Source organism: Emys orbicularis, chromosome 22 (assembly GCF_028017835.1).
Source record: "Emys orbicularis isolate rEmyOrb1 chromosome 22, rEmyOrb1.hap1, whole genome shotgun sequence".
Classification (NCBI taxonomy): domain Eukaryota; kingdom Metazoa; phylum Chordata; order Testudines; family Emydidae; genus Emys; species Emys orbicularis.
Window position 1 is genome coordinate 10,775,776 of NC_088704.1, and position 54,140 is coordinate 10,829,915.

The following is a 54,140-nucleotide window of genomic DNA, read 5'->3' on the forward strand; positions in this document are numbered from 1 at the left end:
AGAGAGATCACTTGATCATTACCTGTTAGGTTCACTCCCTCTGGGGCACCTGGCATTGGCCACTGTCGATAGACAGGATACTGGGCTGGATGGACCATTGGTCTGACCCAGTACGGCCATTCTTATGTTCTTATTTACTACCACTTTCAGAGAAGTGTCAAAAGAGTGGCATCATGAATGAATACATTGCATTTTGAAATACTAGTGTGAAGAAAAGTGTGTCCTATGTGAAAATGCACTTGCTGAGAGATCTATTGACGGTACCTGGGCTATACTCCGTCTTTGTCAGTACCTTTGATGAAAAAGAGCAAAGAGGTGCTGCTGGAACATGGGAAATAAGAATACAGATGAGCTCCAAAGATCCTTTAATGAAGGTATATTTTTTTTTTCATGCAGTGCTGCCCATGTTTTACAAGGTCAACTGACTGCTCCAAACGGAAGCACCGGTGAGTCACCTTTCGTACCGAGTAACGATGACTCTATACAAAGATATTCTTCTGAGATTTATGAAACCCTCTGTGACAGCTGCAAGTGAGAATGTTCTGAAAATCAATTACAAGGATTCTCCTGTGCAGTCACCAGCATCTGAAGTGTTGGTGCATTTTGGGACATGTGACTATGCAAGAATGGAAAGCATGATCAATACAAGACATCCATATAAGACATTCGTCGTTGAATTTTTTTGCAAAGCACTGGGTTATATGAGAAAAGACAATGCCTTTACAAGATCTTGTACTTGAGAGCCTGCTTTTGTTAATCCAAGCAGTTGTGTATCAGCACCTTGCCATGATACAAAGGTGATGATTGATCGACCTCCTGATGTGATCAGGGCGCAACAAATGGATCCTCTGATTTCGAAAGTTAGGGATTATCAAATCTGTGATGCATTTTCTGAATATGACAGTACTATGAGAACTGATGAATTTTGGTATCATGTATCTGAAATGAATGACCCAATAAATGGCCAGGTAAGATTCAGTGTGTCATAATTCAGGGCAACTGCATTTGTATTCCCCCTCATAGAGCTTGGCTTATTTAGCCTAACCAAATGAAGGCTGAGGGGAGATATTTCTCTCTATATAAATACATCAGAGGATAAATACCGGGGAGGGAGAGGAGTTGCTTAAGTTGAGCCAATGTGGACTCAAGAACAAATGGATATAAACTGGCTATCAACAAATTTAGGTTTGAAATTAGGTGAAGGTTTCTAGCCATCAGAGGAGTGAAGTTGTGGAACAGCCTTCCAAGCGAAGCAGTGGGGGCAAAAAACCTAACTGGCTTAAAGACTGAGCTTGATAAGTTTATGGAGGGGATGGGATGATGAGACTGCCTACAATGGCATGTAGGTGATCTGCGACTGCTAGCAGCAAATATCTCCAATGGCCGGTGATGGGACGCTAGATGGGAAGAGCTCTGAGTTACTACAGAGAATTCTTTCCCAGGTGACTAGCTGGTGTGTCTTGCTGACATGCTCAGGGTCTAACTGATCGCCATATTTGGGATCATGAAGGAATTTTTCTCTGGTCAGATTGGCAGAGGCCCTGGGGGGTTTCGCCTTCCTCTGCACCATGGGGCATGGATCACTTGCAAGTTTAAACTAGTGTAAATGGTGGATTCTCTGTAACTTGAAGTCTTTAAACTACAGTTTGAGGACTTCAGTAACTCAGCCAGAGGTGAGGAATCTATTACAGGATTGGGTGGGTGAGGTTCGGTGGCTTGCAATGTGCAGGAGGTCAGACTAGATGATCATGATGGTCTCTTCTGACCTTAAAGTCTATGAGCCAGTGTCCATGTAGATTCTCCATATTTTCACATCAGCTGGCCTCGGTTTATGCCAGAGGCTAGATGTCTCCATACATTCCTTCATTTCTGACTAGGTCTGCTGTGGAAGTGATAAGTGGCCAGTTATTATACAGTCATCTATTCAAAAGGAAGTAAACTGAGATCACCAATACATTTCATGTAGATCTCCAATTAGCTTTCAGTTAGAAAGATTTGGTTATTCTTAGAGTTTGGCGGGATTTCAACCCGTAATCTAGAGACAAAAACCTCTGCTTTGCTTTTACTCATCTTTTTGAGCCATCTAGTCTCTCTTCTTTAAAAAAGTTTTGTTTTAAATCTACCGTAGCTGAAGCAATGAATAACTGAATAATCTAGTTATTCTTCTGGTATAAGGACTCAATCCTAGTCTTTGTATCCAGGGCAGAAAATTAAAGCTTTCTCTGGAATAAGCCTCACTGAACAAGCACCTACTTCATGCAGACAGCAGTAGCAATTGTCTGTCCACACGCTAACTTCATAATGATTCTGCACTCACTTTAGATAATACAATACAATACTTTCTGATTGCCACTAATTCGATGCTCCTTGTGTCAGTAATATCCACTATACCACAGAGCTAGCTTTTTTCTTTCTTGTTTTGTAAATAAATTTCCAATTTTTGTAACATCATAAAGCGACTCTCTGAGAATTCTGGTTTCATTCTCCGAGCCTTTCTAAAATGTGTCAAAATAATTGAGATGTGCACTGTCTGTCCTGCCTTATAGGGATGCTGCAAGTTTTAATAAATTTATGTAAAATACTTTGAGAAATTCAGATAGAAAGCACTATAACAATGCAAATTATTAAACCAAAAGGGTCAGATTCCTTACGAAGCATGGCCCCTTTGCATCAGTCAGGAGCCTGGTCACAGATCCTGGCAAAGAATTCCTCTAAGGCTAGTGGTAGAGGAGGCTTCTGAGCCAGTTGTCCCCCCATCCCCTCAGGTGTGGGAGGGATGGAGGAGGGATATCCAAGGGGAAGACGGCAAAGAAGGGGTGCTGTACCTATCATCCACTGGCATAGGGTCTATTAGCGACATAAAAGCTATTGAACTATTTGTTATATCAATATTAGGAATAAAATGGGTGTGAACACAAGGGGGAGAGTCAAGGCTTGAGTTTGTGAATCTTAACTCTCAGTGTTCAATATTCAGAAGTCTGTAAATCTCATAAATTAAAACAAAGTTGGTTTTATAACTTTAACATAATGAATGAAGCTTTTTTCCCTGTGACTTTCTGATGTGTTCTCATGAGGGGAGATGGGATATTATTTGCAATGACTTCATCAGCTAATTTGTAATAAAGAAAATCTCTTCTTAAACCCCCCCACACACACTGCTTCTCCCTTGACATAGAGCAACTTTATAATGTAGAAGATCCCTTTATGTAGAAATCTGCCCTTCAAGCAGAAAATATTCCTATTTATGCTTTGAAATTGTGAAACGATACATTATTGTTAAACGGGCTGGTGGTCATTGCTGTTAAAGAGGAATCGTATCTGTGGAGCTGGAAACTCTGCATTTACAATATCCGTGGGATGGGCCTGCTGACTTCTAAGGGTCAGGCTTAAAGCCCAACGTCCTAGTCAGCCTATTAGAACTAAATCATGGATAGACGCATCAGAATTATGTGGCACAAAGACATGAAAGTCCAATAGGTTTTTAAATAAGCAGGAGGCAGTTGAGGCATTTTCTTCTTGGGAGGGAAACATCTTTTTTTCCTTCCTGTTTTGGGCACAGGTGGGGCCAACTTTACATTTGGAGAGGAGGGTTGGACTCTTAATTCTCTTCTCCAGCAAACAGTTACAGCCACTAGCCGGACCGCTACCCTGTGCCTCATGTCTGACACGCTGTCCCTCACTGTTGGAGAAGTACAATAGCTTGATGCTTCTGCTAAAATGTTCAGAGGTGAACTAACTGAGTGTCGATCAGGCCCTGATTAACCAATGTGCACTCCAGGCACTTGTCCAAGGCCCCCGATCTCAGGGTGGCCCCTGACCAGGTTTGGGCCGAGGTTGACACCTGGCTGGTTTTTAACTGGCCTAGCCAGTTTTTTTCCTGCGTTGTTGGTTGCAGTGTGCCAGAGTTTCACTCTTTCACTTGCTTTCACGATGGCGTACAGGTCACATAGTTATGGGGATAGCTGCCGGCACAGCACTCAGGTTTCACTCCATGTGCCGGATCTTCAATATGCCAATATGGTGGCTAAGGCTTGGCTGGAAAGAAGCTTCACTTATTCCACGGCCAGGTGTCAGAGCAAGTATTTCTGATGCAAAGACTGTAACACCGCCACTCTATCACCTGCTGCACCTAATGTGACTCTGGGAAGATCGGTTTCATGGTCCAGCTGACCTGTATCAAGATGATTGAAGGGCCATAAGTATCAATAGATTCATCCCCATGGTCTGTTGCTTAATAATAAAGCAAGTGTTATTTCTCACCTGTGGAGTGAAGGCATCGCCAGGAATTAATAGCAGTTGTAGCTCTGTGGTGGCAAGCTACCAAGCTGTGGTTCTTCTTCCCCAAAGTTTCTAGTGAAGCTTTACAAATCAGTAGAGGCAACCTACAGCATGCTTTGGCCCCAGCATCACCAGCCCCAAATGTTCAAAAATCATAAGTCAGGCCTTATAAGGTCATGCAACTGGCTTAAAAATCAGGAGGTTTTAAAAAAATAAGTTTGCATTTCTGATTTGCCTTTTGAGTATTGAGCCTTTGAGGTTCATGTTTTTTAAGCTTTTTCTCTACAACCACAAGGGCTAGCCCCTGGCTATTTTCTGTTTTTTTTGTTTTGTTTTGTTTTGTTTCTTCTTTTTAATGAAAGCTGAGATTCTCACACAATCACATGACTCCTGGAGCTGAAGCTTTAAGAAAAAACATCAGCCGTCATGAGAGGCCCCAGCATTGCCAGCTATCTTACTACAATCATATGCACTAGAAGACAAACCACTAATGTACATGTTCACTGGAGAGACCTTTTTATGATTTACTGCTTAGTCTTGTTGATTATTTGTGTACAGGTTCGTCTATAAGGTGCCACAGGACTCTTTGCTGTGTACAGGTTGTGCCTGAAGGCCTCCATCTGTATTGGGGTCTCATTGTGCTAGGGCATATACAAACAGAAGAGAAGATGGTCCCTATCCCAAAGAGTTTAAATCGATTTGTTTTCGACTATAGAGTATCTCTTCACTGCCAAAAAGGTGTGTTCTTAACTCTGCTTAGCTAACTTGGGTTAAAGCAGCATCAAAGATGCAGTGACATGGCTTTTAACTCGGGTTAGCAGCTCAAGTTCGACCCCAGGCTCCCTTACAGGTTGTAACTCAAGCTACTAACCTGAGTTAAAAGCCGAGTGGCTGCGTCTTCACTGCTATTTTAACCCGAGTTAAGAACACACCTTTTTGGCAGTGAAAACGTACCCATAGATCAGGAGTGGCCAACCTGAGCCGGAGAAGGAGCCAGAATTTACCAATGTACATTGCCAAAGAGCCACAGTAATGAGTCAGCAGCCCCGCATCAGCTCCCCTGCCCCCAGCACCTCCCGCTTACCTGATCAGCCCTCCCCCTCCCTCCCCACATCTCCCAATCAGCTGTTTCATGGCATGCAGGAGGCTCTGGGGGGGGGGGAGGAACGAGGGCACGGCAGGCTCAGGGGAGGGGGCGGTGAGGGGTGGAGTGGGGGCAGGCAGTAGCGTAGCTAGGGGGAGCAGGGGGAGCAGCTGCTCCCCCTGAGCACATTCTCCAAAAGTGGCGCCTTAGGCGCTGACCCCTGGATGCTCCAGGGCTGGAGCACCCACGGGGAAAATTTGGTGGGTGCAGAGCACCCACCAGCAGCTCCCTGCCCTGCCCCCCAGCTCACCTCCACCTCCTCCCCTGAATGCGCTGCCCCGCTCTGCTTCTCCGCCCCTCCCCCCGGCTTCCTGCGAATCAGCTGTTGGCGCGGGAAGCCTGGCAGGGCAGAGCAGCAAGCGGCGGCTTCGCGCTCAGGCCCAGAAAGGCGGAGGCGGAGCGGAGGTGAGCTGGGGCGAGGAGCGGTTCCCCTGTGCGCCCCCCCCGGGTTGCCTGCTGTGGGCAGCCCCCCCCCCCCCCCAAACACACACTCACTAGCAGCGGCAGGAAGCGGAGCAGCCCAGCCCACTCCACTCTGCCAGCTCCCAGCCACGTCGCTCCGCTCCGCTTCCTGCTGCCGGTGAGTGCAGGGGGGATCCCTTCCCCCAAGCCCCCTCCCCTGAGCGACACGGCTGGGGCTGGGGCGAGGGAAGCAGAGCGGGCTGCTCCCCATCTCCCGCTAATCCCCTGGGCCACTCTGGGCCTGCAGGGCCCCCAAAAGTGCCCCTCACAGCTCCTGCCTCCCAGACCCTCCGGGTCTTCGGTGGCGGGACCTTCAGTGCTGCCGAAGAAACCCAGAGTGAGTGAAGCTGCATATTAACTTCTGAGGAGCCGCATGCGGCTCCGGAGCCCCAGGTTGGTCACCCCTGCGCATCGATAGAAAACAAATAAACAATTTGTCAAAAGTTACAGTTCAATTTCTCCCCCTTTTCCACTTACAATGCCCCCTCACGCACACTACTCTCCTCTGTCCAGCTCCAGCTGTCAGTTAGTCTCCTTCACAGCCCTTAAACGCCACAACATGGGACCTCCTTCCATTCTAACTACCCCCCTCGCAAACCTCTGTCTCACGCTTGTGTAAGAGTTTTTTAAAATGCCTAAATTGTCCTGTCCACTTCCATCCTGCACCGAGGGGCTTCAATGTTGCTCCCAGGGGGAAGGAGTCGGGGGTAAGGCACTCACATGGTCTCTCCCTGCCACTTCCAACTTCTACTTTAATTACATCCAAAAAAATATTAAAAGAATGTTAACATTGCAAAGCCAAGCACTCAAAAGTTAGGAAATGCCCCCTTCGGCGGATGAATTTTAATAGTCTTTAATTACATGATCACCAGCGCCGTATTATTGCCTAGGCCGACAAGGCCTAGGCCTAGGGCGGCAAATTTGCAGGGGCGGAAGCTCCCCTCCGCGCCCCGCCCCCCTGCTCCAGCTCACCTCCGCCTCCTCTGCAAGCGTGCCGCCGCGTCCTGTTTCTCTCCCCTCCCAGCGCTTGCGCCGTGAAACAGCTGTTTCGCAGGGCAGGGAGGGAGGGGGAGGAGAGGGAACGCCGCGCGCTGGGGGAAGAGGCAGGGCCAGGGGTGGGGATTTGGGGAAGGGATCCAATAGGGGAAGGGAGGGGGCAGAGTTGGGGCGGGGACTTTGGGGAGGGGGTTGGAATGGGGGCGGGGAAAGGGTGGAGTCGGGGCGGGGTCAGGGCAGCAATTATTTCCCGGCCTAGGGGCGGCAAAATTATTAATCCGCCACTGATGATCACCTACTGTTTTTTCCATTTTAGGGCACCATAGGTGTGCTTCCAATGAATGTCAGATAGGAGCAAAGGAGGAGAGTAGGTGCAATGAGACTGCATTAACTATTACTATATGTGGGTGGGTGCCTGTTGTCCCATGTATAAAATTCACACTCATGCAGCCAGGAGTATAGATTGCCAACATGACATAAACTGCATGTTATTGGAATTCATAGAACTGAGCAGGGAAATACTATGCAGCTAGGACAATGATACAGAAGAACCTTGTGAGATTGGAAACATGGGCAGAAAATAACAACATGAGATTCAAGTTGGGGAAAAATGCAGAGTTAGTAGCTCGGAGAAACAGATGTTCAATGACAACCCAAAGAAAGCTGGACAGGACTAGGACTGAAAAAGACTTCGCCAAGACAGTGGGCAGCAAATTAGACAAGAGTGAACAATGTGATGGGGCAGCCAAAAAGTTCAGTGCAATTCTGAGTGCTAGAAGCAAAGCATCACATCGTAGACTAAGGATGTGACAGTTGCTTTTTCTGCAGGCAGTTCTTAGGGCATCCTCACTAAAGCCCTCTGGAATATTGAATTCTGCTCTAGAATCTTCAATACCAGCAAAATGCTGACTGACTGGAGGGAGGTCAGTGAAGAGCAACAAGAATGGCTGAATGAGGAATGATTAAAACAGCGAACTGAGGAGAGCTTAGTTAAGCCCCAACCAAGGAAGCACACGTTAACAGTCTACAAGCACTGAAAGGTGTAAAACACCAAGACGACAGAGAAAATATGTAGGGTAGAACAAGGGGGATGTCAATACAAAGAAGTAAATTAGGGTGACTAAGTCAGGAAACACTTCCTGACAAGGAGATCTATTGGGCCTTTAAAATAGTCTCAAAAGGGCAGTGGTGGAACCCCCAAGGCTATAAGACATTCAGAACTAGACTGGGCAAAACACTAATAAATGTACTATCAGGAACTCATTAGGCCCAGATTCTCAACATTATTTAGGTGCCTAAATCTGGGTTTAGGCACCTAAATCCCAATTTTAGGTTTCACTGTGATTCACAAAACTTCCTCCAAATGCTGTAGTTGCCTAAACTCACTCAGCACCTAAATTTTCAAGGTAAAAGTTCCCTTGGTACCTATGTTTCTGCTTCTGAGCATGCTCACTGCAGCCTCATTCTGGGTGCCCCGATACCCTAAGCCCCAGCGAGCTTAGCAAACCACGAAGGTAGGCATTCCTCAACCTCAACCATGCTTAGAGGCCGCCTACAGGACCAATTCTCATTCAAAATCTGGCTGGAGGAACTGCTAACATCCCAGGTGAGTGCTCTAACCACTGGGTTAGAAGGTGAGTGGTAGCACCACCTGCCATTTTGTGTGGAGTTAGGCAGTTGCCTAGTTCACTCTCAGAAGAAGGGGCTTATGCGCCTAATCCACCTGACTCCAGGAGAGGGGGTCCCGCATGTGAATTTCTACCGTCTCTCTGAAGCGCAGGCTTATGCACCTATCTCTGTGAGTGGGGTGTAGTTTAGCACATCTCCCATTGGCTAGCTCAGGCGGCTTCCCACCTAGCATTCTGGCTTTTGTGAATTGCAGTTGAAGGTGACTATATCTGGGGCCGGCTCCAGGTTTTTTGCCGCCCCAAGCAAAAAAAAAAAAAAAAAAAAATTGGGGCCGGAGTGCCAAAGCAAAACAAAAAACAGGAGTGCCGCCCCTTGAAAAGTGCCGCCCCAAGCACATGCTTGGAACGCTGGTGCCTAGAGCCAGCCCTGCCTATATCTCCTCATTTATTGTATAGGGAATCCTAGGCACCTGGCTCAGCCTTTGTGAATCCTCATGTTCCTGTGATTTTCTAGGTACCTCAGAGATCGTTCTTGCGAAGCTGAGCTTCGCAATGCCTTTGTGAATCCAGGTCATAGTCCTTTTCTCTGCCAATATGGACTAATAAAGTATTTCCCATATCTAACTTTTATGGGCCTATGAATACAGGATGTTTATTGATACCTTCTGCAGAGCCTGAATTTCAAGAGGGTGTCTTAAAGGATTCTTTCTCAGGTGTCTCAACCAGCTAATTATCTGTTCAGCATTCAAGCTTATGAAGCAGCCGACAACTATTTAAGGTATCCAGCTTCATACCACAGCAGTGCAAATTGCCTGGCTGGTTTATATTTAAAGCAAAAGATACTTGTAGCTCTGGGACTGTGATTAAGGCATTTTCCTGTGTGTTCCAGGTAATGAGAGGTAGTAGATCCTCCAGATAAACACAATTCTTAGTATCCGAACATTCATTACTGCATCTAAGCTAAATGGCAGAGAACTTGTGAGATGTTTTGTCAGCACCAGGGATGTAATTTAGACCAGGCACAGAAGTGGTCCAAGTCATGATGGGGATCGTGTAAAATTTGCATACCCTGGCTGCTTCCTACTGTGACAAGAAAGAGCGTATATGAGAGTCGGCTCCAAAAACTGTAGGAGTAAAGCTGGTTGGAAAAGTCCCGTCAAAACAAAATTTTGATGAAAAATAATCTGTGGGAAATGTTTTCCATTTTCGGTTCAGTGGTCCAGCTGCTCAGAAATGTTTTGCCAACATGCAATTTGAATGATAAACAGATTTGAAAAATAACAAACTTTTTTCTCCACTGTTTTCTCAATAGCTTTGCATCGATCTGTCTTCGTCTATCTTTGTTCTTATACTAACACCCATCACTGTAGTATTGGAGCACGTGTGAGCTCTCTCCACACTGAGATTGAAATAGCAGGACATTCTGCATCTGGATCCATTGTCCTCCTGGGTTAAGGTTGTTTGAAAAAGGAAGAGCGGTTCCACACAGGGCATTGTCTTTTGTATGTTTTCGATTAAACATTTAGCACAGCTGTAGATGCTGTACAATTACCAATAAAAATGGAAAACTTTTTAAAATAGAGCTCTTCTAAAACAGGGCAAAGACTGAAAACTAAATTGGTTATTACCCTTCCACTATGCCTGTGGTGCATCCACATTCTGCCCTGGGAACTTGGCTAGAAACATTGCTTCAAATTATTCTGCGGCTAATAAAAGCTTGTCACTTAATGTGGTCCTGCAGTGACATCTGCTGGCTGCATCTGATCAATTCCAAAATTTCGGTGAATATTCTAGGTATCAGTTTTCAGAGTAGCAGCCGTGTTAGTCTGTATCCGCAAAAATAACAGGAGTACTTGTGGCACCTTAGAGACTAACAAATTTATTAGAGTATAATAAATATCTGCATCCGAAGAAGTGGGTTGTAGCCCACGAAAGCTTATACTCTAATAAATTTGTTAGTCTCTAAGGTGCCACAAGTACTCCTGTTATTTCTAGGTATCAGTGGCTAAAACCCTACTGGTGTTGGTGAAAATCGGAAACACCGTAAGGGAGAAATAGGGGACAGGGGGAGCACCAGGCAACTGGTTAAGCAGAGCCAGCAGCTTCAACCACCTCTGTGATTGTCTACAAGTTAAAGCTGCAGAATCTTCTAGAGACCAGGGTCTTTGGGGGCCAATTGTCCCTCCCTTTACAGAGGATTCCAAGGATATAAAAGAGGAAATAGGGTCCAACCACCCTTGAATTCCTTCTTAACCACTGAAAGTACAGCAGTATCCCATGCAGTGTCATCAATGCTTCCCTCATTGTTTTATTCTTCAGCCCTTTCCGAGCTATTTTTTCTTTTAATTAGCTAGATCATCAGTTACTAGAGGTTTCTTTATTTAAAAGAACAAAGTGGTACCTGTGCAGCATAAGTAAGATCTGGACCTGCATAGATGGGAAGGGCAATCTCACCCTGTTAACTAAGTTTGGCAATCTGTAAATCCAGCATCAACTTTAGAGAACCACTAGATTCAGTGGCTCATTTCCTGGCTTATGCGATGACTAGATCCCCAGTCTTATCCCGCTGGCTGAACCCAATGTCAAAGTTTTGGCACGCTGGTCATGGCACCAAAATTCCCGGATCTGAATTGGCTAGCCTAATCTGATGCCAGGGCTTCCTCACTGTTGATAAAGCACTGAGCTCCCTGCATCCTTCTAGCCTGACCTTCTTTGGTGCTGAGGTTCTGGAACTGTAGACATGACACCAAAGTACCTGGATCAACCTACTTTGGTGTCAGCTTTTCAGCATCATCAACTCTAATGAGCTGCAAGTGGCTGAGTCAGGTGTCAAAGTTATGGCACCTTAGATTTTCTAGCACCATCAACTCTATCCGTGGCAGTCCAGCATTGGGGATGCTGCACCACAGGTTCAGGAGAAAGGCATAAAGTGGGTCTCTCTTGTCATTCTGGTGCTGAGAAACTGGCACCATTTACTCTGTTGTTTATAGATGGCACCAGAGTCCTTTGACCCTTTGGGGTCTACTAAGTTGGCACCTGTAAAAAGTCTGGGACAGGGGACCCAGATTTATCATAGCAGACACTTAGTTTCATGTAGACTACACAAAAATGTTGTCTACTGATAGTTTACTCCAGGGATAACTGGCTGAGGATTTGCTTTTTGGGAGTCCCTCCAGACTTGAATACATCTAACGTACCTCAATAGTCTTTATTTAACCTGTTCTTTCCCTATTTTGGTTGGTGTTACTTTCCCCGTGTTATTAATGCTAATTGTGTTGAGTATCTGATCACCACGAACCCTTGATTATTCCAAGTCAGTTCTCTGCTCCAGTATACATCAGTAGAGAATTTGCCCTATCGTGTGTAGGAATGAAGGCACACACCTTGATAAAGCTTCAACTGGTATAAAACACAGCAGTCCATCTGGTTAGTGATGCAAGTAAGTTGCCATGAATGATTTGGCCTCCCTGAAACTCCATTCTACGTAGTAGCTCCCCACTGAATTCAGAGTTGAGTCAAGGTCTCTGTCCTGATATTTTAAGACCTGGCCCATAGTCGTGACCAGCAAGATCACTTCTCTCTCCGTAATCATGTCCTCCTCTAAAATCTACAATACACTGTAACAATAAAACATTGACCTACACTGGGAGGCTTGTTAATGCAGGAATTAGAACTAAACTAATATAGGAAGTAGATTATGGAACTTGCTTCCACAAGAAATCAGAATGATAGCAAACCTCACCCCATTTAGAACTAAATGAGCAAAACTCTGATTTTTTTTTTAATTTGGCTTTCTCTCCGCCATTTCTTTAAACAAACACATATACACAAAGCAAAGAACAAAAACCTATAAACTAATCAAGCTGTTTCTCCTGCAGAGAAGGAAGGGAGAGAGAGAGAGCGTGTTTTTGCTGTTTTAAAAACCTGGAAGGTGCTCAGATACTACAATAATGGGAAACATATAATTACTTAGATCCTCAGATTAAAGATATTATACAAGTGAAAAGCTTTGTATTAGTAAACAGTTGGACAGAGCTCATCCTTATCAGCTCCTTCTTTTCATCTTGAAGAACAAATCATGCTGAGATGTTCCCATATGACTGACTTACAAACTCCAGCCCTCACCTCTGTCTCAAAACCAAAGTGAAATCCCAGTTTCAAACCAGGTACATTTACCAGACCAAATGGAGTAGACAACAGCCAATGAAAGATTCTGAGCTTCAGCGGCTCAGCAACTCCAGGAGGGATTTCTGATTTGAAGAGATCATAATGAACTGCCCACACCGCCAACCAGAGAAAGCAGCAAGCAATGTCTACTATTGATGTCAAGAATGCAGAAGACAACTCAGTTTCACTTTGCTGAGAAGAATGGAGCCAGGCAACCGACTTTGATTTGACTTTCCCAGCACTGTGACTTCTGAAGTGTCTCAACAATTAAATTAATGTAATTATGGTATTAAAAATTCCCTCCTTCTTTCCTTCTAGATGTGCTCATAAGGTTGTGAAAATGTATGCTAATCACATTATATATCTGAACACAGGTATTAATTAGGAATGGAGGAAACTTGCATAATGGATCTTTTATTGTTTTTACCTTGCTTTGACATTGTATCTATCTATCTTTTTATACCCTATCATCATGATATATCAGAGTCGCTTACAATTCTGTATGAATTCTCATAAGCAGTCTTCCAACATACCAGAGACTTCTCCCCTTCCTCTAGTAGCAGGAGTACTGTATCAGTGCTTCCTAGTGGGGAGTAAGAACCCAAGCGAGGCACTGTACGTTCATATTGTAAAAAGACAGACCCTTCCCTAAAGAGCTCATAATCTATCCAGGGGTAGGCAACCTATGGCACGCGTGCCGAATGCGGATTTTCAGTGGCACTCACACTGCCAGGGTCCTGGCCACCGGTCCAGAGGGCTTTGCATTTTAATTTAATTTTAAATGAAGCTTCTTAAACATTTTAAAAACCTTATTTATTTTACATACAACAATAGTTTAGTTCTATATTATAGACTTATAGAAAGAGATCTTCTAAAAACGTTAAAATGTATTACTGGCACACGAAACCTTAAATTAGAGTGAATAAATGAAGACTCGGCACACAACTTCTGAAAGTGCCAACCCCTGATCTATACGTTATGTTAAACAATTTACATTCAATTGCTGAGATTCTAATGACTGAAACATTCCATATATGACTAGTTTTGTTTAACAGCCAGTTATGGAGTCAACAAAACTGCAGCAACCACTGAGAGAAGCTAGCCCCCACTAACTATGTCCACATGCATTCCGTATTCCTTGCACTGTAAGAGAATCTGGTCTAAAATTAGAACAAAGAGGCTGGGGACTAGGATTCATAGATTCTATTCCTAGTTTGGAGGCAAGGAGAACTCTGGCTACAGATCAGAAGAGGACAACTGGGTTTAACCCTTGTGTTGCAGAGAGACAAGTTCCTATGATGTGAGGGCTAAACCCATGAGTCTTGTTCATATTTCCCCTCTCACCCTGAGGGTGTGAATAAGACCTAGGAATCCTAACTCGCAAGAGCCTTTGCTTCAATCACTTGACCATACTCTCCATCCCTTTTTGTGAGGGTAGGAGGATGTGTGCAGGGGGATCCTATATGCTTTTGGAAAACTTCGCCAGCTTAAACGTAGTCAAGGTTCATCATGGCTTTGCTGCTCCCCACTGTTCCTCTGCCTCCTCCCTTTCTGAGGAAGGAGAAAAATCATTCTTCTTAGCCTCTGAGAATAGGGCAAGAAGCAATGGGCTTAAATTGCAGCAATGGCGGTTTAGTTTGGACATTAGGAAAAACTTCCGAAAAACTTCAGGGTGGTTAAACACTGGAATAAATTGCCTAGGGAGGCTGTGGAATTTCTTCCTGCAGCTCCCATTGGCCGGGAACGGCGAACCGCAGCCACTGGGAACTGTGGGTGGCTGTGCCTGCGGACGGTCAATGTAAACAAACTGTCTTGCGGCCTGCCAGTGGATTACTCTGACGGGCCGCAGGTTGCCCAGCACCAGACTAGATAATACTTAGTCCTGCCATGAGTGCAGATGACCTCTTGAGGTCCCTTCCAGTTCTACGATTCTATGAGAAACAGCTCAGCTGCTGCAGAATAACTAAAGTCCTGCACACTGCTTTACTCCTTACTGTTTTGCTCACACTATATGCACGGAGAGGCTATATAGAAAGCCTCTGCTGGAAGGCTGCAATGTAACACTACTTCATTGCTTAGAATTCAGAACGATTACACACAAGAACCCCAACACAGAGACAGAGATTATAGGTTGCTTCCTAAAGCAGATGGGCATAACTCACCCACCCTGCTTTAAGCTGGCTCTTTCCAGACTGACTCTGATCACTTACTTCCCCCAAAGAGTCCCCTAACTTGCAAGCAGGATCAGAAACCTCCACACATATACTCTTAAAGTGATAGCTCGCAATTCCAAAACAGACCTTAATACACCACACTTATGGGACAAGTAGAGAGACACTTAACATTGTTTTTCTTGGCTCTGTGATCAGTTAGGATGAGGAAAGCCTCCTTTTGTTCTATTTACTTACAGGGTTTTGAGGTATCTTTTTAAGTATTACATTTTTCATAGAGTTTATGGAACTGGCTTTCTTACAATTTTTTAAAAACTTTATACCAACATTTTTGGAGGACCATAGAGCAGTAGAATTTTCAGCCAGATATGTCATCACTGGAAAGAGAATTTGGCACTGTAGTTTGCATGATCTTCAGTGCTATGACCCTTTTAAAATAAGAAGGGTGTCTTCCAGTTGTCCCCAGGAATAATTACGCCACTGTTGCATGACCACAAAGTTCAGAATCCAACACATTCAACCGTATCTATATTTACTAATGCCCATGTTCAGCCTATATCACCCCAGCTACTTGCTCATGTCCACTTCATCCATCTGGTTCAAAACATTCTTTTCTCCTTTGCCTACTGCTGTTCCTAACTTCTCACATTCTGTGATGTATTTACCAACTCCCAGCTGGCCCCAGCTTGTCTCTGAAACTATCCAGTTACCCCAGACATCCGATAAAGCTAACTGCCCTCCACCCCAGTTTCCTCCACCCCATGCCCGCCGACCTAAACCCTCAGCAAACCCCAACCATTGAGCTTACCCTTATCTTCTCCCTTCCTGGACAGTCTCTGAAACCCATCCTACTCCAGCTTCTCCAGCTCTTCAATACAACAATCAAAGTAATATTAAAGGTAATTTGATCTAACTTTATTCTGCTCTCTTCTGGGAAGATTGTATTTATCAAACATTAATCCTTAATACAGATCCTAGTTGAATGAGTTACCCTGGTAGTGACAATACCATCAAAATCAATTTGAAAGGTTTAAAATTCATAATAATTTATATCATTACTTCTGTTACTGAAAGCCAACTAATATAAACTATGTCCCCGAAATTAAAAACATAAAATAGTCATATTTTCACACATACACGAACATTTCTGGATTGTAAACCTTAAATAAATATACTGAATGATTTCTAAGCTATTTACTAATTTTTCTTGAAAATCACCTGTTGGGTGTAATCACAGACAATTATTAACCACCTTTAATATTTTAGTTTTCTACATTCAAGGTATTTTCATTGTTTTTAAAAACAGCTGCAACCTCTTTAGTATTATTAAGGCTTATTACCCTTATTTTTGGGTAAGATTCTATCTCTGTTTTTCTTTGAGCTACTGAGACCTTTGATTGGTATCAGGTCATTTTAAATACTTCACCCTCTGTGTATTGTACTGTATCTATGTATTATAAATATGTTCATTATATTTTATTCAGCATGTAGAATATTCTCTGATAGCAGGGGATTTATGCTTATTGCAAATAATGAGCACTGAGATTTCAGGGTCTCAGAGTATTGAATAATCATCTTCTTGGTATCATTTTTCTATGTAGGTTATCACCTTGTGATGGGGTAGGCCCCCATACTCACCCTGATGGGGTAAACGTAGGCCAGATGGGCCAAGTAACCCATTAGTCTGCAAACAGGGCCAGCGGGGAGAGGAGAGCCCTAATTAAGGGAAGCACACCTGTGCAAGAACAGGTGGGGCGTCTATAAAACCAAGGAAGCTGCAGGGAGGAAGGCTGCAATTTTTCTCCCTGGGACAAGGGCGAGAAAGGGATGGGGATTACTAAGAAAGAGTTTGTGTAGCAGATTCAGGAGGTAGGGGTTTGGCTAGAAGGGTGGAGAATGCAAGCCTAGGACAGGCCAGGCAGGAAGCATTCCAGGGGAGTGGCAGAAAGGTTCATGGTAGTACAGACCTTAGCTGCTGGTGCCCCTGGGCTGGAAACCAGTGTAGGGATGGGCCTGGATTCCCCAACCAGCCACTGAATGAGCGGCACAATCTGGGCAGTGAACTTGAAGACTGTCTGGGATCGTTCGTTCTAGTCATTGCAGGAGTGGCACAGACAGGGCAGTGGACTTAAGGACTGCCTGGGCTGGGGTGGAAGACTTTGAGAGTATCTCTGAAAGGGGAGGACTATTGTGACTCGACCTCCTCCCACCCCTCAAATCACCAGTCCTTTAAAATCAGTGTCTCTTGGGGTGTTCTGGATTTTCCAAGAGCTCAGACCATATTTGCTCCATCCACTTAGTCGTCTTCTTTAGTATGGCTTGGGGAGGTAGCAACGACTACAAATTTATATCTAGGTTTGATAGCCATCACATTGCCACAGCAGTGAGCTGGTAATATCCTTCAGGCCCCCGGCGAAAGACCAAAGGGGACACTCAGATATGATGTGCTCCATCGTTTGTGCCTGGTGACCAGGCACATCTCCCTAGTTAAAAATCCTAACGCGTTTTTGCTTATCTGTCAGGGGCGGCTCTATGTATTTTGCCGCCCCAAGCACGGCAGTCAGGCGGTTTTCGGCGGCACGCCTGCGGGAGGTCCGCCGGTCCCACACCTTTGGCGTTTCCGCCGCCGAATTGCCGCCGAAGCCGCGGGACTGGCGGACCTCTTGCAGGCATGCTGCCAAAGGCTGCCCGACTGCCGCCCTCACGGACCGGCAGGGCGCCCCCCGCGGCTTGCCGCCCCAGGCACATGCTTGGTGCGCTGGTGCCTGGAGCCGCCCCTGTTATCCGTCATTCTCTCCTGGATATAGACCATTTATCCCAGCTCTTTCTCTGCCATGGCATGGTACAGTGTTCACGGAACCATTCTTTTTATCAGAAATTGCTTTCTGCTTTGGATAATACAGGCCTAGGATCCAGACACGTCCTCTTTACAGTGGCTGATCAAAAAGTACATTCATGGGAAGTCAACAATTTATTTTTTTTTAAAATGCTGTTTTTGAAACTGAGGTAAAAGCCTCTTCCTTATGGGTGGCTCTTTAATACAGAAGTTCGAGTCTAAACAACTTTACTTTATGCAACATCTCTGTGGAGCAGGAGCATACCATTTGAGTACTGCTCTGATTAGACACACTAACCCTGTCTCCTACCTCCTGGCACAAGGTTGTTTCATTTACCTTTGAAACTCGTAACAGCATCTAGCTCCTGATTAAATATTGTTCATATTTTATGGCTTTATAACTTGCACTGCTCTGCTCTCCACAAGCTGATCCCCTCCTTTCCTCTTCTTTCCTTCCACCATCTTTTCTTTGCCTGCATCCCCAGATCCAGCCCCTGTATTCAGTTCTCTATGCCCTACAGCATTTGCTTTGGATTCAGCCTCCATCAGATTTAGGCTTCTCTGCAGCCAGCTACAGATTCAACTCCCCAGGAGTCACCATTTCACTTATCCCTCCCCTCCCCCCCAATTCATCCCCCTCACCATTACCTCCAGATTCAGCCCCAAGTCTGTTCAGTTTCCCAGCCCTAGTGTTTTCTCCCATCCCCTGGGCAGCACTGCACAAATCTCTCCCTGGAAGACCAGCTGAGTAGCAGAAGGAGGGGAATCTTAAGCTCCTCCAGCTGCACTTGTCACAAGCAGCCAGAAACAGCAGCCACGGGGGGGGGGCAGCCCCATAGCCAGTATTTCAGAGCTGAGCAAAGATAATTGAAATCTGAGAGTTTCCTGTAATTTCTGTGGCCACTCAGAGGTATCACTTTGGGAAAGGAATGCAAGACTCCCAGATCTGAAGAACGGGGGGGGGGGGGGGGGGGGATTTTTGTTTTTTGAGGGGTGGTGGTTATAAGTCTTTTATAAAGTTTACTACATTGTTCATTGCTCTCTTTCCACATGGAAATGAAATATACCCATAGTCAATTAGGAATAGTGCTCCATGGAATCCATCCTCTAAATGGTACCAAGTCACCGGAATGCCATTGTCCTCCAATCTTTTCTTGTACAACAGTCCATCATCCCTGACCACATCGTACTCGCAGGTCAAGATGAAAGTTTCTGGGAGCTGGCGAACAATGGCATCTTCAGCTAACAGTGGGGAAAAGGTGGTCTCAAAAACTGGTTTGGCCGAAGTGTAAAGTTCTTCTGAATATGTAGCAGATGCAGGTGGTTTGTAGCCTCTGATCTTAAATTCCATGGGGATATTGTCTGGACTCAGCCATTTGCTAAACTTCAGTTTCAAATCCTCAGGCACATGGGAACCTTCTAGGATACCTTTCATCAGTGACAAGTCCTGATTGAGATACTGTATACCAAGTGTAATGGTCCGTTTCTTTAACAAGAGGGGGACTGAACCGTTTTGCTGATATGAAGGCAAATTAAAGTCCACAGCTTGGAGAAATGGATAGAGCAGGATCTGGGCTCGTGCCTTTGGGAGGTCTGTTCTACTCACCAGGGTTTGGCAAACAGCAGCAGCGAGTGTGCCTCCACTGCTGTCTCCACAGATGATAATACGGGTGGGATCCACCCCATAGTCTTCTGCTGTCGTCATAAAATGTACCGTGGCAGTAAGACAGTCCAAGAACTGGGTTGGATATGGGTGCTCAGGAGCCAAACGATACCTAAAATATCAATGACAGTGTTTTAATATCATCATCATCTATGGGTAGTGTCATCTTCTCTTTCAAGTACCTTTTAAAGTTAGAAAAATATATGTTTATTGTTACTTATGTATGTATTTAAAATTCTGCTTTGTAGAATAGCTTCAGGAGTCACCCATCCTTTTTAATTACGTTTTAGACAACTGTAGACACATCTTCTGACTCTGTGTGGTACTGAAGCATTCTGGAGTATGTACCAGTAATTGGCCTTTCTGCTTTTAGGTTTGCAATGAAGTCTAATACCACCCTGAGTACATATGTGAGAATAGAGATTTATAAAATAAACACTGAAAGTGATAAAGATTTACTATTTTTTGTGTCAGGAATTATTTACAAAGGGAGCCAATAGGCGCTAAGGATTCCGCATGGTTGTTCCCTTAATCCTGGGCTATTGGAATTGAGCTAACAGGTAGTGCCATTTTTAATATACTTCAAGGGAACAACTTTTTATCTTTAGGAGTAAAGAAATTGGGAGATAAAATTTCCCTTAAAGAAACACACAATATCAGGAAACATGAAAACATTAACCCACAAACACACTACACAGGGTAGTCCGCAACGATCAGCATTCATTTTAACAGCTCCACTAATATGGATGGTTGACATGTACATAGAAGGGTTGGCATATACAGATTAATATTCATTGTGGTTATGTCTTTTTGTTAGCAACTTAGGATGCACTCTTGATTAGCCAAAGGTCTCAGGACACCGAAAACATTTGTTAATCAGGGAAGCCAGTCTAGTCAGACAGTCTGTTGAATACAGACCGCAAAGTCTTTTGCTTGCTTTTTTCTCTGATTATGCTGGAGCAGTCATCTTCTATCAGGTTATCAGGACTAAAGCAATTTAGCTAGAGATCTTGAGTTACAACATGATGACTGCTGATGAATTGAAGCGTTTAGGGAGGCCACTTTCCTCATTCATTACACAGACCTAATTTCCCTGAAAATCTCAGTGATCCATAACAGGGTCATGTGCTTTGACTTTAGCATTTGGGGGATAACTAGCAGGGAGGTTTTTAAAGGTCTGTTCTATCTGTAAACAGTTTTTTAATAGGTAAGGGACAGCAGACGGCTCTCCAGAATATGTAGAATAATTCCTGGGTTTGGTAGGATCAATAACATTTCTTCCTGTTCGCTGCTAATGGCTTCCTCTTACATCCCTTTGCATCGGCTCTCAGCAGAGGGGACCACGTTTTAAATAAAAGGGGGTTGGGTAACTGCAACTCAAATCATTCAGCCGTTATATTTTTTTTTTAATGGATTGGGTATGTTTTTGAAAACAACCTCCAAGCTTGTGCTTTTAATAGTGGATGCCAATATATACAGATGCCATTTAGGTGCGTACCAGGCCAGTGGCTGTTAGTTGATAACTAACGCTAGAACGAAGTAAGCCAGTCCTCCACAAAAAACAGTCAGAGCTGGGGGATGGGAGGAGAGGCACAACTTCCCTTCCCGCCCCCACGCACGACCCTTCTTATCAGCCCTACACAGAAGCATTCTATAGTGCTTGCAATGAGCCCCCCAATCAGCAGACCCTTGTATATCTTCCCCTTTGCTCCCAGTTTTGCTGTAGTCTCTGTGGAGAGAGACAATGGCATGCCAATATATACAGATGCCATTTAGGTGCGTACCAGGCCAGTGGCTGTTAGTTGATAACTAACGCTAGAACGAAGTAAGCCAGTCCTCCACAAAAAACAGTCAGAGCTGGGGGATGGGAGGAGAGGCACAACTTCCCTTCCCGCCCCCACGCACGACCCTTCTTATCAGCCCTACACAGAAGCATTCTATAGTGCTTGCAATGAGCCCCCCAATCAGCAGACCCTTGTATATCTTCCCCTTTGCTCCCAGTTTTGCTGTAGTCTCTGTGGAGAGAGACAATGGCATGCTTTGCAGTGGATTATAGGAGGGGCTTGAGGACTTATTTGCCAAAGCTGCTCCCCTTCTCCTAGGCCTCTGTGGTATACAACTATGAAGCTGCTGCCTAGAAGATTATTTCCATTAGCTGGATGAATCCAAGTTGGCAGGGCCTGATGAAATTCATCCTAGGGTACTTAAGGAACTCGCTGAAGCAATCTTGGAACCGATAGTAATTATCTTTGAGAACTCATGGAAGACAGGTGAGGTCCCAGAGGAATGGAGAAGGCAAACCTAATACCTATCTTTTAAAAAGGGGAACAAGGAGGAATTATTGTTGCCAGTCAGCCTAACTTCAGTACCTAGAAAGACACTGGAACAAATTATGAAACAAACAATTTGTAAGCACCTAGAGAAAAACAGTTCTAAGGAATAGCCGGCATGAATCTGTCAAAGACCAATCATGCCAAACCAACTTCATTTCCTTCTTTGACCAGGTTACTGGCCTGCTTGGCGGGGGAGCATGGGAAGCAGTAGACATGATATGGCTTGACTTTAGTAAAGTAAAGTTTTTGACACAGTCGCACATTCTCATAAGCAAGCAGGGAAACGTGGTCTAGATTAAATTACTATAAGATGGGTGCACAACTGGTTGAAAGACTGTCCTCAAAGAGTAGTTATCAAAGCTTCGCTGTCAAACTGGGAGGGCGTATCTAGAGGGGTCCAGCAGGGGTCAGTTGTGAGTCGAGTACTAGTCAATATTTTCATGAATGACTTAGGTAATGAAGTGGAGAGTAGGCTTATAAAATGTGCAGATGATATCAAGCTTGTCAGGGTTGCAAGCACTTTGGAAGAAAAAAAATAGAGTTCAAAATGACCTTGACAAATTGAAGAATTGGTCCGAATTCAACAAGATGAAATTCAATCAAGATATGTGCAAAGTGCCTCATTGAGGAAGGAAAAATCAAATGCACAACTACAAAATGGGGAATATCTGGCTAGGCGGTAGTAATACTGCAAAGGATCTAGGTGTTCTAGTGGATCACAAAATGAGTGTGAGTCAACAATACGATGCAGTTGTGAAAAAGGCTAACATCATTCTGGGCTGTATTAGCAGCAGTGTTGTATGTAAGACAAGGAAAGTAATTGTCTTTCTCTACACAGCACTGGAGAGATCTCAGCTGGAGTACTGTGTCCAGTTCTGGGCATCATAGTTTAGGAAAGATGTGGACAAACTGGAGAGAATCCAGAGAGAGGCAACAAAAATGAACGGTTTAGAAAGCTCCTGGAGGCCAATACCGTCGAATTGCGTCCACACTACCCCCAAATTCGACCCGGCGATGTCGATTTCAGTGCTAATCCCCTCGTCAGGGAGGAGTACAGAAATCGATTTTAAGAGCCCTTTAAGTCAACAAAAATGGCTTCGTCGTGTGGATGGGTGCAGGGTTAAATCGATCTAACGCTGCTAAATTCAACCTAAACTCGTAGTGTAGACCAGGGCTGAGAGGGGGTGTTTCACGGACATATACACCTGGAAGCTGACCCATCGTAAATGGTTCCCAAATAATGCAACTGAAATAAAATCACTTACCCAACACACACAACCACTGAGTTGCTTCTCCTGGCAATAAAACGGCATACTCTTTCATACATGCCTGCAACACAAACATTCTCAATGGAGTTGTATTAATGTCTTCAAGATATTCAATTCTATATCCTTACAAAATGAGAAGAAAATTCACATGGGTGTTCATTTTTGATGAGGGACTCATGATCTTACAGGAGGATTAGGGGGTTTTATGTGACTTGGAATTCTGCTCATCCCTGGTTTACTAATCCAGAGAAAGTCTTAGTGTGTTCAGTATGTGGAAAAGGGGCCTCTCAGGTTTTTCACTGGGAGTTGTGTGCATTGGGGCAGAAGTATCCAAACACCATACTCAAAATACTCCTCAATGCCTCTCTGAGTGAGTCAAGGTGTGAAAGTAATGTCACTTAAAAAAAGAGTCAGACTCTCTGGAATCTGTATCTCCTTCATACTAATGAGCCTGCACTGGATTTCTCCTGTCCTTGGCCTTGACACTACTAGATTTTGGGGGGGGGGGGAGTGGCACAGGGATGAACTCTCCCACCATTTTGTTAACATCTGTGGGAGCCCTAGTGCTGACAGGACACCAATGTTGATTCACATTTCTACCTTCACGTTATGTAAACCAGCCCTGTGGGAGGTTGGACAAAGACACCACTGGTACCACTACCAGGGCCACATCAAGGGTAATGCAATGGCGGGATTTTCCTAAGGGGCAAGTGTGGTATTTTCTTTCACACACACAGAACTACCTCAGACCTCACCACTTTCCACTGCAAGGGCAAGACGCTTTTTTTTTTTTTTTTTTAAACCTTGTCTCTACCAGTATAAACACACAGCATGTGCATATACATGCATATATAAAATAAATATTATCTTAATTTTTTTATAATTGTTCATGCAGCTTTTTTCCTGTGGTAAGGAAGAACAACACATGACAGATATCAGGAACATTGTATAATACACTTCTGGGAGGTGCTTGCATGGCCACAGTGATGAGCAACAGATAAGAACCAGAATAGAATATAGTAAAAAAGAAGTGGTGTGTAGAACGAAGAAAGGGAGAGGAAGGGAAACTTGCAAGGGAAAAAGAGTGAAAAGGAGTGTTGTAAAAGAGTCAATAATGAGTGTGGGATATAGAATGAATGATAAGGCAGGAAGGAAGGGATGAGTGAATGAAATGGAATGGTAGGGTGGAGATGTAGAAAGAGAGGGCGAGAAAAGGAGTGCAAGAAACTGCATCCATAGATTTTTAAATCTGAGTTAAGGCCGTCATTTGTTCCATGTATGGAAAACAAATGAGAAGGAACGTTGTCTGGGGGCCAGTTTCATGGAAATGTAGTAATTGTCCCTTCCACAGGTCCTCAGAATAGACCGGGCCTTTATTCCAAAAGCCACGACAACATCTTAACACAGATCTTAGGAAATGTCTCGGCTGTCTATTTGTCCGAAACAAAAGAAAGAGATGATGGAATAGTGCAAATTGGATATTGGAAGGGAAGGGAAGATAAGTGCATCTCAATTGCACATTCAGGAACTGAGCAGCTTTGTTAGCCAAATCCTCTGAGGCATCCCCTGTCACAGGGCTTAAAACTTGCACCAAGGAAGCATATAATGACAAAATGGGCTACCCCTTCAAAAGGGATTATTATAGCTCAGAGGAATAATAGATGTCTGATGAGGACATTTGTAAAGTTTCTATCTGTTTTAATACCTCCTTTTGCAGACACTACTAGAGCTGAGTAAATAATTGTTTGTTTTCAAGTCAGTGGCTGAACTGAAAAAGCCAAATATTTTGTTTTGGTTCAACCCAAAACACAATTTTTTTTGATTTGGGGTTTTCATTTAGTTCTTGGGTGCCTTTACCCTTTTTGCTTTATTTAAATCTAGCTACATTTCTAATCAAAACTTTGTTTCAAACCAAAAGGTCAAAACACTTCATTTAGAAACTGTTGAAACAAAACTTTGACTTAAAAAAAAAAAAAAAAAAACCTTTTTCATAGAAACTATTCACTGAATTCACTCCCAATTCAAGAATAGTTTTGGTAAACCCCAAACTGCATTTTTCTTTGAATAAACTATGCTTCTGAAAAAAATCACCCCACTCTAATTACAGCATCCAACACTCAGCCTGCATATAGGCCAAGATTTCCCAAAGAGAGCAGTGATCTTTGATGCCTCAATTTTTTCCCAATGTGAGATGCCTTTAAAGGGCCCTGATTTTTTTAAAGGGTTGGTACTCAGCACCTACTGAAATCCGGATACCTTATGATGTCTCAGATTGGGCAACCAAAAATATGTCTAAGGGATTATTGTTATAATGGGAGATTTTTCAAAGGTACAAAGGACATTTCGGTGCTATAATTATTAACAAAGTTACTGATCTCGAAGACTTCCAGCCTGGGAGCAGTTTGCCTAGCTGTGGCCAAAGCTCCAATTTTTCTGTCTCCAATAGCAACAATGAAAGGGAAAAGTAAAGTAATTCTCATGAATGGTCAGAGAACAGAAATCCAAGGATAAGTACAAATTTTCGTAGAAGGGAATGCTTAGCGGCATAAATACCGGCCAGTCTGACTAAAAATATGTAACTTTTAAGTTTGGTTATCATTCTTAATTTATTTTTTAAATTCTTAATTGCAGTCGTTCTTAATTATCATATAGGAACTATCATAATAGAAGGAGCTAGATAATACTTCATATTTATCATAGTTCTTAATTTCTTTAAACTTCTTACCTATGCTTCCAATCTGGCCAACTCCTCCGTGAAGGTAAAGGACTCCTCTCCTTCGTCCAGCAGATGGCACTTTCGGGTGGTAAACCCTCACTGACACCTTTGCAAACTTCAAGTCCTCGATGAAGAGATTAGCATTATCCTTCCAAGGTGGTATTCCATACAAGATGGTCCTGATGAGGTAAACCTCCTTACAGATGCCCAGTTTCTCCAAAATCCTTCCCTGTTTATAGGGAGACAGAGACCAAAAATTAGTTCCCTGTCAATGTGCTTCAGCTATACCTTGGAGGGTGAACAGGGAACTGTCTCCATAACCAATTCAAACTTCGGGGTCTGTGCCCAAGCTGCCATCGAAGGGCCCTGTTGTGATGGTAACGTGGTCACTCCTTCATTCCGAAGTAGATTCAGACAACCAACTTGTTTCACATGTGCTACCAATTATCCTTCATATTAGTAATCAAGAAGTTGTAATGATAACTCTGGCTGGCTTTGAATTGGTAACCTACAGCAAAGTTGAAATGCTCCTTCTCCCAATCCCAGTGCCCTGAGTCATGCCGTCCTTACCATTACAGAATTTTACTATAAGCCTAGTGTAGTTGACACCTTTGGCAGCTGAATAATCCAGACCTTCCTCAAATAAAAAGTATTATTTTCAGACTCTGTTACTAGGGTAGGAACTCAATGTTTCCCTCCCGCTTGCAATAATCTTCATCACACAAGCTAACACTTTGTTAAAATGGCAAAATCAGTTCTCTGCTCCCTCTCCAAATTCACAGCAATTCTGAAATTGCTTTAGAAATTTGAACACTAACAGACCTTCCTGGTTGATTGGCAATGATCCCATGCTTGTGATGTCAACACTACCCAGTGCAACATGGAGCGGGGTTTTCCTTTTTATTTGGTAGCAACTTCCTGTTTACAACAGGAAACTTAGAAAGCCCAGACAAAACCTGCTAGGGTATCCTTGCCATGTCTCAAATGGGTTCATTTTTAGGATTCATAAAACATCTAGGATGAAAACCTGTCTCCATTGAAGTCAATGGCGAAACTCTTGTTGACTTCACTGGAGCCAGGATTACCCCCCTAAAATATATTGGGGTGTGTACGGTGCTCAGATGACAAGCTCTATAGGAGGCACACATTTTTTATTTATTATACATTAACATACAATTGCATGTGGCTGAATTTAACCCATGGTATGGGGATCTATGGAGCTGTTGGTGCATTCTGTGAATAGTGGCAAATATAGAATTATTGTTTGTTTGTTTTTTAAATGGTTCTGTTACAAAGTAGAGACATGGTTTCTGCCCTGACCAGCATACAACTGAAATTTATCATGAGACAAAGGAAGGGACAGCAGGGACAACAATAGCAATAATTTTGTAGGAGTGATTTGGGTGAGGTAAGGGAGATATTTTGGGCAGGCTGGACCAGCGCTCTGGTTAGGCCTCAGCTGGAGTACTGTGTCGAGTTGTGGTCAGCAATGTATAAAAAGGATATAGAGAAACTGGAAAGGATCCAGAGGTGAGAGACAAAGATGATCAAAGGGACGGAACGCAAGCCCTGTGAGCAAAGGCTGAAGGAACTGGGTATGTTTAGCTTGGAAAAGAGGAGATTAAGGGGGACGACAACGTGGTAGCAGTCTTCAAATACTTGAAAGGCTGCCATAAAAAAAGAGATGGAGAAAAGTTGTTCTCTCTTGCCACAGAGGGCAGGATAAGAGGCAATGGGTTCAAACTACAGCAGAGCCGATGTAGATTACATCTCAGGAAAAACTTCCTAACTGTAAGAACAGCAGGACAATGGAACAGACGCCTAGGGAGGTTGTGGAAGCTCCTTCACTGGAGGTTTTCAAAAGGAGGCTGGAGCCATCTGTCTTGGGTGGTTTAGACGCAACAAATCCTGCATCTTAGCAGGGGGGTTGACTAAATGACCCTTGTGGTCTCTTCTAACTGTATGGGTCTTTGATTCGAAAGAAAGGAGGAGCATGGGGAAGTACAGGTCCAACTTTTCAGCTAAATGCTGGAGAGCTCTTGCTTCCTATCTTGGTGAAACCCCGCTCAACCTCTGTGGCCGGTAAGGAAAGGACTCATCCTGTTGAATGACTCTGAAGGGGACACAGCATGAGGAGCCAGGGTTTAATTTGTTTCCATCCCAACAGATAGAGCAACAATAGCGCCACTCTGGAGTCAACTGCCCCTTCCAGCGGCCAGTCTGTGGGGGCTTTTTAAAAATGGTCAATTCAATCTTTTCTAAAACTGGGCAGGAGCAGACAGGGATATTTCCTCTTGTCTGAGGCACACGGGGTGTGTCTCTTCGACAGTCAGAGGGTGTGACTGCCACTCAAGCGGACATACCCGAGCAATCTTTAATCTAACTATCTTGGGTCCTCGAACAGTGAAGCTGTGGCCACGCAAGGCTCAGCGTGGGCTAGCCCAGTGAGGAATTTCCCAGGGTTCCATGGGGGTGGGGGCGTTGTACAGCCTGCCATGAAGCTTGAGCTGTTGAGGCTTTGATGTTCTGTAACCCAAGCTAGCCAGATTAAAACTAGCCCAGGTGGTATGTCAGCTGGAACCGAAGTCACACCCTGTTACTGCAGGATAGATATAACCACAGCACCCCCTGATTTGATCTAGACAAGGGTGGAGTGGCTTCAGTACTGTGCTACATGACTTCAGACTCATCAAGAGTTTATTAGTCTGGCTAATCACAGCTCAAACTAGGGTGAGAATAAAGGAAATCTCCCTCACATTGCCCTGCAGAGCCCCAGGTGCCTACCTCACAAGTTATGTGAAATATTCTTCACAGTCAGCACTAAAGTGACTAATTGCTTCTGGTTAGCAACAACAAAGTATTGTTATCGCAGACGTCATCAGGTGGTGCTGTTCCACGTTGTCTTCCGAAAAAAGAACGAGGAGTATTTATGGAGTACTCCTCATGCTTTTTGCTGATACAGAATAACACGGCTACCACTCTGAAGATTGTCTTCCGAGTTCTTTCTCTTAGAGAGTGAACAAGTTTTTAGTCTTGGAAGAAATTCATGTGTTGTTGCCAGTTCTTGGTTATACCAGGTTCAGTGAGTAGAAACTGTCGGGACAGCAGGAGAGTTTTGCTTTCTGCCTTAGCCCTGGTCTACACTGTTGCAGGGCGAGCGCTAACATTTTGGGGGCGGCGACCGTGGTGGCCGGATCTTCAGCCACCCTGGTCGTCAGTGGTATTTCGGGGGCGGGACCTTCCGCCGCCTCTGTGGGGGGCGGCATTTCGGGGGCGGGACTTTCCGCCGCCTCTGTGGGGGGCAGTATTTCAGGGGCGGGACCTTCCGCCGCCTTGGGCGGCAAAAAAGCTGGCGGCGCTCCTGCACTAGTGGGTGGGATCGATCTAAGTTATGCAACTTCAGCTACGTGAATAACATAGCTGAAGTCGACGTACTTAAATTGACTTACCGTGGTGTCTTCACCACGGTGAGTCGACTGCTGCCACTCCCCCATCGACTCTGCCTGCGCCTCTCGCAGCGCTGGAGTACAGGAGTCGACGGGAGAGTGCTCGGGGATTGATTTATCGTTCTAGTCTAGATGCGATAAATCAATCCCCGCTGGATCGATCGCTGCCCGCCGATCCAGAGGGTAGTGTAGACATACCCTAAGTCTCTGATTAGAGTCCATTCTTAAAGTAGATTTTACTCTCTGAGATCGGGCATTTGTGTTGGGCTTAGATTCCTGAAAGAAGGGATTGCCTGCATCTCTGATCCAGGACTGATAAATGTGTAAAAGCAAGTTACAGTTAGAATATATCCATACTCTGTATCATTGACTTTTTCCCCTTCACTGGGGAGCTGACCTGGAAGGCCACAAAATCTGCTACCGCTTGGTAGTGAGGTGACCCTGCTTGTCAGAAGAGGAACATCAGTATTGGAAGAAGGGGCGACAAATCTGATTTACTTCTAACAGCGTGTTAAGATCTGTAGTCAAGAAGCCTTTTACAATTTAACAGCTTTATTAAACCAACAAGCTTATGAACATTTTCTTATATGCAAATAGATGGTGTGCTTTAAATTAACTATCTAAATACACAACTCACATTACCTAACAAAACAACAACAGCAAGGAAGTAAAAAACAGAGCTACCTTCCAGTTTGTGCCATCTACTTCTCCATTTGTTGATATACAATTCGGCACTACCACAATTACCGTACTCAGCTGTAACCCATAAGGATGCCAGCCTCCGACTCTGAAATGTTGCAACAAGTGTAACACAGAGAGTTTCCAGAGAAGAGTATAAGCTGTCATCAAGTCTTAGCATGCTAAAAGCATGAGCTAGCATCTTGATATCTGCCTATGAATGGCCTATCTTCATCCATTTTAATTCCTACATTAGTAACTCGTGAGTTGGCATGGTTTTGAATGTGTCACCTGTTGCAACACCTAATCAAAAAACACATGCAATTTTCTGGTGGAGCTGACTGCAGCGGTCTGTTTCTTGCCAATAGCTATGGCAATGGGAGATGTATTCTCAAATTTCATAAGAATTGCAAGCTAGCATAAAAAAAAGCTGAATGACAAGTCAATTGTGACCTCATTTCACAAGTTTGTCCTGCTCAAAGATTCCTCCCACAATCAACACAAATGATCCACAGTAGACGCTCAAGCTGAAACAGTGAAAACCAGATCCCATTGGCAACAATAGGCAGTGGTGGAGGTTTGCAGCCCCGTGGAGGAAGGGTTATGGTTGTGCTTCGTAGTCTGTGGTGTACAGCAGCTCTAGTGGTAAGATGTGTATCTGTGGGTGAGGATAGGGAATATGTACTCTTAGCTCATTTAACTTTTCAGGCGGGGGGACAATAAGGGACAAGTTGTTTTTAAGTGTGTATTTCAAAATTTGGAAAGGCGCTTATCTGAGAGATGGGCGTGCGTAAAGCTTGGTGCTTCTAAGGGCTGTATTTTTAGCTTAGAAAGGTTCCCAAAAAAAAAAAAAGTGAGGTTCCCCAGGCCACATTTCTTAAAGGGACTATTTAAAATTAATTTTAGGGCAAGTCTACACTGCAAACTGGAGGGCGTGGTTCCCAGCACAAGGAGACATTCTGGGATTATTTAGTCTGGGATTATTTAGTCTGCAGAAGAGAAGAATAAGGGGGGATTTGATAGCTGCTTTCAACTACCTGAAAGGGGAATACCAAAGAGGATGGATCTAGACTGTACTCAGTGCTAGCAGATGGCAGAACAAGGAGTAATGGTCTCAAGTTGCAGTGGGGGAGGTTTAGGTTGGATATTAGGAAAAACTTTTTCACTAGGAGGGTGGTGAAGCACTGGAATGGGTTACCTAGGGAGGTGGTGGAATCTCCTTCCTTAGAGGTTTTTTAAGGTCAGGCTTGACAAAGCCCCGGCTGGGATGATTTAGTTGGGGATTGGTCCTGCTTTGAGCAGGGGGTTGGATTAGATGACCTTCCGTGAGGTCCCTTCCAATCCTGATCAGGGCCGGCAACAGGCACCAGCCCACCAAGCTGGTGCTTGGAGCAGCACCTGGAGGGGGGCGGCGCGGCGCTTTGGCCCGAGAGCGGGGCCGCGACTGGGCTCGCCGCCCTCCCCCGGTGCTCTGGCCGCCGGGGAGAGCGGAGCCCCAGCGGGGCTCGCCGCCCTCCTCCCGGCGCAGCCTCTGGCCGCCGGGGAGAGCGGAGCCCCGGCGGGGCTCGCCGCCCTCCCCCCGGTGCTCTGGCCGCCGGGGCTCGCCGCCCTCCCCTGCGGGGCGGGGCGGTGGGAGGCTTTTTTGCCTGGGGCGGCAAAAAAGCCAGAGCCGGCCCTGATCCTGATATTCTATGATTCTTTTACTAGCTCTCCTTGAGCCAGTGTGCCAGAACTAGAGAGGTTGGGCTAGTCACCCCAAGTATGGGCGAAGAGGTGTGTCTTCAGGGCTGCTAGCCATCTTGTAATTTGCCTCACTATGGCTCCATTCTATCTGTAGCGTGCTATCATGAGCGCTAGTGCATGTATGTCTCCCCCCCTGGCAATCTCACACACAGAGAGAGAGAGAGAGAGCTTGAAGTGTAGACTTACCCTTGGGTTATAAACTAATTAAAGATTTCCTTGAAAATCCTCAGAAAAGTCAATGCTGACTCAGATGATGTGCTGTGAATTTGGCAAAGATACATTGTATTCGTCACACACACAAAAAGAGGTGGCTGAATCCCTGCTAAAAAACACAACATAAGCCTCACTGTGGAGTCACAGCTGGCAGCTCCTTACTACTGCTTTTAAGTAGAACTCTCTTAATAGCCGGATTCAGACCATGCCTAGCTCCTAAGCTGATGTAAATTGATGCAACTCCATTGACTTCAATCATATCTCTTGCCTCATTTTAACACTTCATATATTTATATATATACACACACTATAGTCTTTCTTACACCTTGGACTGAAGAACTGCAGGCTGTGCTGCCCCTACTTGAAGTCTTTCTACTGTATTTGCATAAGCAACAGGTTTCACAGCCCTGCCCAGAGCTCCTACCTAGCACAGATTTTATCACTCTTTATACTTTTTCTAGAAAGGCTTTTGCCTAAACACTAAGAAATAATTCTCCCTCGCAACTACCCGTGAGTGATGTTGCCTGGTGCTTTCTTCTCTTTACCTCCAAGAATTAACCCAGTTGACAGGGATCTTGTGCCAGCTCTTTACAATATATTTAAACGCTGACTCTTACAAAAATCCACCTCTGTATTCGGAAACAACAATCAAACCCGAGTTTCAAACCAGATACACTCACCAGACCAAATGCAAAGTTCACGACGTAATGAAGAATGTAAAGCTTTATGTGCTGATCCACTTCTCGAGGGATTTCAGCCTTTGGATGTTCATAGTAAAATGCCAATGCCACCAACAAGATAAAAGCAACAAGAAAAATTTCCAATGTGAATTCCATTTCACGGTGCTGAGAAGGATGGAACTAGGAACTGACTGCTCTCCTGCAGTTGTCTCCACAGCTAAAATCTCCAGTTGCAGGATCAAAAAATCCCTCCACACCCCATCCTCCTACTCCTGGAAATACTCATAGGTAGGTGAAGATCTCACCACATTAGGAAAGGGGAAGGCTTGCATAAATGTTTGTTTCATATTAGTAGATATAATGGCAACACACATTCTAGATGTGTTTTCCTACTGTGCCTATCATTATGGGATTAGTGCTTCTCTTGGCAAAGATATATTAGCTCTAACGAGAGACCTGAGATTTCTCTTCTCTCTCATATTGCAGAACTTCATTGCACTGATCTTGCATTTCTGTTCTTCTCTTCTCTCTTCCAGTCCTGGGAGCTGGCAGTCTGATTTCTTATACATTTTGCAACAATTTTATGGGAAGGCCAAGACATGTTATGTTTTCCTCAGATACAATCAGGCTTCTGTTGTTCTTCAACTCCTGTGGGAAATTGATTTACAGCCACCTTCAAGAGCACTCACAATTAGGTACTTCCTTACCTGTTTTCTCTTGTCTCTGATTGTGCAACCACACCCTTCTCTACCAATGATGCCAATCTCAACGGCCCATTTGTCAGCTTTGCCCACAAATTTCTCTGCCCTGTCTTCCATGCTGCCCAATTCACATGAAACACTGATTTTTAAGGCCAGTACCTTCTCCTGCAAATCTCTCCTTAAGACCCACCTCTGCCATGGTGCCTATAAGAAATCATCAAGCTACTGATGGTTAGATCTAGTGAAAGTTGGGGGTACTTCAGTCATTTGCTTATAATAACTCACCAAAAGGCAAATATACATACAGCTGTTGAAAACTGTAAATGCTTTCCCTCTCCCTCAATCCTATGTATGCCTCTTGTGTGCTGAGAATGTAATCTCTTCCAGGCAGCGACAACATTGTCAAAGATGTTTGTACAACAGGGCAAAAGGCGAATAACAAGTCCCGAGTTTCAATAGTCCTCCATCCCCCCTTCCCGCAATGCAGTGAAACTTTCCTGCCTGACCCTTACCCAGTCTGTAAAGGGCTCTGTCCCCCCGTTGTCACCAGTAATAGTGAGCTGCACTCACCACTTCAGAATAGTTTTTTCTGCTGCACTTTATTGATCAGGACAGGTGAATGTGAATCATGTTCCGAGAGCAGCAACTTGTTCCACCAACCACACCTGCCTGCCGATCAGCGTGTGATTGGAACACACCATCTTACACAACTTTGCTCAGGACAGCAAGAACCACACCTGTACCAGGAAACTTCATGCAGGCTGGAGGAGGTCGGCATTTCCCCGACTCTATCCCAGTGCCAGGAATTCATGAAGCATCTGAGGCTCCTGTATCAGAGGACAACAGACTTGAACGGTCACTCTAGGGAGGGATCCTCATACATGCCCGTTCTACCTAGATGCCAGGACTGGGTGCTGTCCAGGTACATGCCAGGACATGCTTCGTACATGCCAGGACTGAGTGCTGTCAAGGGCTCCCACTACACAGCCTGAAGCAGCTCACAATCCTTTCCTCAACCCCACTGGCCTCTTCATGCGATGGGATGCTGACGAGGGCCAGGGCAAGAGGCACCATGGACTGCGGAGGAAACCACAGAAGACCCAGAGTAAAAGGAGCATGTCATGTTGCACCTCCACCTGGAGGACCCAGTTGAGCAAGCCCCACAAGGAGGTCCCCAAGCTGCAGCAGGAATCAGAATCCCAGGCTGATAAATTACAATGGGCCCCCACTGTCCCCACCAAGATCCCCTCTTGCTCCAGCGCTACATCCCTGATTTAAAGACCAGCCCTGCTCTGCTCCTTTCCAAAATGGTCCCCGAGCAAGACACCGCTATAAATCAATGATTTTATTGTTTTTTTCCATGAACTGCTATTACGCATTTGGCAGAAGCCATAAACCAGATTAATTAAGCAACAATCATGGCACTCCTGCGACTGTGCATTTCTCAGCCAGTGTGCAGGCAGCAAAGGTTCGGGGGCCATGTGGACTGGGAAGAGGGTGAGGGTGGCTTTAGAAAGGTCCTGGTTGGGCATAGTAAATGTATAGTTGGTTGTAACAATTAACTTATTAATTAATTAATTTATTCTTCCTTGAAAGACTATCTATGGTTCCCTTACAAATGGGAGCTGCACAACATGGGAGACTGGGGGATGTGGTGGAGTGGTGGTTAGGCCTAGAACGGGAAAGGGAACCCTTTGGTTGTCTGAGGAATGTCTCAGAAGTCTTTTCTCCCTTGGAAGATGTTACTGCCCGGCGTTTGCTCTGGAGAGGCGAGCAGCTTATGGCGTTGATTTGAAACTTCTGGGAACTCAATACCTGTGGTGTATCTGTCTTTCCCTGTCCCTTTCACCGCTGTCAGCTGGACAGGGGCTGGATGTTCTGGCATTGAGGGTGAGAGGGTGTTCTCAGTGGTTTGCTTCTCCCCTTCCCTGCAAAAAGTTGGTAGAACTTTTTATATGATGAACAAGATTTTCAGTAATCTTCATCATATTTGACTTGGCTGTCTGGGTGGGAGCCCAAGGCTGGGTTGTTTTAAGGGAACTGTGTTTTGGCTTCTGGGTAGCCAGTAAGGCATCGTAAAAGTTGTTTTGTTGCTGGCTTGATGAATCTAAGTATTAAAATAATAACCAGTTTGGGGAATCATCTGCCATATTCTTTGTAGTTTGCCCTGGTTAAGCAATCTCATTGTGGCCCCCCGGGACTCCAGTCACATAGTTCTTTCTTAATTGCCACTTTCAAGTCAAGGAAGCAATAACATTTACTCGGTGTGGAGCCTCCTTCCTGCATGTGATGAACGTTGTGATTTCGGAGTTGGGATTGGTCCCCATGATTCAGAGCACATGAATTTGAATAGTGTAAAACTCTGTTGCCACCACACTGCAAACACATTTCTGTCCCTCCCATACCCACTTCCAACCCCTCCCCATCCTCCCCCAGGTCCATAACTATCTGGGAGGGGTGAGGAAAATGTATTGTTGTGTGCTTAGAATGCATGAGTAGTAAAGCAGCAGAAGTCACAACACAGAAAATGGGTAGATAAACCTCTTTTATGGCTGCTTCACATACAGACCAGGAAAACACAATTAAAGTAACAAAGTCGTCTGCCACTGAGCAGTGATTTAAATTCTCCTGCAGCCCCTCAAAACCTTTGCCAGTTTCAACCTCGGGTGTGGTGATGCATACCAGTTTCTCCTAGCACTGCCCACAACAAATGGTAAATAGAAAGAATGTGTGAATCCCTCCCCCTGCTTAAGGAAATGTTGATAAGGTTGTTTAAACTGAGTGCTCCAGGTAACATAGTCTTGCGACAAGTGTTCATATGAACACACAAGCATTGCACCATGATCATTACACAACTAGGCTTGCACCCTCCACAGCACCAACCCAACCTCTAAGGTGTTAACCCAGTGGAGGCACCCTGTAGTGGGTGAATAATCACAGGAATGAATGGCTAAAGACTGTCTGCGACAGGGGAACAAAACCCTCACAAAGCTAGGTAGCATCACAGGTATGTGCCAATGTCCCCTCTTGTGCTTTTCCAGCAGGTGTGAAAGTGTCCCTCAGTGCAGGCAGATGTCACCTTCTGCCTCCCTGCTGTTCTAGCATGTATGCACATCCGGCATCCCTGACATGCCCACTGGGAACCAGGACCACATGCAAGTGAGTGGCATCCAGCTGCCTGCAGAGAGTTCAGACCTGTTCTGGGCCCACTCTGGATCGAAGCACTTCCCTTTACCCTCACAATTGTTATGCGGCACGTGACCATGATGCAAACAGCCTTGGCCACGGTGGCCTCCAGACCAGTGCACAGGCATCACCAAGGAGCTTTCAGCCTGCCAGATGTGCACGCCATGACCATTCTTCAGCCAGTACATTTGTAAGTGAATTCCCTTTTTCCAGAGTCATTAATGTCGGGGTACGGCTTCATGAACCAAATGAGGAGTGGGTATGTGGGGTCCCCCAAAATAACTGTTGGCATCAGAGCCGTAACTAGCTGTTTTTGCATCCGAGGCAAGAATATAAAATTGCGCCCTCCCCCCTCCATATAGTTTCGTAGTAGTTACTTTGTAAAAAAAAAAAAAAAAAAAAAAAAAACGTAAATAACAAGAATAATGATGATAATAGAACGTTTATTTATTTTAATCATAAGATCCGCGTACAAAATCAACTAATACATATAAGGTGTGCATCATAGTGCATCATGAACTGTGGGCAGGGGTCGGGGTCGGGGCTCGCAGCCCGGCGCAGGGGTCGGGGTCAGGGCTCATAGACACATGGTAGAAACCCACATCGTCTCTGGGGAATAAAGCTCCCCCTCAAGTACACCCCCACGCTCCTTAGTACCCTAGCTTTGTGAACCTTTCCAATGTTTCCCATATCTATATTCATGAATCTGCCTCTGTAGTCCACCAAGCCTTGAAAGACAGGTCAATAGTGATCTTTTTGGTTCACATACTTAGATGCTGCTTTTGGTGGGCAAAGTATTAGGATATTGGTGCCACTGACTGCCCCTGCATAGTTCAGAAACCCCCATCCTCTCAAATCAAGCTATTTCCAGAACTTTTCTTATGGTAACCACCCATGGATAGATGACAGAGTTAATTGCAAACCTGCAAAGCCACAACCCCAACAGTGGACTTTCCATCCCCAAAGTTGTTTGCAGCTGACTGGTAGCTGTTTGATGTTGCCAACTCTCATTGGGCAATAGCCACCCACTTCTGCACAGGTATGACTTTCCTGAATTGAGTGTTCTGGTGCTGGAGATGTGCTGTAAGCTCCTCAGACAGCTCCATTCAGGTCTATTTCCTCCTTCAGAAGGTCTGAAGCCACTGCTCATCAGCCCAGGTTCCCAAAACAATGTGATCTCACCACACCGTGCTGGTTCTCCTGCACCAGAACTGACAATCCACCCATGGCCATACCATGGCAATACCAGCAGTCACCATATCTGTCCAATGGAACTCAAATGGATTGTCATTCAACCTCACAGCCAGACATCTTTGGCATGTTGGAAAGCTCTGCCCAGATTCCATCCAGCATCTCGCCGATCATCTATTCCATTACATCACCGTTTGTCTCACAATAAGGAGGAGCAGAACCAGATCATTGTCCGGTTGCTCCATGTCTGCTGCAAAGGTTATCTTTCTAGCCCATTAGTTTGCTCACATCACTCCTTTCTTTGCCTCCCTCCACTAATTCCCCCTTCTCTATTGTGTCAAACATAAGCCACTTGTCTTTGCTTTCAAGAATGTCATGTGGGACTGTGTCAAAAGCCCCATGGAAGAGCAGATATATTGTAATACTAGTAGCTAAAATTATGCTTCTGTACTTAATATTTTTAAATTATCCATCGTAATTTCAATGCTTTCTTTCAAATTCTTATTAATGCTTCCAAACAGGCCATGGCGGTTTTGTTCCAAATCTCAAAGCAAACTTGAACCGCTTTTGAGGTTCAAGACAGTGTGTTTTTTAAACTATAATTATACCATAGAATCATAGAATATCAGGGTTGGAAGGGACCTCAGGAGGTCATCTAGTCCAACCCCCTGCTCAAAGCAGGACCAATTCCCAACTAAATCATCCCAGCCAGGGCTTTGTCAAGCCGGGCCTTAAAAACCTCCAAGGAAGGAGACTCCACCACCTCCCTAGGTAACGCATTCCAGTGCTTCACCACCCTCCTAGTGAAATAGTGTTTCCTAATATCCAACCTAGACCTCCCCCACTGCAACTTGAGACCATTGCTCCTTGTTCTGTCATCTGCCACCATTGAGAACAGCCGAGTTCCATCCTCTTTGGAACCCCCCCTCAGGTAGTTGTAGGCTGCTATCAAATCCCCCCTCATTCTTCTCTTCTGGAGACTAAACAATCCCAGTTCCCTCAGCCTCTCCTCATAAGTCATGCACTCCAGACCCCTAATCATTTTTGTTGCCCTCCACTGGACTCTTTCCAATTTTTCCACATCCTTCTTGTAGTGTGGGGCCCAAAACTGGACACAGTACTCCAGATGAGGCCTCACCAATGTCGAATAAAGGGGAACGATCACGTCCCTCGATCTGCTGGCAATGCCCCTACTTATACAGCCCAAAATGCCATTAGCCTTCTTGGCAACAAGGGCACACTGTTGACTCATATCCATCATGAATGTCCATTCTTCCTTTACATTTCTCACTGCTGCTTCCTAACATTCCACCTCTTCCATGGAAGAAGAGGACTCATCTTCTTTGGCCAGCCAATCACAATCTTGGCTGGCAAATCATCCATCATTAGCACCTCATCAAACTGCAGGTGTCTTAGGAAGAGCTTTGGATCCTTCAGTGGTGGTACTCCATCCATCATGATGCTAATCTCACTGCAGATACCCAGTGCCTTCAAAACCTTTGCCTGTTTACAGTGAGCGAGACCAGAAATTAGTGTTTCTCAAATTTTCAGAAGCTGCATAGAGTTCATGTCTTGCTCCAGGCTCTGCTATATTTAGGGGAAATGGGATAAATAGCAGCATGCTTATTGTTAGTAATTTTCCACGCACTCAAAAATTGGCTCGGTGCTCTTACAAAATTTAAAGATCGGGGCCTTGCCATAGATGGTGCATGGGATAAATTCAACAGGAAACAGGCTGGGTCATAAACAAAGAAAGAGAAAGAACAGGGGTGACAGGAACAAGATCATTTGATTATGTGGTGTTGAAGGGGTGTATCAGGCTGGAATATGTTAAAATGTACTAGCACCCACCTTTGCTTTTACTGTTATAGCACTAAACAGTTAATTGTTCAGGATTTGTGTAGTAATCCTGGCTTGCTTTGATCATAGCAGGACAGAGGGCAGGGAGTGTCAGACACCAGTTAGTTCCCCTGGAAAACGCTGATTGGGGTAATTGAAGTAAATGATCTAGGTCAGTGTTTCCCAAACTTGGGCCGCCGCTTGTGTAGGGAAAGCCCCTGGCGGGCCGGGCCAGTTTGTTTACCTGCTGCGTCCACAGGTCCGGCCGATCGCGGCTCCCACTGGCCGTGGTTCGCCACTGCAGGCCAATGGGAGCTGCTGGAAGCGGCAGCCAGTATGTCCCTCGGCCCACGCCGCTTCCAGCAGCTCCCATTGGCCCAGAGCAGCGAACCGCGGCCAGTGGGAGCCGCGATCGGCCGGACCTGCGGACGCGGCAGGTAAACAAACCGGCCCGGCCCGCCAGGGGCTTTCCCTACACAAGCGGCGGCCCAAATTTGGGAAACACTGCTCTAGAGAGACAAGGCAGATGAGATAATATCTTTTATCGGACCAACTTCTGTTGGTGAAAGAGGAAAGCTTTCTAATACCTTGGATCCTGCTGGGCTACCCTGATGCTGCAAACAACAATGGAAGTTAATTATCCAATCTGGTGAGGGAGCCACCTAATTGGCTAAAGAACCAATTAGCCCCCCAGCTCAAAAGGGGTCAGAAGGGAACCGGAAGGAAGTGAGAGAGGAGAGGAACAAGGCTAGCTGAGCCAGTCTCACAGAAGGGAGACCTCAGGACCTGGGGAGGGGCCGAAAGCAGAGGAGACACTGTATACACATACTCTATGCATGTAAACAGCATTGCTGCATAGGACTGTAAAGGTATTGGTGGAGGGAGCATAAATAAATGATACAATGTGGATACACAACCAGTGGAGTCAGAGCCGTCCCTGTGGTGGTAGAAGGCAGGAGTGGAGCTCGCCCTGTTCCACATAGAAATGTTTTAAAATGTGTATAACTTTTTTCTTTTTATTTCAATTTTACACTGAAAACTTAAACCGTTAAGTAAAACTTCTTTGTAACAACTTCCTTTCTGCCCTCTTTCTTTGTGCGGAGGCTTGTAAAATGAAAACCCCTTCCTTTGACTGTATATTAGAGGGTATTAAATGCCCTGTGTGGGAAACAGAAAAAGGCACTTTTAGTTGATGGATCTTGGACTGCTAAAGTCCAATCCTATTTCTCATTTAAACAAAACAAAACACAGACCAATTGGGAGGAGGAAAGAACAGAAAAATAATAAAATGCATCTTCTGTCTCACTAATACTAGCAATTTAGTTGCTGGAAAATATTGTGTATATGCTCAACCGATCTGTTCTCAATTTCAGTGGCTTGGCTGACCCATTTTTTCTGCAAGGGGCTAGTCTGCGGGAGTTAAAAAAAAAACTGGCAAACACAAACTCTGTAAAACTGGGACAGGTGCTGAAAACAGGGACATCCCCGGTAATTGGAGACAAATAGTAACCCCATGTCTGAATTAAACAAGGGTAGAGTGGCTTCAGTGGCTTCACCCTCCTCAGAAGCTAAGTATCAGAGGGGTAGCTGTGTTAGTCTGTATCCACAAAAACAACAAGGAGTCCGGTGGCACCTTAAAGACTAACAGATTTATTTGGGCATAAGCTTTCTTGGGTAAAAAACCCACTTCTTCAGATGCATGGAGTGAAAATTACAGATACAAACATAAATATACTGACACATGAAGAGAAGGGAGATACCTTGCAAGTGGAGAACCAGTGATGACAAGGCCAATTCAGTCAGGGTGGATGTGGTCCACTCCCAGTAACTGATGAGGAGGTGTCAATACCAAGAGAAGATAAATGTTCTTGCTGATCCTCTGGTTGCTCAAGTTCAAGTGACTGTGTACTTAAAGGAAGCAGCTTAGCATTTACCTCCCTTATATACACTCCATACCAGCCCTCCAAGACACCCATGGTTTGGACCTTATTCTGTTTGCACATTATAAATGTGATGAAGTCATGATCACTTGTATCTAAGCTACCCTTAATTTTTAGTTCTGTGATCAGTTCCTCTTTATCTATCAAGATGAGGTCTAATGTAGCATTCCCCCATGTTGGATGCAACACTTTTTAAGTTAGGAAACTGTCATCTATTATATTATAATAAGTTCTGATAACTGAACATAATTTTTAATCCAGTGGATAGATCAAATAATTATAACTTATCACATTCTTCTTCAGGGTCCTCTGCATGTGGACCCCACTCATAGTATGCTGGTGCCCCTGCACAGGAGTTCAGAATTCTTTTTTCTCTAGCTGTATCCTCGGGAGGCCGTGCAGGCCTTTCTCAAGCTCCCCCTCCCAAGAGCATAAGAAGTGGAGAGACCCCAGTCACCGGTTCCTTCACTCTGTATTTAACAGGCAAAGCATCTAGGAATGGAACTGGACAAGGCCCACTTACCCAGCAGACACAGCCACCGGGCCACTTTTTCTGACAATGTAGTGACACACTCTTTCATAGCCTTCTGGAAAATAAATGTTTTTGATGGTGCTGTATGAGTGGAATTAAGGATCAGAACTTTGAGATGTAATGATTTTCCAGAGGCAGCCAGCACTGGTGTGCTATGGTACAAAAGGATTGTTCCACGCAGCAGGCAGCGGTGGTTTTCCATCCATCATGAGCCTCAAGATACTAATCTCAGTGCAGATACCCAGTTTCTCCAAAACCTTTGACTGTTTACAATGAGTGAGACCAAATTGCCCCATTTTACAAAGGCTGAATAGAATTTACTACGTTGTTCTATGCTGCGCATAGAGCGCTATATCTAGGGAAAGGGAGTTGATTATTCACAGCTGTGTAGGATTGCTACAGATGACTGTAGCTGCTTTATAATTTAGAGCTTTAAAATGAGATGGTTCATGTCAGTCTCACAACTGAGCTGGGATAAAGCTGTGTTTGCAAATATGGCCCTTTTACACTCAGGTTTCAGGTCAGGATATTGCTCAAAGACAGGCTTCGGGATTAGAAGGATGAACTGTTTATGGTCTTTGGGAGAGGCCAAATCTCTGTGCCTTTTAGTGCTTAATGACAGCACTCCTTATGCAGTCAATAGCCTTTGATATGGCCAGTGATGAAAGGCTGCTGACCTACATAAAGAACCCAGCAGCACCAGGAAGACAGAACTCTGCTGGCTCCCACCAAGCAGACCACGCAGTCATGATAAACACGGGAAAATGCCGCAGTATTCTGACCACACTCTGTCCGGCTTCCTTCTCCACCAAAGCAGCCTTTGTCATTACCAAGATGTCTCGGAGCCTACAGGAAATAATGAAATGGATAAACAGCCATTGGCTCAGTCTTAATCCAGGGAAGACAGAATTGATGCTCTTAGGAAGGGAGGAACAGGAGTACTTGTGGCACCTGAGGACTGGTCTACACTGGGGGGGGGGAAAGGGGATCGATCTAAGATACACAACTTCAGCTATGAAAATAGCGTAGCTGAAGTCGACGTATCTTAGATCGAATTAAAATTACTTACTTCGCGTCCTCGCGGCGCGGGATCGATGGCCGCGGCTCCCCCGTTGACTTTGCTTCCACCTCTCGCCGAGCTGGAGTTCAGCAGTCGACGGGAGAGCGATCGGGGATCGATTTATCGCGTCTACACTACACACGATAAATCGATCCCCGATAGATCGATCGCTACCCGCTGATCCGGCGGGTAGTGTCGACCTACCCTTAGAGACTAACAAATTTCTTTGAGCATAAGCTTTCGTGGGCTACAGCCCACTTCATCAGATGCATAGAATGGAACATATAGTAAGAAAATATATATACATACAGAGAACACGAAAAGGTGAAGATTCTGAGAAATTTGCCAAAACACTGACTTGATCCTCAGCTGAGGCCAGGCAAATACCACTCATCATGGTAGCCTCAAGGTTGTGCTGGTTTCCTCACTACTCCTGAACGTGCAGCTTGCATCCAAGGAGAGCACTTTTTACCAGCTTCTACTGCCCAGGAAACTACTACTCTTCCTCTCGGATAGGGACTTGGCTACTCTGTTCTATGCATTCATTGTCTTCATGTTAGACCTCAACTAGCCTTTGAAGGATGTTTATCGGTAAATGTCAGTGAATGTTGATTTCACCGTCCACACCCTTTGATGTAAGGATATTTGCTTAGTATACTTTGATATGCGATGTTGACGATTTGTATTTTAACAGTTATAAAGCTTTAACTTTTGGACTCTACTGTCCTTAAATAATTATCTGACCCTCCCATGATTTCCTGCAACTGTGAAAATTTAAATGGATCAAGATTTTAAAAATTGTTTAAAAATAAACACTGATATTTTCCATCAACATTATTTAAAAAAAAATTGAATTCTACTGAGCCTAATTACACCTCCTCTGTCTGGGTACAAAAATAAACATCACCAGCAAGCTGCAAATTGCTTAAAACACAGTAGCATGCTCATTGAGTAACCGAAGCCTGCAGGAATGTTACATCAGCACCACCCCCACACACACACTCTGCTGGCTACATGTTTATTTCCAAATTGAATTGAAACCTTTCATCATAATGCACCAGACCCTTACCACAACAGATCCTGACTATCTCAAAAACTATCTGTCCAAGTATGACCCTACAAGATAACTAGGCTGGACAGTAACATCACCACAAGACAGGCCCAGGAGCCAAAACTTTCTGAGCAGCAGAACCTTAGCTATGGGATACCAGAGGGGATCCTATTGACGTGGAGTCAATTCTTCTCTAAGGCCTTTTCTTAGTACCGTATATACTCGATCATAAGCCGGTTCATTTATAAGCTGACCCCCCCCCCCCCCCGCCCCAAGATGGATAAGTAAAAATGTTCATAAGCCGACCCTATAATTCAGGGGTCAGCAAACTTTGGCTCCCGGGCCATCAGGATAAGCCGCTGGTTCTGGGGGGCTTTGGGGGGCCGGGCCGAGCGGCACGTCTGCAGCTGCTTCGGAGGCTGGGGGGAGAGCAGCGTGACGAAAAGCAGAGAGACTCTGGCCCTGCCTCTTCCCTTCTGGCTTTGCTGGCTGTGCTGCCTTGCCTTGCTCCCTCTCTATACCCGTTCATAAGCCGACCCCCTTCTCTGATGCTTCCCTTTTTTACTAAAAAAATTCGGCTTATGAACGAGTATATACGGTAGTGATTTCTTTCCCCTTAACTCCCTAGTCCTTATGACCAGTCCATAGTAATGAAGTTGGGTTGAGGAAAAATAGAAGAAAGGACAAAAGCACCATAAGCCAGGAAACAAGAGAAGGGGATGTTAAAAATAGGGCTCGGGAGAATGAGATAACCTAGCCTCTTCGGGAATACTCAATATCAGTGTGACCAGCTCTTAAGATTTTATCGTGAGTCTCGTGATATCTGGCATTTTCCTTAAAGCGCCAGCCCCTGGGTGAGTATCTCAGCTGGCCTGAAAAAAGTAAATTTCTAGGACTCATGGCTATGAAGGAAAGCTTGAAAGCACAAACCAAGAGCACCTTGATAGCTCAGACTGCAAATAAAACATGTAATTTTTTTAACTTATGGTTTTTAAGCCAAATCTCTGGATTTTTGGGGACTCATGATTTTGAATGGCTGGAGTTAGCAGTACTTAAGTACTACCTTAGATTACCGTCCAGCACGTCAGTACCATGGTGAAAGGTATTTTAGGAATACCTGCGAGAAAGAGAGTAAATGAATTGGATTACAGGGGCTGCTAGTGACTGATGGGCAATCCAGGGCAGGGGAGAGAGAATCTGACATTTCACTGTAAGACTAATACTACGAGCTAGGTGTATGATTCCCCTGCTCACATACGTGTGGCAGCTCGCTGAGAGACAATGCAAGTACACCTCTACCCCGATATAACGCGGTCTTCGGGAGCCAAAAAATCTTACCACGTTATAGGTGAAACCGCGTTATATCGAACTCGCTTTGATCCACCGGAGCGCGTCGCCCCCCCTCCCCCCCGGAGCGCTGCTTTACCGCATTATATCCGAATTCGTGTTATATCGGGTCGCGTTATATCGGGGTAGAGGTGTATCAATAGCAGGGTAGCCATGATAGCATGGGCAGAGGCAATGGTGACATGGCGGAGGATATACTCACTGCTTCAAAATTATATGTATGTAGGACCATTCTATGGACCACTTCCCCTCACGGCACTTGCCTGCCCTGGAAACACATTTGTTTTTCTTTTTAAGATTCCCTTGAAAATAAGCTGTCCCTCTGCAGGAGTTTTATGCTTCTTGATAACTTAAGAACTTCCATCTAACTTCGGATATAATGCTGTTTATACACGCCAAATGATGGGCCCAATTTTCCTGACTGAGAATGTCTAAAACCCCATGACCCTGAAACCTGTCAGGCTGCACGTATTGTGGAGCAGCCATTCAAGTTGGGGTGAAGCAGTTTTGCCACAAGGGGAGAGGAGGATGCCAGACGTGGTATTTACTCTGTGAATACCTCCGGCCAGTCAAGAGAATACAATTAACATCAGACCAGCATTACTAAAGGTTTGGGAGCTGATTACAATTAGTACATGCAATTACAAATAAGCAACATGGCTATAGAAGACAAGCATGCCTGGTTTGGCGAAGTGAAGCATGCCAGAAAAAGCATGTGCATATTGGGAAATCCGAGAGGCTTAGGAAGTAGGATGTAATTGTCTCATTACAGAGAGAGAATCTGGCCTGGAGATGTTTGCACGATGTTGGGTTTTGGATCTTTCCATGCAATGCTAAACCCTCGCAGCTTCTCCTGTTTCTCTCCTGTGCCACTTCCCATTAGCTGCAGCTCCTTCTTCCCAGGGGCAGTTTGTCCACACAATTCCAGTTTCTTAGACTCTGGGACAGGCTCACACAGCCACAAAGACACTGGAAAATATCCCAGAGACGCTCTGGTCCCAGTTATGCACAGGTTGTAGCCACAGAATTCTTATTAAAAGAGAGGTCTGCCTCTTTACACTGACACACACCATTCGGAATTTATTTTTGCCCAGCTGTCTCCCTATATCTTGGAAGCTGGTGGCACCACCAGCACCAGTGAAGCACACCCAGAATGCTGTGGGTGCCCCAGAAACTGTCCTCGTGAGGGCCTGGCAGCGAGGTAGCTGTGCCCTTAGAACAGAGATTGAGGAGGGGGGCCGTGACAGCAACAGTGGGGAGATCACAGCTGTCAGGAAGCCAAGCATCCAGTAGCAGCTGTGAAGAGCAGCCTGGCCCAACACTGGGGTAAGGAGAACTGAGCAGCTGTTGTGAAGAGAGACATGGAAAGAAAACTTGAGAAGGGGAATTCAGCTGACTAATCTGGGGAAATTTGATTTGATTGACAGGGGATTTGATTGCCTTGGGGGTTGGTCTTATTGATTTTAGGGGGGGGATTTGGTTTGGTAAGATTTTGTTTTACCTTTCATAAAAGAACTTCTTAGAGTCTTGGTTTCCTGATGGCTTGCACCAAGATTCATCATTTCTGCTGAGAGAGAGTTCATTACTTTGGCAGGCTGTTGGCTGGAATGGCTACCTTGTTGTGTTTCTATAACAATATTTTTTACGAGGATAAGTTTAGAGAAGTATCCTCATTCTCTGCCCATTTTGCTGTTTCTGTAGCTGACCAAAAAAAAATTCCAAATGTTGCCACGAGGGAGCCTTCAGGCCTTTCCCCCCCCCTAAAAGCTGGCCTGAGACTACTGATTCCTTTCATATTGCCCTCAGACTGCACGGATTCTGCATGTGTTCCCTGTTTCCTGTTGTAATTCCCTTTATATTAGGTTATATCTGGTTGATTGGGCGAATGACTCCATTACCATGGCAAAAAGAAGAGGTGATAAAGGGCATCCTTTGTGTGGATCTCTGAAAAGGGTGAATCCATTTACTCTAATAATAGCGTATGGACTGGAGTATAAAACGGAAATCCAATGGTGAAATTTAGGGCCTAAACCAAATGTAACTTTAAGAACTGCCATTTTCCTCTGTCAAAAGCTTTTTCTGCATCTGTTCATAAAACTAGATTGAGCTCACTGGTAAAGCCTGTGAAGATCAGGTCTCAAACTCTGTGGACGCTAAATGATAGTTGCCTATTTAATACAAACTCCATCTGGTCTTTGACAAAAGTACCTAGATATATTAACAATCTATTTGCTAGGATGGAAGCATAAATGTTTGCATCTTGATGTAATAAGGAGATGAGCCTGTAAAATACACTGTTGGATGAGTCCTTGACCAGATTTTGGGATAACTACAACTTGTTCTTCTCTCCAAGTGTCTGAGATCTTTCTGTTATTTCATTGAAGAGCTTTGTTAATTGTTACGTTAGCTGTGCCCTAAAAATTCATAGAATTCTGGAGGAAGTCCATCAGGGCCAGTGGATTTACCATTTTTAAGGGACTTAATAACTTCTAGGGCTGCTCCTTAATATCTTCCTCCCAGGCTTCTAACTTTGGGTGTTCTAGTTTGAGTATGTTTGCTTTTAGCTAAATATTCCTTTATCAATGTATGGTCAACTGACTCTAGGGAGTAAGGTCTCTTACAGTGGTATGCAAAAGCCTCCTGTCTACCTTTTTGAACCCCTTGTCATGTCCTTTGGGGCTTTCCAGGCTGGAGGAATAATTGTACTTTCTTTTGTATTATTTTTCAGTCTATTAGTTAGTAATTTGTCACTTTTGTTACCCTTTTCATAATGGACTTGTCTTGTGTCTCTGATTGCCTGGTCAGCTTTTTCTGTTTGTAACAAATCTAACTTGCTTCTGGCCTCTATTTTTTATATATTTTCTGTGATTTTTTTCTGATGTAATGTTTTTAAGTTTTTCAACCCTACTAAGTAATGTTTGCATTTCTACTAACATAGGAATCCTCTCTCTCTCTCCCTCTCTCGTTTTAATCTAGTCAGCATTGTTTTCCTTGAACTATTGCTTAATTTCTTCTCTAATATCTTGAACTCTTTTCTCTTCACATAGAAGTGGGGTGTTTAATCTCCACCTCATTTTAAGTGTATCTTCCCAAACTGGTACATGATCTGACCAGATGTAGCCTTGCTGTGCTGATGTTGCTGTGTTAAGCAAGAGATTAGCATTATATCAGTTCTTATATATATTCTGTGTGGCATTGAAAAAGAGTAGACTCTTTCCTTTAGATTCAGACACCTCCTGGAGTCAATCAAATCATGTTTATTCATTAGCGAGATTAGTTCTGTGCCTGATTTTTCTATCCTTTATTATACTGCTGTCTGACCTATGTAACATGGGGTTTTAAATACAATTATAATAATCTCCAATAATAACTCACTAAAACCTCTAAGATTTGAAAGAATGTTCTGAAAAATGCATCTGACCTTGATTAGAGTCATAAATACTTACTAACTTTAGCATTTTACCACCAACTGTACCTCTAACAAGTAGATCTCTGCCTTCATTATCTATATATTTATCCTTTAATTGGAAAGGTATATGTTTGGCAGTAATGATTGCTACTCCTCTCTTATTTGATGTTCCTGGAGAAAGGTAAGGAATGTAGAACCAGGTACCTTTGTATTTATTATTTCCTCCTTTAGGTGTGTTTCTTAACAAAACATATTTCTGGGGCCTCCGCTTTAATAGCTTGAAAAGTCGTTTGTTTTTTGTTTTCTTTTTAAAATACTGTTAAGACCATTGTTCCACTGGGGAAAAAATCATTCCATGTTGATGGGCCTTGAGTGTTCTGTGCCAGGTTCCCAGACAAAGCTTCTGTCCTAGGTGTGAAGTTCCAGTTACAGAATGAATGCTCAAAGGCCTCCTAAAGATCCCATTCAAAACAGATATTGAACATACAACAGGCATTCCCAAAACAAAAAATGGAATTGATAAACTGATAGGCAGACACGTTCCCCAAACTAGTGCACCTTCCTCATGTGATATTAACATTGATGAGAATAGTGCCACTGAGTGGTGTGATGATCCAATGGTTCATGGAGGAATGGGAGTAGTGGGTTATATTCCAGACTTTGCCTCTGACTTACTGTGTAGGTGTTGGCAAGTCACTTAAGGTCCACATCAACAACTCAAGCCTGGTCTGCACCTAAAACTTAGGTTGACTTTCCTACATCGCTCAGAGCTGTGAACAATTTCATGTTTTGAGCCCCATAGTTAGGTTGACCTAACCCCAGGTATAGACACAACTAGAAGAATTCTTCTGTCATCCTAGCTACAGCTTCTGAGAGGTGGACTACCTACATTGGTGGAAGCACCCCTTTCTCTTCTATCGATGTTGAAAGCATTTAGACTACAGCATCAGCTCTGTAGCTGTACCATTGTAGAAGCTGTACAAGACCCTTGAATTTGGGTTTCATCATTTTTTTTCAGTGCCTAGCTTAAGATACCAAGAGCCTGATATTCCAAGGTACTGAGTGCCTGTAGCTCCTAGTGACGTCAATTGAATTTTGGGTATTCAGCACCCCTAGAAATCAAGCCCTAAGTATAAGGTTTGGCACCCAAAAATTGGTGGATACTTCTGAAATTGTAGACCTTAACCTCTAACTGCGGTTTTCCCACATGTGAAGTGGTATTGAGGATATGGTCACTTTTCTGTGAACTGTTTTGAGTTTATCCTCAGATAAATGCACTATATGAATATTAGCATTCTTTTGCCAAATAGTTGCAGAATTGGGCCTTCACTTTTCTGTACTCCGCACGTACACTGCGTTCCTTCACAGGCCCTGAAACAGCAAGTTTCTCAAACAAAGAAAAATAATACGTTGAATAATAAGGTAAAAATCACACTTTTTCTTTCTTTCATAGACATGTATGTGGTTTTAGACTTATTAGTACACTAGGTCAGGTTGTACCACTCCGTATGGGAGTTCTACCAAGTAAATCCAAGAGCAGAATTTGACTCTCTTATTATTTTTATACTAATTATGATAGGGGATTTGTTCCAAGCAGGCAGCCCCCTGCACCCGTCTGGAACATGTTGTAATATTGGCACCTATATTTTTTGGCACACTTGACCCATTTAAATTGCTCTCTGGCATAGCAAGTAGTATCGAAACTCTAGTAATCAAATTCAGATTAATTCAATTGTTACTTTACATTTACACTGGTATAATTTCAAGCAGATTGTGGCCCATCATCCATTCTGTCATTCTGCCTGCTTCCTTGATAATTGCCATTTAATTGGACACTAGTAAGACAAGAATCCCCTTGTGGTTTCAGAGACACTAGGTAAAAGGTCAGACAGAAAGAAAGAAACATGCCAACAAGCCTTAAAAATGTAAGCCTAAGATTTTTCTTGGAAATGCCTGGGATCAGTTCATTGCTTTAGGCTGCATGCTGCTAAAATATATCACCCAGCAAGGAATTATGAAAGAGCCTCTTTCAATTTGAGCAAGTGATGCTGTTTGTTCAGCTCTGCTAGCTGGTCAATCACGTGGGAAAGTTTGGACCTACGGGGCAATCTGTTGCCATTACTGATCTTTCTCTCCCCTGACAAACCAGCTCTCTGATTGGCACTTATGCCTGTTTATTTAGCGAGAACTGCGATAGCCCAAATTATGCATATTAGTGTAAATAAACAGCACCGAGGTTAATTTCAGAAGGGCAGCGCCTGCTGTAAATCAGCTACTAGCTACAGCTAATCTAGCTTCTAGCTGACCAGCGAGTTTGCCCCACGTCGCATGCAGCTGCAAAGTCCACCTTCATGTCTTCTAGCATGAAAATAATCAATGCCGTAGCTGTTCAGTGTGATAAAGACAGAATGGCTGCACGTCAGCAAGTTTTAAGAGCAAATCCGCTCTATTCTACTAAGCTTAAAAACACGAAGTGTCTTGTTCTGAAAAGTTTCAGAAGTTCCCCTTTCCTAACAGCCCCTGACTCCTAACTAGAGCTGGTCCAGAATTTTCTAACAAAACAGGTTTTTGCTGAAAATGCTGATTCATCAAAACCAAAATGTTACCCAGACATGCCCTGGGGGGGGGGGGGGGGGAGTCCAGAGTCCATAGCTCTGGGGCAGCCCAACCATGTGAACATCCTGGGGCTGAGGTCCCCAGGGCTTCCAGATGTCCTGCCATGGAGCCAAGAGCCTGGATGCCCTAGAACCTGGGGCTTTCAGGGCTTCTAGGCTTCCCACTCCATGGAGGAGGATTTCCCAGGCTGTCCCAGGAAGCCAGGCAGCATGAAGAGTCCCCAGGAGTTGGGGCAACTGGCAGATCTATTTAAAAACAAAACAAATAAAACCAAACAAATTCAGTTTTTCCAAAATCAGGGGTTGGTTTTTTTGGTTTTTTTTTCAGAATTCCTTTTCTTTTTTTCCTTTTCCTTTTTTTTTTTCAGAACTTCCTTTCCTTGGGAAATTTCAAAATTTCTAGTTTTCATTCCAGTTTGCAACAAAATTGTATTCAAATGGTTGGAATTTTCTGAAGAACAAATTCTGGGTTACTACCAACTCTCCCCTAACACCTATTTCCCAAAGATTTTTTCCTCTGTCTACTAATTGGTTCCTTAGCTCCAAGCTATTCTTTTTGATTGACCGTAACGGGCAGGCCTCCCACTGATCATATTCCCATGATCAGGGGGTTCAAATTTGGTGGGTCTCTCTTCTGGGATCAGATCCACTGCTCTGTTTTAATTTAATTTAAAACCGGCCAATGGGAGCTGGAGAGGGAAGGTGGGCGGTGCCTGCGAGCGAGAGCCACTTGTGCGCCTCCGCCTAGGAACCAGACCTGCTGCTGGCCACTTCAGGCGCAGTACGGTCTGCAGTGCCAGGACAGGCACTAAGCCTGCCTCTGCACCCCACCTGCGCCGCTGACTGGGAGCTGCCGGAGGTAAGGCCACGCCCCAACTCTGCGCCTCAATCCTCTGCCCCAGCCCTGAGTCCCCCCAAACCTGGAGCCCCTCCTGCACCCCAAACCTCTCATCCCCAGCCCAGAGCCTGCACCCCCAGTCCAGAGTCATGATCCCCTCCTACATCCCAACCCCCTCCCCCAGCCCAGAACCCCCCCACACCCTGAACCCCTCATTCCCGGCCCCACCACGCAGCCCTCACCCCAACCCTCTGCCCCAGCCCTGGGCCCCTCCCACACCCCAAACCCCTCATCCCCAGCTCCGTTGAGTCGCGGGCATCAACAATTTTCTTCAACTGGGTCCCCAGAAAAAAAGTTTGAAAACCACTGCTTTATAGGATCTCGGATGGGGAGGTGTGTGGAGAGGAGGGAAAACTAGTTCACTGCTAGCCCCAAAACACAAGCAAACCAAGAACACTTGCATGTTATGAACCCTCTGAAAGAAGCACATTGTTAGAAAGGGCTTAGGAAAGGGATTTTTGTCTTGCTTTTTTTTCTTTTTCTTATATTAGTCTGCAAACTTCTGGTGCCAAATGATCATTAAAGGAATTAGCCTATGTATGTTCCATTTGTCAAATCCATATTACGGTGTTTAATAGGATTTATTTTCAGGGTCACAGAACAAAGCAAACTATTGCTTTCTGAAATGTTGATGGCCTTTCCAAAAGAAGAAAGTATTGGCTTCCTCCTCCTGCCCTAATACTGCCTGGTGTTTCTTAAAGGGATGGTGTCAGGAATTAGGCATTCAATCAAATACAGGACTAGATTCCAATCTTCGTTTTACTGGTGCAAATCTGGAGTAAGTCCATTAAAATCAATATCATTCAGAGTTACACCACTGTAAAAGAGACCAGAATGTGGCTGCCAGCTTTGTTTGGTTCCTGTGCACTTGAATGTGAACTCACTGTCCTCTGCTTTGCCTGCCCGCTCACTATCACGGAGCAAGCCAACAGAAAAGAGGGATAGCACTGTGACACAGCACACTGTCACAGGTTTGCTTAGCGTTGTTGATCTCGTATAGGCTCTTACTAATCAGTCCTAGCCATGAGAGGTTTGCTAATTGCACGTCTTAAGGTCTTTGCACATTGAACCTTGTTCTTGCTTTTGCTGTCTGTAAACAGACACAGGCTACATCTACACTACAGGGGGGGGTTGATTTAAGATACGCAAATTCAGCTACGCGAATATCAGATCCGACTTACCCTGTTGTGAGGACGGTGGCAAAATCGACTGCCGCGGCTCCCAGTCGACGGCGCTTACTCCCACCTCCGCTGGTGGAGTAAGCGCGTCGATTCGGGGATCGATTGTCGCGTCCTGACGATAAGTCGATCCCCAAGAGATCGATTTCTACCCGCCGATTCAGGCGGGTAGTGTAGACCAGGCCACAGATTTGTCAGGTTTATTAGTCTGAAAACACCGTGCCTGGTATTCCAGATGAATGTGTTACTCTGTTATATAGACTTTGAATTCGAAGAAGGGGTGTTGTCTGGTACTTAGAGCCAGGCAATAACTCCTGCGTTCCACTTTTGTCTATACCACTCACTGTGAGACTTTGAGCAGGTCCTATGTGTCTCCCAATCCCAAACACAGAAATTTGCACAAGGCTGGACTTTAGACTAGCTTTTGCTAGAGCAGGGGTGGCCAACCTGTGGCTCCGGAGCCACATGCGGCTCCTTGTATAGGCCCTGACTCCGGGGCTGGAGCTACAGGCGCCAACTTTCCAATGTGCCGGGGGGTGCTCACTGCTCAACCCCTGGCTCTGCCACAGGCCCTGCCCCCACTCCACCCCTTCCAGCACCCTCCCCTGAGCCTGCCGTGCCCTTGATCCTCCCCTCTCCCCCTTCCCAGAGCTCCTGCATGCCACGAAACAGCTGATCGGGAGGTGCGGGGAGGGAGGGAGAGGCACTGACTGGCAGGGCTGCCGGTGAGTGGGAGGGGCGGAGCTGATGGGGGGCTGCTGATGTATTACT

At 44.8% G+C, this 54,140-nt stretch overlaps 1 protein-coding gene across 1 annotated transcript; it reads right to left on the bottom strand.

The window, feature by feature from the left end:
- Nucleotides 1-18,682: 18,682 nt before the first annotated feature.
- Nucleotides 18,683-32,578, bottom strand: LOC135893341 (arylacetamide deacetylase-like 4). The gene is made up of 4 exons (XM_065421135.1): nt 32,423-32,578; nt 25,672-25,891; nt 22,944-23,007; nt 18,683-19,457 (listed from the first exon to the last, which is right to left on the bottom strand). The coding sequence occupies exons 1-4, from the start codon at nt 32,576-32,578 to the stop codon at nt 18,683-18,685; spliced, it is 1,215 nt and encodes a 404-aa protein (XP_065277207.1).
- Nucleotides 32,579-54,140: the final 21,562 nt, after the last annotated feature.

Bases quoted from the DNA above. Each gene is read 5' to 3' on its own strand.
- LOC135893341 (XM_065421135.1), bottom strand. From the start codon at position 32,578: ATGGAATTCACATTGGAAATTTTTCTTGTTGCTTTTATCTTGTTGGTG. The intron at 25,892-32,422 runs GTGAGTGTATCT...CCCTATAAACAG, and splicing joins TGAACTTTGCATTTGGTCTG to GGAAGGATTTTGGAGAAACT. The intron at 23,008-25,671 runs GTAAGAAGTTTA...TTTGTGTTGCAG, and splicing joins TGGCCAGATTGGAAGCATAG to GCATGTATGAAAGAGTATGC.